The sequence below is a fragment of the Pinus tabuliformis genome, chromosome 3_2, assembly GCF_031772625.1.
Source record: "Pinus tabuliformis cultivar Carrire ecotype Pingquan chromosome 3_2, CPIR1, whole genome shotgun sequence".
In the NCBI taxonomy this organism is placed as follows: domain Eukaryota; kingdom Viridiplantae; phylum Streptophyta; class Pinopsida; order Pinales; family Pinaceae; genus Pinus; species Pinus tabuliformis.
The window spans coordinates 363,758,932-363,831,020 of record NC_142302.1 but is presented as its reverse complement, the minus strand read 5'-3'; the positions used below and the strand labels follow the sequence as shown (position 1 = coordinate 363,831,020).

The following is a 72,089-nucleotide window of genomic DNA, read 5'->3' as shown; positions in this document are numbered from 1 at the left end:
TATCACAAGGAATTATGGGATTCCAAGTTTATTTCGTATTTTTACAGAATTTGTCATGGAAGCCATTTGCTTAAATGACCAACTCTTGGAGCAGCAAGAAACATTATGCCAAAGAATATTGCAATGGAGCTCCTATTGCAAGATAAGCGATAAAATCACTAATCAAGTCGTGGACTTGCGACATGATTATGATTTAATTGACAAAAGAAATTCTGAGTATTTGGTTTGGCAGGAATCAGAAGAAGGAAAAAAGTCAGGCGCACCCACAATCAATGAAGCCCACAAAGAAATGCTCTTTAATAAGTGGGATGCATAGATCAAGAAAGAAGAACAAGAAGCATAACAAGTAGCCACAGCGGCAAACAATGTTATCGACTGTGTCAATGAAAACTTACACAAGGAAAATCTCATATCAGAGACCACTCCGAGATTTGTACCAAATGCACAACATCTATAGACAAGCTGGAGACAAAAGGTTGAAGAAAGAGCAGAGTCCATCAAGAGGTTAACCAAGTTGAATTCAGATTCTTACTAGTAGTACTTGGTTAAACCACATAGTCGATGCATGACTCTCAAATGCCTCACTAACTCTGCCGAGAAGATAGAGCTAGGACTTGCCGATTCTATTTTCGCAGGGCAACTAAAGTCGGAGGTTGGCCAACCAACTCTCCTCAAGCCGATGTTGAATGCTTGCGACCATAGAGAACAGATACATAGATAGTTAATTTCCAGATTCAGTTTTAGTTTTAGTTTTAGTTTAATTTTGATTTATTTTTGCCTTAGATGGGGACGGTTATTTAAACCTCCTCCTATATTTTTGTAATAAACTATTTTTAGATTTAGCTAGTGGTATTTCAACCCTTCTCATGCATTTAGAGAAGGGTCCTGGAATTTGCCAAAAAATTTCCCTCAAAACATGCACTTCTACACCCTCCAAGGAGGTTTTGATGAATGAATGGAACAATATTTATTGATATCTGTGTTTAATATTTGCTACTAAAATTGTACTTTTTTACTCTTAGTAGATGTTGAATTAAGAGGAGATAAATCATTATTGCTGAAGCTCATGAGTAGAACTTGTTATCAATGGTACTTTTATCTCTTAATGATTTTTTATTATGTATTAAGGTGATATTTATGTTCAGTTATTTATATGTGAATTCCTGAATGTTTGAGTTATCATTTGGCACTTCTGTACGGTGATGGCTATTCTATTTATGCTTAATATATGAGTAACTTATTATGTGATATGTTTTTCACAATTGTTTCGGCTAAATTTTTATACGAAACGGTTTATCCTTATTGAATTCTTTTCTCATAGTGATTGAATGATATTTATTAACGATTATTGTTAGAAATTATTTTAGATCACATAACTGAAAGATTAAATCCTAGGTTAGTTTTAGAATTAGATATTTCTATTCATTAGAATACAATTGCATGTTTTTAAATTAGATTTAGAATAAAATCACTTTACTTAGAAATTATTAGAAAGGAAATATCAATTCTCAACACACACATACACAAATTGGGAAACTGGTCCCATTATCCCCAGTCGGACCCACCATCCCAAACGAAAAAAGAGCTTCTTTCAAGGTCCAGACTGGGTGGGTATCCCCCTTGTTATAGACCCGATTTTTGGGGTCTCAACATATTTGGTGCTAGAAGGAGGGCCCGAACTGTGAATGGCATGTAAATCTAAATCTAAATACCATTCTGAAAGTAAATCTCCCTCAACATCTCCCCCAACATCTCCATCGCATTTAGAATCTTTGAATCTTGAGAGAGAAGTCGATAAAACAACAACCACTGCCACAAACCCAAACATTTTAGAGAAATCTACTATTGAACCTCCTAAAGTTGAATCTTTGATCCATAAACTTCAGCAATTTTCTATATCGCCCCAAAAATCTGAAAAATCTCAAGGTAGTGTGACTTCGCAATATAACCCTTCTCATCCTCTTACCAGATTGCAGAGTGAAAAGTTTGGTATCAAACCAATTGAATTACCTCTACCTAAAATGAAAAGAGCAATGAAATCACCTAAAGGGTCTGATAATGAGACTCTTTCATCATCATCATCCATCTCAACCTCTCCACCGCAAAGTCAAACATCCACCCCTCCACTTCAAATTATTGTCCACCAGACCACTGCAACTTCAACATCTGCTTCTCAATCATTTAGAACTATAATATCTTCATCTTCCCAATCGCAAGGAACATCTTCTGTGCTTTCCTCTATTGGTAGTTCAATGATGTCCCAAACCCCATGGAATAACCCAGGGGTAGTCTTAATGCCTGCGCCCTTGAGTCAATTACCGGCCCATCCTGAAAAATGGTTGCCTATGTTTAATCCTGAGGCAAGCATTCTAGCAGAAGAACACACAAACAACTTTTGTTATCTATAAATCTCAATGGAGTTACTAATGAAGACGCTGTTGTCTGGCTCTTTCCTTACACTTTGCAAGGAGTAGCTGGATCATGGTATTTTTCATTACCATCTGGATCTATCACTAGTCAGGATATTTTCCAAGAGAAATTCTTGACTAACTTCGGTGATGACAGGTCTACTACGACAGTGATCAATGACCTATCTAATCTTAGGGCTGAATCAAGGGAACCTATCAAATATTTTAACTCAGGTTTCAATAAACTTTTGAATAAAATTCCTACTGCTTCAAAGCCTAGCAAATAAGTCCGAAGTGAATGGTACATATTGGATCTACCATCAAACATTGCAATCTTCGTTGATAGGGCTAACAAAACAACTTTAGCTGAAAATATGAAGGAAGCAATAGCGGTAGAGAAACATATCATAGCATTAGAAAATAAAAATGTTGTTGTCAAATGAAAATCTAAGAAGGTCACTTTTAAAGAAGATCCCAAGAAAAAACAATTAGAAGACCCATTTGATTTGGAAGGATTGCAGAAAGTTTTGAAAACCCTGTCTAACGAAATGGTTGATATTAAGAAACAAGTAGCAGAGACTTCTTCCAAAAAGCCTTACAGGCCTTATAGGAAAAATCCTTCAACTAATTCTAAGCCTCCCAATGCTATTACAAATGCAGAATCAGAAGAAGAAGAAGAGGAAGTTTCTAACTAGGAGCCTACTAATGAAGAAGAAGTTGTAGAAGTACAGGGAATGTGGGATTTCATCCTCCCAGATGAAGAGGATCAAGAGGCATCACCAGTTAGTACCGGAAGTAGAAATCAACTCAATCCTCCACAACCTACTCCTAAACCGAAGAGCGCAAGCTCAATGGCTGAAGATAAAGTTGCAGGTAAGAAAACGTCATCGAAAGCAACTCAAACAAGCCCAGTCCAATCCGATTCACTCACTCCATCTAAAACATTGATTGTTTCTGATGAGATGGAGTATAATATCATAGAATACATGAAGAAGACGAGGGCTAACATTACTTTTTATGAATTGAGCAAATTAAAATATCAACAAAAGCTACTTTTGAAAGAGTTACACACAATAACTATTCCACCTCTGCCTGCCACTTTAATCTCTCAAGCTTCTCATGAAATGGGAAGACCTCCAACTAATGTGACTAATAAATTTGATTCAGACAATATCGCTTTAATTGGAGGAAGGTCAAGATCACATAACCCCCATTTTTTCTTACTTATGAACTTTTCAACAAAAACTTGCATAATTGTTTAGTGGATTCAGGAGCTTCATCTAATATCTTACATAAATCAATATGTGCAAAGTTGAACGTTCAACCTCAAAAATCTATAGTACACATAGTTCAGCTAGATCGGTCACAAGTTGAAGTGATCGGTGAACTAAATCAGGTTACCATAAGGTTGTCATCTAATCCAAAGGTATGTCAAGTTATTGATATTTTAGTTGCAGACATTCTAGAATTCTATGGCTTAATTCTTAGTAGAGATTGGTCTCAAAAGCTTCATGGATACTTTGCAACCGATTGGTCGCATACGTGGCTCCCTTACAATGGTAAACCGAATTAGATAAAGGTTGAGTGAGAAAGGCATCAAAAATACATAGTAATAGAATTGGAAGGAGAAAATGAACCTGTAGCAAACAGCAACAATATAATTGGAAACTATTCTATTGACTCTTTCTTAGGAAAATTTAATGCTCATACTTCGCCTTACTTAGAACATTTTGTTTTGTCTCAAGTAGAAAAATTTTCTCAAACAGATAGTTCTAAATGTGTTAATTTTATAGATAGTCCTATAAATAAATCTTTATTTTGGAAGTTAATTTTTGATGGTTCTAAGTCTAATGATGGAGCAGGAGCAGGATGCATATTAGTTAGTCCAGAGGGAAACAAAACTATGCTAACTTGTAGACTCGAGTTCGATTGCACCAATAATACTGCAGAATACGAGGCTTTAGTCCAAGGATTATACAAGGCAATCAGATTAGATATCAAGTATCTACAAGTCTTCAGAGATTCTGAAATTGTTATTAGACAGGTACGAAATACTATACATTGTCTATCAGGTCATTTGAAACATTATCAATCTTTAGTGCAAGATTTGACTGAACATTTTATAGCATTCAATATTTCATCAATTCTCAAACTCCAAAATGCTAGTGCTGACCTCTTGGCAAACTTAGCTCCCAATATCATTACCTCAGAAGACTATAGCCCAGACAGATTCTCAATCAAATTGATCTTCAGACCCTCGATTCCTGATAATATTACCAATTAGAGAATTTTCAACGATGATCACGATATTGTAAGCTTCCTCACATCAAAGGGATCTTACACTAATCATATAATTAATGAGGACCAACATGACAAACAGTTGCAACAAGATAGCACTAATAATGTTATGCCAAAATCAGTAGTCAAGTTGGAAGACCTATATGATTTGAAAGACCAATTCAAAAGATCTACCAATTCAAAACTTCAAAGTTCAACTCTGAACTATGAATTAGTAAATCTAGGAACTGATACCAAGCCATAGAATATCAATCTAGGTCTTGGCCTAGCCCCTGAGGAAAGATTAGCGTATGTTCATCTCTTGAAACAGTACAAAAGTGTCTTTGCCTGGAACTACGATGACCTTAAGACTTATGACACATCCATCATTCAACATACTATCCCAATGATAAATGATGAAAAACCTGTCCAGCAAAAGTTGAGAAAGATCCATCCTAATTTCGAAAGCCAGATTAAGTCTGAGCTCAATAAATTATTAAAAGCCAAAATCATTTTTCCTGTTCGACATTCTAGATGGGTTTCCAACTTGGTTCCCATCAGAAATAAAAACGGACACATTAGAATTTGCATTGAATTTCGAAACCCTAACAAAGCTTGCCAAAAGGATAATTTTCCCCTACCTCCTATGGAGCAAATATTGCAAGCAGTTGCAGGATTAGAATTAATGTCCTTTTTGGATGGTTTGTCCGGCTACAACCAAGTTTTGGTCCATCTTGACGATCAATTAAAGACCACGTTCAGAACCAAATGGGGTACTTATGCATATCAAAAGATGCCTTTTGGTCTGATCAACACTAGCACCACATTTCAAAGGGCCAAGGACATGGCATTTAAGGGATTAGTAAACAAATCAGTAGTAATCTACTTGGATGATATAACTGTATATTCTAAAAAATGTGGTAATCATCTTAGAGACTTAAAGTAGATCTTCCAACGTTGCCAAAGATATGGGATTTCACATAATCCAAAAAAGTCCTTTTTTGCATTAAGTTAAGGAAAACTTCTTGGATTTATGGTGTCAAAATCTGGAATCCATATTGATCCCGATAGAATCAAGGAGATTTTCGAAATACCCTTGCCTCACAACAAGAAATCCATGCAATCCTTCCTTGGCTAGATTAATTTTGTTAAGAGATTTGTTCCAGACTTCTTAAGGATCATATCTCCCTTACAAGCAATGATTAAAAAGAATTCAATCTCCAAATGGGGCCAAGAAGAATATGAAGCATTCAATCTGATTAAACAAGTGATTGTAAACACCCCATCCTTAGCAACTCCAAATTTCTCCGATCCTTTCATTCTGTATACATTTTCCTCTGATAGATCATATGTTGTGATACTCACTCAAGAAAATCAAGATAAGGCAGAAGCCCCAATTGCCTTTTTCAGTTCAAATCTAGTGACACACTTTAAACATAAAGAATAAGAGGTCTCATCATGAGCTGACTTATCATGATCATAGATATTATAGCTTGCTGAATTTGCCAAAACTGCATACCACAACAAGGCAATGACTCAAGATTGTTGCAATCAAAAGACAAGGGGTCTCATCACGAGCCAGCTTGTTCAGCAAAGTTATAAATCAAGTGAGTGGCACTATCATAATTTGGCTACCAAACCAAGGCATTGTTCTTTAAGAATTAAAAGAAAATAAAAGAAATAAGTGTGGATATGGATTTCTCTTTGAAAATCGTATATTTCTCCAACTAGGATATAGGATCATTGTTGGGTAACAGGTAACCCTATCGAGGCTATAATTCCTGCTTGCAGCAGAGGCTCTACCTGTGACAAATGAGCATATTCAAAACTGATTTACAAAGAAGACTTTGTTTTTATCTTTACAAACCAACTAATGACTGATGTAACTACAATGACTAGCTCTAGGAAGTAAATAATCAAAGTTAACATAGAAGAAACAAACTATCATTAACAACTGAAAGCATGGTGTACTTTATCTTTCTATAGTAAAGTTTGATTTTCCATAAAACCCTTCTGTTTTGGAAGTTTAGAAAATTCAAAAGAAAATCAGAGATAACTGGTTTTTCCAAGTGAATCGCCATTTGTTGTGGCCAGTAACAACCCCCCTTCTTATTTAGTTTTATTACTAATACTAAATAAGTGGGGACCCTTTATCAAAAATTTAAAAAATAAATTAGCATTTGTATTCCCTTTTTGAATAAATCTTACTATCATAAACTTAGGAAAATATCCGCAAAATCCAAAAGAACTTAAGTTTTATGATAAGTTCGAACAAAACCGTTCTCTCAATAATAAAGCATCGCATTGCAAAAAGGTAATGGATAACATCATATAAACAAACTCCTAAGATTGTGAAATCGCGATGCGAGATCGCACACTGAAGAAACTCATCACATCGCAGTTTTCATACACCTCAAGTATCACTTAAGGTGAAATACCTCAAGCCGCTGATATGTAATGATGCATCTCGCAAATCGCATTTCGCAGAAACATATGGTAATAGATGATTGTCAAATGAAATGGATTAGCGATATTGCGATCTACGATATTGTGAAGGAAATCGCAAAATCGCTTTATCGCAGATCTATAGGGCTCATTGTTCAAAAAAGATTTTCCATAATCCGATGCCAAGTTATGCGCATTTATGTTAATTTAATGAGTTAGTTGATGATCATTAATGAAATATGGTTTGGATCTGATCGAAATGTCATTTCACATAGGGTGATATATTTTATATGATTTCGACATTTAAAGCTTTCCCGTCACCTTATTTCTTATCATTACTCTTTCCTTATTTGTAAATTGCAGGAGTGGAAAGTAGAAAGGTATACATAGCAGTGTTCAGAATATTATGGGAAAGAAGGGAAAAGCTCTGAGTTCTGAAGACAAAGAAATGATGCCCTTATACACAGACACCACCTGTAACAAAGACACCGACGTTACTACTTGGGAAGGCATGTACGGTCTACTCGAGGAAGAAAATCCCAGAGTAATGAAGGTTACAACAACTTCAGACTCACGCGGGTCGTCTAAGGTGTCAATTACAGAACTAGCATGTTCATTCTTGCACCGGATAGGGGCGAGACCCAAGATTCTTCCATATACAGACACGGTAAAATGGGTGTTGGATAGTGCTAATATAACAGACAAATAGTTTAAGACTCAGAGATAAGGACTCATTGGGTTGTTCACTACACAAGATTTAAGGACCATGTATCATCTACCAGAGCCATAGGTAACTTACAACAAACACTTCATGGAGAAGTTTGCTAAAGAAAACAAAGATTTGGCAGAATGCACCAAGGACTAGTCAAGAAGGGACAAACCACTAAAAAAGGATAAACATGGTATGTACAGTACTGGTTCTCTCTCTTCCCCATATTTCTTTGCTGCTGCTATGCTCTGTAGACTTTTTGGGAAGCCTGACATCAACAAGTTTTCATCTGAATGGCTACCCTTAGTAGATGCCACCACTAATGCTACTATTGTGGATTGGGCTAAACTATTTTCTGATAATTTAGCCACAGCTATTTTGTACTATCGGTCCAAAAGAACTACTAATCAAAGGATTTATCCTCCTTTCTATTTAGCTGCAAAGCTGCTTATGTTATGGATGCAATCTGTTATGTTTTCAAGTTTTCATTAATGGGTTGGAAATGGACTACTCAGGATCCCTTGCCCATTCATGTTTATTAGAAGGAATTATGGGATTCCAAGTTTATTCTGTATTTTTACAGAATTTGTCATGAAAGCCATTTCCTTAAATGACCAACTCTTGCAGCAATAAGAAACATTATGCCAAAGAATATTGCAATGGAGATCCTATTGCGAGATAAGAAATAAATTACCAATCAAGTCGTGGACTTGCGGCATGATTACAATTTAATTGATAAAAGAATTTCTGACTATTTGGTTTGGTAGGAATCAGAAGAAGGGAAAAAGGCGGGTGCACCCACAATCAATGAAGCCCACAAAGAAATGCTCTCTAATAAGTGGGATGCACAGATCAGGAAAGCAGAACAAGCATCAGAAGAAGCAGCCACAGCGGTAAACAATATTATCGACTGTGTCAATGAAAACTTACACAGGGAAAATCTCATATCGGAGACCACTCCGGGATTTCTACCAAATGCACAGCATCTACAAATAAGCTGGAGACAAAAGGCTGAAGAAAGAGCAGAGTCCATCAAGAGGTTAACCAAGTTGAATTGTGATTGTTACTGGCAGTGCTTGATTAAACCACATAGTCAATGCATGACTCTCAAATGCCTCACTAACTCTACCAAGAAGATAGTGCCAGCACCTGCTGATTCTGTTTTCATAGGGAAACTAAAGTCGGAGGTCGGCCAACCAACTCTCCTCAATCCAATGTTGAATGATTGCAACCACAAAGAACAGATACATAGATAGTTAATTGCCAGATTCAGTTTTAGTTTTAGTTTAAGTTTAATTTTGATTTATTTTTTCCTTAGATGAGGACGGTCATTTAAACCTCCTCCTATATTTTTGTAATAAACTATTTTTAGATTTAGCTAGTAGTATTTCAACCCTTCTCATGCATTTAGAGAAGGGTCCTGGAATTTTTCAAAAACTTTCGCTCAGAACATGCACTTCTACATCCTCCGAGGAGGTTTTGATGAATGAATGGAACAAGATTTATTGATATTTGTGTTTAATATCTACTACTGAAATTGCACTTTTGTACTCTTAGTAGATATTGAATTAAGAGGAGATAAATCATCATTGCTGAATCTCATGAGTAGAACTTGTTATCAATGGTACTTTTATCTCTTAATGATTTCTACTTATGTGTTATGGTGATATTTATGTTTAGTTATTTATATGTGAATGCCTGAATGTTTGAGTTATCATTTGGCACTTTTGTACGGTGATGGATATTCTATTTATGCTTAATATATGAGTAACTTATTATGCGATATGTTTTTCACAATTGTTTCGGCTAACTTTTTATATGAAATGGTTTATCCTTATTAAATTTTTTTCTCATAGTGATTGAATGATCTTTATTACCAATTGCTGTTAGAAATTATTTTAGATCACATGACTAGAATATTAAATCCCGGGTTAGTTTTAGAATTATATATTTCTATTCATTAAAATACAATTGCATGTTGTTAAATTAGATTTAGAATAAAAGCATTTTACTTAGAAATTATTAGAAAGGAAATATCAATTCTCAACACACACATACACAAATTGGGAAACTGGTCCCATTATCCCCAGTCATACCCACAATCCCAAACAAAAAAGGAGTTGCTTTCAAGGTCTGGACCGAGTGGGTATCCCCCTTGTTGTAGACCCGATTTTCGGGGCTTCAACAGATTCCAATATGATTTTTCCTTAATCTTCAAGTTTTGAAAATATTGTTTGAACTGGGATATTGTCACCTATAACCTTCTGTACGCATGAAACATGGAGAGCTAGGGGCACTCGGGAAGATGCAGGAAGCTACAATACATATGCCATAGCACCAATGTTTTGCAACACCTTGTAAGGACCATAGTACTTTGGTGATAATTTATTATCATTCTTAGCTTGCTTAATGGAAATTTGTTTGTATGTTTGTAGCCATATAAATACCCAGTCACCTACATCAAAACTTGTTTCACTACGATGTTGATCTACCTGTTTTTTCATTCTATTATGTGCCAAAGTGAGGTTATCCTTTAAGAGTTGGAGAAATCGTTGTTGTTGAGGGTCTACCTTAACACCTTCATGAGATACAATATGACCCAAATATTCCACCTCTTATACTCCAAAGAAACATTTGGAGGTTTTTGCATATAATTGTTTCTCCTCCAATAGTCTCAGCACTCTATCAACATGCTGAACATGATCCTTCTAAGACTTACTGTAGATTAGTATATCATCAAAAAATACTAACACAAATTTTCTAAGGAGGGGTTTGAAAATGGAATTCATCAAACCTTGAAATGTAGAAAGTGCATTGGTAAGGCCAAAAGGCATGACCAAAAATTCATAATGACCCTCATGAGTTCTAAATGTTGTTTTTAGAATGTCTTAAGTCTCCATTCAAATTTGATGGTATCCTGCATGAAGGTACAACTTGCTGAAGTAAATTTCTCCATGCAATTCATCCAATAATTCATCAATGAGAGGAATGTGAAATTTATCTTTAATAGTGAGCTTGTTAAGCTCCCTATAATCTAGACATGTGCGCCATGATCCATCCTTCTTGTACACCAATACTACTGGAGCAAAGAAAGAACTTTGACTAGGTTTAATTATACCAGCCTCTAGCATTTCTACAACCATGCATTAAATTTCACTCTTTTGTGCATAGGGATATCTGTAAAGCATGATGTTTGGAGGAACACTTCCTGGAATCAAATAAATAACATGATCATGATAATGAATAGGTGAGAGGCCTTTGGGAGTCTCAAATACCTTGGAATGATTGTCCAAGACTTTTTGGAGATCTGGAGAAATAGATGGCTTCTACGTGTAAACCTCTATTGAACATAATTGTTCAATTACATCACATTTCTCCTTTTCTAGAATCTTTGTCATGTTGTTAGATCTTATTATCTTTACCAATTTCCCTGCGATACCCCTTAATTCAACTTCCTTTTATTTTGAAAACAATTCATGAAAAGTTCTTGAAAATTAAAAGTTATCGTACCCAAATATTGTAGCCATTGGACTCCTAGTACAACATCAACACCACCCATTGGAATAGAAAGCATTGGAATATTCAACACGTATTCTCCCATGGATAGCTTGATATTATGGCACTTTCCAGGGAAATTTATGGTTCTTCCATTTGCAACCATCACTTGACACTTTGGTGCTGGATATAAGAGGCAATTCAATTCCTTCACTATCTTACAATGAATAAAATTATGGGTATTGCCTGAATCAATGAACATTATTACATTTTTCTTCTTGATATGTCCTTCTATCTTGCTAGTTTTCCGAGTGGTTATTCTGGCCAATGCATTACAAGATATGGTCGGATTCATTTCTTCTTTCTCTAGGCTTTGTTCATGGTTTGTATCCTCTTCCTCTGATGTTTCTTGTTTATTTTCTTCTTCCTCTTCACAATCTATGTAAAATAATTTCTTCTTAGCACACTTATGACCTTTAGTGTATTTTCTATCACAACTATAACAAAGCCCTTCTGCTCTTTTTTCATCCAACTGTTTTGGTGTCAACCTAGTAGGTTGTGGAAGGCTAGGGGAAACAACACTTCCATATTTATAGTTGTGATTGGTATGCTTCCTTGTTTCCATAATTTTGCTTTCAATTTTTCTTGCCAACCTGAATGCCTTTCCTAATGAATCAAGTTCCCAAATGTGAACCTCATGTTGGATGTTATCATTTAATGTCCCTATGAACACATCAATCCTATGCTCCTCTGTAATATATTTTACCCTTATATTCAATTTTTGGAAGTCCTCAATGTACTCCACCATTGAACCTTTTTGTTTGAGATTTATCAATTGGCTAAAAAAAGTGTTGCTTTTCATATCCTCAGTATGTTCTATCATTTCTTCCCTAAAAATTTCCCAAGTGACAATTTTTTTACGAGAGCGAAGCCATCAATACCATACAAACTGATTAGGTTCCAAATATAAAGTTGCAATGCATACCTTTTGTGTGTTTTGCACATTATGGAGATCAAAATATCGCTCCATATATAGTATCCATGTTATGGGATCCTTTCCATCAAACTTCCTCATATAGATATTTGGAACATGATGGGTCTTTATTCCAATGTTAGACTCTATGAAATCATGATTAAAATTTCTTTTGTCCTCATCAGGAGTTTTCTCTACTACCTTTTTGCCATTAGGAAGCCTTTTTTGTAGAAACTTTGTCAAAACTTCCTTCAAACCTTCCACGTCTTTCTTCAAATATTCAATGTTTTCATTCTTTGAATCATGATTAACATTTCTTTTGTTCTCATTATGTGTTTCCTCTACTACCTTTTCGTCATTAGGAAGCCTTTCTTGTAGTAACTTTGTCAAACCTTCCTTCCAACATTCCATGTCTTTCTTTCAATCCCCAATGTTGTCTTTCATACCATCCATCTTATATTCCATGTCTTTCTTTCAATCCCCAATATTGTCTTTCATACCATCCATCTTAGCTTCTATTACTTTTTGTGAGAGTGAAATTTGTTGCACTTCATCTCATAATTTTGATATATCATGTTGCATTTCTTCCTCTTCTTCATGAGTCATGCTAGTGATTTCAGGTTTCTTACTAGGTGTTTCCATTTTATTTCTTCGAGCAATCAATTAATGATAATTATGCTTCACTATGCCCTTTGATTTCCTTCAAACTAAATTTTCAAACCAAACTTATGCAAAGTTTAAAAAAACACTACACACCTTTTTTCACTTTGTAGGAGCTCGATATTGAATCTGATGTATCTCTGAAATTTCAGATCTTCAAGACCTAAAATTTTGAACTGTGGTAGTCCTCTGAGTACTCTTTCCAATGCCACTAGTTGAATCAAAATTCGATTATCCAAGGAAGCATTATGTCCAATCTCCCAAGATAACCTGATTATACACTTTTTCAGTAGAGCAACTTGTAGGACGTGCCAAGTCTCAATACTTCAACCTTCAGACCTGAAAATAATTCACATGAAACTAAATTCCATCCTCCTTATGTAACTTCTTAAGAAATTTCAATCTGATACTCCGAGAGAAAGTTATGATGATTTTCCCAAGGTCACCTGTTTGGGATGTAATTCACGATCCTACACAAACCCTAACTTCCTTGGATCATATCTCGGAAAATATAGCGAGACAAGATCTACAATTCATACCCGAGATTCATCAAGATTTCTGCTCAAACAGCTTTTAAATTCAGAGTCTAAAGCTTGACAGAAAAATAAATATAGCGCAAATTCGATGATGACATGTTTGTGATGGAATTCTCAAGCTTGCAAACACCCTAACTTCCTCAGATCATATCTCCGAAAATATACCAAGACCAGATCTGAAATTGGGACCTAAGGTTAAGAACTATGTCGACTCAAATGGGTTTTTCTTTTAGCATCTGAAACTTTGTAGAGAAAAATTTATAGTGAAAATGTTACGATGACCTGGTTTGTTGTAGCGAAACCCTAGAATCCAAATCTTTGATATCAAATGTTATGAAACCAACTCACAAAAATATAGAAAAGATAGATCAACGACTTCAAAGTCAACCTCTTTGAGGGGTAAACCTCCTTTACATTAGACAAGTGAACAATTCTTGGATGATAGAAATGACAATACCTCATTCTATATATAGGATTCTAAGTGGTCCCAGCATAATCAGAGCCTACATAACAATAATATTGTAGGGGCACAACAATAAAAATAGTGGGCTTCTATGGGGCACAATAATAATAACATGGGGACTACATGGGCACAACAATACAATAAGGGGGTTGCACTAATAAAAATAAGGGTCTACACTAGTAGTATAGGGACCTAACATCTTGGTTAGTGTAGTTGGCTAGAGGTACTAAGAAAAGAGTTCATCATTGGGTAAGAGCTTGTGAATTTGAGTTGAATGGTATGTCTACATCAACGCATATAAATGTGCTTCCATTGGGATCATGCAATATATTTTTGGGTATGGATTCATTGTATCTTCATGGGACTAAGGTGGATTGTTATGAAAAGGAAATTGGGTGCTTGGATTGCAATGGAGAACAAATAATCTTGCAGGCTAAGAAGAAGGCAACGTTAGTTAGAACGGTTACTACTATGCAAGAAAAGTGTAGTCATAGGAAAGATTTATTAGTATCTGTAGTTCATATTTCCAGTGATAAAGGTAAGGATGTCGAGGATGTTAATGTCTTGAAGAGGCATTCAATTTTACAACACTATCAGGATGTGTTCCCAGCAGAGATTTCAGAGTTTCCACCTCACAGGTAAGTGGAATTTTCTATTGAGTTGGTACCGAGATAGCACCTACACAGAGGCATCGTAGATGATGAGCACTCCGGAATCGGTGGAACTAAAGTTGCAATTGAAGGAAATGCCTTAGAAGGGATACATTAGGCCAGTGTGTCACCTTAGGGTGCACCAATATTGTTTGTGAAGAAAAAGGATGGTACTTTCAGGTTATGCATTCATACAGGTAGTTGAACAAGGTGATGATTAAGAACTTGTGTCTATTTCTTAGGATTAATTATTGGTTTGACCAATTGAAGGGAGAAGTAATTTTCTTGAAGATTGATTTAATATTAGGATATCATTAGGTTTGCATCAAAGAAGAGGACATCTACAAGACTAATTTCTAGACCAGGTATGGGCATTATGAGAATTTTATGGTTCCTTTTGGTCTAATGAATGGTCCAGCTACTTTCATGTGTTTTATAAATAGTGTGTTGCATCCTTATCTACAGAAGTTTGTGATTGTATTCATTAATGATATATTTATATATTCTAAGAATGGGGAAGAGCATGAATAACATTTGGAAGTGGTGTTAAAAATATTGATAAAGCATCATTTGTATGCCAAGATTAGTAAATGCAGTTTCTCTCAGAAAAAGGTTCATTATTTGGGGCATGTGGTCTCCAAATAAGGCATAGTAGTGGATCCAAGAAAGATAAGAGCTACCATGGAATGGGTAGCTCTTAGGAATGTTGATGAGGTCATATCATTCATGGGTTAGTAGGTTACTACATACCATTCATCAATAAGTTCTCGCAAATTTCCTATCCTATTACATCATTGCGGAGGGAAGGAAATAAATTTCAATGGATAGAGGAATGTGCAACAAGTTTTGAGTAGTTGAAGCAGTTGTTTACAAATGCTCGAGTTATAAAGATTGCAAATATAGAAAAAAGATTTTTTGGTATGTACAAACACTTACGAGAGAGGACTTGGTGGGGTTCTGATGTAGGAAGGAGAGGTAGTGTGTTATGAATCAAGGAAACTAAACAAGAATGATAAAAATTATGTGACGCATGATCTTTAGTTGGCATCAATCATTCATGCATTGAAGATGTTGAGATGTTATCTTCTTGGTAGGAGGTTTGTATTGATTGGTGATCACAATGGAAAAGGATCCTTGTTTGACCAACCAAATCTAAATGCCAGGCAAGTTAGATGTTTGGCTATGATTAGTGAGTTTGATTTCGAGATCAATTACATCAAAGGGTAAAGAGAATAAGGTTTCTGATGCTCTTAGTAGAAGAGTATAGGTAAATCACATAACATCTATGAGTTCATATGGGATAGATTTACATGATCAGATATTGCAGGAAGGATAGCAGGATGACAAGTACCATTAGCTTAAGCACATGTTACAGCAATAGGGTGCAGGTGAATAGGATGTGGATTATAATCTCATGGCAAATGGTTTGGCCATATTTAAGGATGATATCTATGTGCCCGAGAACAATGAACTCAAGAATCTTATCTTGAGGGACGTTTATGCTATGTTGTATTCAAGTCACCTAGGATATCAAATGATATTAACAGTGGTTAGGAAGTTCTACCATGGCCAAACTTGAAGAAAAACGTGGCATAGTTTGTGGCGAGATGTTTGGACTGTCAACAGGTAAAATCATAGTGTAAGCATCAAGGTGGGTTATTGCATTCTAATTCAAGAGAGGAAATTGGAGGATATCTCCATGGACTTCATTACAAGTTTGCTGAGGAAATCTAGACAACATGATTCTATTATGGTGGTGGTTGAAATTTTTACCAAGGTAGCACACTTCATTCCAGTAAATTCTACGAATTCAACTAGTGAGGTAGCACAAGTCTTCATCGAAGATCTAGTGAGGTTTCATGATGTTCCAAAGAATATTGTGTCAGATAGAGATTCCAAGTTCACTTCTAGGTTTTGGAAAGAGTTATTTGCAGGTTTTGATATATATTTGGCCTTCAGTACAACTTATCATCTGCAAACAGATGGAGAAATAGAGAGGGTTAACAAAATTTTGGAGGATATGCTAAGGACATATATTATGCACCCGTAGAGGAGGTGGGAGGAGTATCTTCCATTAGTGGAGTTGGCTTACAACAATGAGTATCATAAGTCACTGAGGATGAGTCTATTTGAAGCATTTTATGGGAGGATTTGTAATACTCCCATCAGTTGGAGTGATCCAGTGAACTGGCTATTGATTGGACTAGACATGTTGACATAGATGGAACAATAAATGTAGGTTATCAAGAAGAATTTAAAGGTACAACATGATAGGTAGAAGAGTCATGTAGATCAACACAAGTTGTTTAAGGAGTTTCTAGTTGGGGAACATGTGTACTTGCACATCAATACCAAGAAGACCTCATTAAGGATTGGATCATGTACCAAGTTAGCACCTCAGTATTATGGGTCTTTCAAGATTATTGAGAGGGTTGGACCTGTAGTCTACTTCCTTTTACTACCTGAGATAGTGAAATTCCATGATGTTTTCCATGTTTCATTTCTTTAGAATTATGTGAAAGATGTTGGTCATGTGATTGACCAGCTTGTAATGCAGGTGGAGACAAAAGGAGAATTCCAGCTGGAACCTCAGTTCATTTTGTAGCAAAATATGCTCATGCTTTGGAATTGAGCAATTGTGTACTTTAAAGTGAAGTGGAAGAACTTTGGGCTCGATGAAGCTACATGGGAGATTGTTGATCAGATGTGAGATATGTATCCTTCTCTATTCGCTAGTTGAGCGGATGTATTTTGGTATATTTTTTGATGTTATGTTTTAGTTATGTCTATATAGCATATGTATGATGTAAATACCACATCAAGTTATGATATAAAGCTCCAATAAGCGGTATGTTGTTCATGATAAGTTGGTTATGTATTCTGTAGTATGATATGATGTAAATGCTGCATCGAGCTGTGTTGTAAACATTGATGTGTAGCATGTGTTTTGATGGTTTATAGGTGTCATTGAACTCCAAGGTTAGTGTTCCACCAAGAGGGAGGGTTATGTAATACCCCTGGTTAAAAATCCATGTAATAAACTTAATGAAGGGAAAACAAGACCAAGGTCACGGGGACATGTTTTCCAAGCTGAATGTTGGGAAGAAACATAGTTATGGGGATCACTGGTGATTAATTTATGGTTATGGAAATTGGCAAAAGCATTGACAAAGCCAAAGAGGCATTAATTGACATTTTTTTATGAAAATAATGGAAAATGGGAGAAAAGGAAGGCAAAAGGTCACAAAATTGCATGTGAGGAAAAATGAAGGAAAATGAAGAAAATAGAGGCCTCAATGATAAAAAGGTTTATGAGAATCAGTTCACAAATTTTATCAACACAACCTTTTGTCAATTTTAGCTTGGATATCCCTTCTATTCTATCTCTCACACTCTTGCACACTCAGAGTTTCTTGGAGAATTATTGCATACTTTGGATTTAGAGAAATAAGGAAAAGGAAAAGTAGGAAAGAACAAGGTGACAATGGTATTAGAAGCTACATTGGGATTGCTTTGTAGGTATCGAGTTGCATGTATGATTTCCTTTCTAGTTTTGTTATGCATGGTATATGCATGTGGTTATTTTCTTTATGATCTATCATTGGCATGGAGGATTATCTGGATTGACAGTGATTTTTCCTAGCATTCCCATTTCCTAGATAGCCATGGTGTTGTGGGTTTGCCACTTGATTGTTTTGACTGGTTCTCATGTTCCTTATGGTTGTGGGTTGAGTTACTAGTTCTTGGATCCTTGGTTCGACAAATTCTCTTGAAGCCCTAGAACAACAAGGTTGAGTTACTAATCCTAGAAGCTTTGGTTGGACAAACACTCTAAAGCCCTTGATGGGTTGAGCTACAAATCATGGACCCTTGGCTGGAAAAATGCTCTGGAGCCCTACAGAAATTGTGGGTTCAGTTACTAGTTCCAGAGCTAGGTTGGAACAAACTCTCTTAAGTCATAGACAACTTGGGTAGAGACTGATCTAGTGATGTTTAGTGATGTTTGACCATGAGGTGGAACCTTTGATTTGGTTTTTCTTGGTTTACTCCATGAGATCCCACATTATACTTGAAATATGGTGCAGAGGTGATTGGCTAAAAGAGAGATTTGGTTCAACCTAATCTATCGTCGGGTGGTACATGGAAGTCCCTAATGTTATCAGTAAAAAATAATCACCTAGCCATTTCCAACTAGGTGGATCAAAATACACCATGTAGATTTAATTTTACCATAGTAAAATCCCTTTCACTGTGGAAAATAATTTAGTAAACCACTTTTATTAAATTGTTTTCTGATTAAAATCAAAAAATCCCATGAGAATAATTAGATAAATCATTAGTTATTTAATTTTCTCTAGGAATGATTATTAAATCACTATTTAATAATTATTCCTTGTCACATTTGACCAAATCCCTTAGGAATATTTAAATAAATCACTATTTATTTAAATTTTCTTGTTTCTGTTATTAGAATAATTATTAAATCACTATTTAATAATTATTTTGATTTCACACCTTTCTTATTTCACGCAAAATAATTAATAAATCATTTTATTTGTTAACCATTTCTAAATAAAGGTATTTAACCATTTTAAATACATTTTCCCTCTCCAATAAATATAACAAATTATTCTAAGTAGTTAAATCTAAATTTGGTTAATAATATTTTATTATTCTCCATTTCTGAGATTAACTCCATACTTTTCTATAAAAAGAAGGGTTTTTTATTCATTTTTCACCATGATAATAATCATCATCAACATTATCGTCATTTTTCTTGAGCTCCCATTTTGAGTTCTCCACTTTTGTTTGGGTTTTTCACATATTGAGAGAGAGAATCAGTTTCTGAAGCATCAAGGATATCAAAGGACCCATCCCATGGAGGGGGACTTATAGATCAATCTGTAGATCTCCTTCACCAGGTGTTATTAATAAAAGATTTATTCATTTAAAATAGTCTTTCCAGTTGGGTTATTATACTGGACACTTTATATTGTTGCTTTCTATTTTCGATTGTATCTTCTTTTATTGCAGGTTTTCTATTTATGTTACAAATCTAAGATGACAACAACCATCAACCTTTTGTTAGGGTGACTTGTCACCTAGTGACTTAAGTGAAGTATTTTTGGTACACCTTCTAAGGATTTTCACACTAACACCTGACTTGGTTAGATTTCACCTATATTAATAAGAGTTATTTTTCCTCTTGTATTTCATGAGTATTTATACTTTTTATTATGTGGCTTTGACGGTTTTTTTGTTGTTGTTATTATTATAGTAATATGTTGGTTATAAGCATGGTTTCATGACAGATTCTAGTTATGTCTCTTATTATGTTATGATTGGTAAATGACGGGTTATTGAATCCATGACCTAATAGATATTATTGCAACTATTATGAAAGGGAATTAAACTTTCTTGATCATTTTCAAATAAGTTTTTACATTATTAGCTTTTTCCTTGTGTCATTCATTATTCTATTAATTTCTATCAAGTTTTTGGCAGAGGTATGGATACAATCCTTGATAAAGTGGCTTAGATTTGGGCACCAAATGCACAAAAATGGGAAATCTAGACTGCAGTCAGTAGGAAATCGGGTTATCCATGTGACTGGAGGGTCGCAATCATTGTCTTTACTTTTTAAGGAGGCGACTCAGAGTCCATATCACTAAAAAATCAAGTTAGCTAACGGTTGGGCACCTGGAGTGGTTTTTTGGCTCTTGTGGCTCTTGTAGCTCCCAAGGAAGTTTAGTTAGGTTTAATCTTGTCAACTCTATTTACTTAATGTGATCTGTGAGGTCATTTTATATCATATTATATCATCCCCTTATGTTTACCCTAGCAGGCTGGTGAAACTGGGTAGATATGGTAGGGGTGGCTACAATAAAGGCTTCTTTAGATATTTTGTAGAAAAATTTGGCCAGTGGAGGGACATAAAATACTCTTAGTAGAGTGTTCAAAATTTGTCACCAATATTAAAATGGTGTTTTATTCAAAAAGTACAACCAATAGATGTTTCTAGAGTAATCAAGTTTCTAATAAATAATTGTCAGAGTCAAAACACTAAATGTCAAGCTATATTTCCTCCTGATATTATCACTAGTATAAAATGGCTAATTAGTTACTAAAAAAATGACTAAAATTTGCATATAAATGACCATTTTTCAGTTGGTGACCAATAGTGGCTAATTTACAGTATCTTATATCGCAAATTTTTTTTTATCGTATTTAGTTTAATCATTAATTAGTTGTCTCAATTTTATTGTCTAGTAGTATATCTAGTCATAAATTTGTTCATTAATTGTCACAATTAATAACCAAATACATAATAAAATATACTACTACATCAGCACCTAAGAAAACCAATTAATGACCAAAGAAATATGATCAAAATGTTTGTCACATTAGAAGATACTGTAAATTAGCTACTAATAGTCATAGATATGCAAATTTTAGTCATCATTTGAAACCAATTAATGACCAAAGAAATATGACTAAATTTTGGTATGTTATAAGATACTGTAAATTAGCTACCAATAGTCGTATATATGCAGAATTTAGTCGTTATTTGTAATCACAAATTTATCATTTATAGTATTCATTAATATGTTTTTTAGTAGTTTCATATTCATTATATAATCGGCTAATTTAATAGTTTATATTAGTTTCATTTACTTTCATTAATAATCATTATAAACGACCAATGTAGTCATTGTATATTCATTTTATTTGTGTTGATTATTAATCAACATAAATTAATTAGTATGATTTTGCAGCTAAACTAAAAAAATGTCATACAATGTGCATGCTCATCTGATATGAAAATCAAAATTTACATATGTTAATTACAATACTAAATAATATCAAATAAAACTATCGATAATTTCAACCACATAAATTATATTGTATGAAATGCCAAGTATTACAATATGAGTTTACAACTTAATATTGGTTGGACTACAATATCCAAATGAAATACTTGACCATCAATCTGTATGTGTGTGTCTCATGTGGGATATTGGATTTGAGGGTATCACTAGAACTATTCTCTACTCTCTCTCTCTTTTTTCATTTTTCACTCCAGTGTTATTGTTCTCCTCTTTCTTAAATTCATGATTCTTACCATCAATACTAAGTTTCTCTTCTGAAAATGAAAGAAGATAAAATGCAGAGTATAAAACATGAAAGACGATGAACACTGAAATATAAAAAAAAGTAGACTTTAAAGAATTTATGTGATATATACTTCAACATCAACAATGTCAATGCCATTTTTCCCTAGAAAAACAAGAAACTCAAATAATTTTACTTCAGTTGGGTGAAATTTTGTTCTAATTGTTTTCTTTATGGCATTCCAGAAGCCAAACAACTACCACTTTAGTACTTTGCATTGCTGCCACTATTGGGATTACTTGTGGATCCAATGCATCGATGTTTTTCCCAGTGGGAAGCACCTTGGGATTTCTGATTGATCACCTTTAGGTCTAGGTAATACATAACAACCCTCTAAAGCTTGCTTCAATCCCCTAAGTTCATTATCAGCCACAACTAGCTTCAAACAATCATAAATAAATCCAAGGAGAGTGTGGAACTTCTCTTAATCAGCTGAGCGAAACCTCGTATTTTCTAGATACTCAATCCAAGACTCCTTTCTTCCAAATCCAAGAAATAAACCAATTGTCTCTGCAACATTGACCACTTTACCTTTCTTCTTTCGGTTCCTATCAAAAAATGTAGAGATGGCCCCCAGGGTGCTTCTGTTATCTCTAACAACTCAAAATAGTTTAGTATTCCACTGCAATTATTTTTGTAAATGTATGTTATATTTTGGTAGACTGCTTCTGCAAAAATCTATGGAAAAGAATAGATTTCATCCTCATGTTTTTCTAGGATAGCTATGTTAACTAGGGCAGTTGTAACTTCCATTACATAAGATGGGCTTCAAATAACATGTAGGTCATAGGGTAACAATGGAGGTTCTATATCCATGATCTTAATATATACTCTACCTACTACAAAATCCCTCTCTTTAGCTAAAAATTCTCTACCTTCATCGTGTAGGGCAACATCTTTGTTAAGGATCCACTATTTAGCAGTACTAATGATATTGTTGACTATCTGTGTGCCTCTTCCACTATCCTTCAGTGGCTAGTATGAAACTATGACTTCACCTAGCTATTAACCTAGATAGTAGTATATGTTGGGGATATTTCCTATCAAACTCTCTAGGTAATACACATCAATCATCCTCACTTTCTTGTGAGACATAAAATCTAGGGATCCATCAGTTTCAAAATGCAATACAACATCGACCTTAAATATTTTATCCAAAAATGAGTAATAAGTAGAAAATCCAAGGTCTGCACTTGTTGATTTTTTCAAAAGGAAGCCTCATTGAATCGCCTTCATATCTAAAAGTTATTTTCACTCCAATGAAAGCATTGCCAAACTGTTTTCCATATACAAGTAGGTTCTTTGCATCAAAATAATGTTCCTTGGAGGCTTGCCCCAATTTTCTTTCAAAACATTAGCATAAGGTGTGAGTTGTTGGTACTCTTTTACATTCATTTTGTAAGCAACATTAATATTTGGGTTGTTGAAATTAGCTTCTTTCTCATGAATTATGTCTTCACTCGAGGCTTTGGAACTATCTGGTAAACCTTCGACATTATAGCCATCTTTATTTAGTTCCTGTAATACACTGAAATTTTGAAGAGAATACATTGAGGTAAGCTACAATGCCAACCATTCCTTTGTCAGGTGGGAAGCTAAATAAAATTATAGTTATTTACTTGTCCTCCTGCAAAAAGTAATAATATATTACATCAGTAAAGACTATTGTTATAACTAACTTCAATTATCTCAATTAGGTTGTAAGAAAAACAAATTGAAATGGCATTTTGACATGATCACCTTTTCTATTTACTTTAGCTAATCCCACTTGATAGCCCTTGTACAGATTTGTTCAACATGGTAATGAACTACATGGGACTTTCCTATATATCAATATAAAGAAGCTAGAAACAAATTTTTACAGCCACTTGAAAGGAGCCCTACAATGGCTCGAGAGAAACTTTGATCCTACATAATTGTATGGTACCATGGCCCAATTTTGCTATTCTGACATCAATTTAATCATAATAAGAGTTTTAGAACAAGGTTAAAAATTTTAGAAAAGAAAGAAAAGAAAGAAACTCGATTAAGTTTTATTCAGTTGGGCAATAAATTTCTCTACTTATTTACTTTATGGGGTTCTAGAAGCCGTACAACTACCACTTCCATACTCTACATTGTTACCACTCTTGGGATAACTTGTGGATCTAGTGCATAGATGTTTTTCCCAGTGGGAAGCACCTTTGAATTTATGATTGGATCACCTCTAGGTCTAGGTAATATATAATGGCCCTCTAAAGCTTGCTTCAATCCCCTAAGTTCATTATCAGCCACAACTAGCTTCAAACACTCATAAAAAAAATCCAGAGAGAGTGTGGAGCTCCTCTTGATCAACTTAGTGAAACCTTGGATTTTCTAGATACTCAATCCAAGGATAATTTGTTCCAAATCTAAGAAAGGAACCAATTGTCTCTACAACATTGACAACTTTACCTCTCTTCTTTGGGTTCCTGTCAACAAATGTAGAGATGGCCACCGAGGATGCTTATGTTATCTGCTTTAACAACTCAACATGTTTTAGGACTCCACTGTAATTATTTTGTAAATATCTTCTCTATGTTGCTTAGGCAAGGGAACATCTTTGTTAAGGTTGCATTGTTTAGCAGTACTAATGATATTGCTAACTATCTGTATGCCTCTTCCACTGTCCTTTAGTGACTGGTATGAAGCTATGAGTTCATTTAGATGTTCGCTTAGCTAGTAGTATATGTTGGGTATATTTCCTATCAAGTTGTTTGGATAACGCACATCACTCATCTCCACTCCCTTTCTAGCCATAAACTTGAGGGATCCATGAATTCCACAATGAAATACACCATCAACCTTAAATATTTTATCCAAAAATGAGTAATAAGTAGCAAATCCATGGTGTGGACTTGTTGATTTTGTGAAAAGAAACTTCATTGGATTACCTTCATATTTGAAAGTTTGTTGCACTCCAATGAAAAAATTTCCAAACTGTTTTCCATATATAAGAAATTTCTCTACATCAGAATAAGGTTCCTTGGAGGCTTGCCCCATTTTTCTTCCAAAGCCTTAGCATAAGGTGTGAGTTGTTGGTACTAGCTCACATTCATTTTGTAACAAACATTAAGACTTGGGTTGTTTAACTTAGCTTCTTTGTCATGAATTATGTCTTATATCAGTGCTTTAGAACTATCTGGTAAACATTCTACATTATATCCATCTTTCTTTAGTTCTTGTAATACACTAAAAAATTGCAGAGAATAAATTGAGGTAAGTTGCAGTACCAACATTGTCTTTGTCAAGTGGGAAGCTAAATACAATTATGGCTATTTACTTGTCCTCATACAGAAAGTAATAATATATTCCATCAGTGAAGATTGTCCTTATAACTAACTTCAATTATCTCAGTTAGGTTGAAAATGCAAAACAAATCAAAATGGCATTTTGACATGATCAACTTTTCTATTCACTTTAGCTGATCTCACTTGATAGCCCTTGTACAAAATTGTTCAACATGCTAATGAAGTGCATGGGACTTTCCTACACGTCAATATAAAGAAGTTAGAAATAAATTCTTACAGCTAGTTCAAAAGAACCCTACAATGGCTCAAGATAAACTTTTATCCTACATATTTGTATGGTACCATGGCCCTGTTTTGGTATTCTGACATGAATGTAACGATAATAAGAGTTTCGGAACAAGGTTAACAATTTTAGAAAAGAAAGAAATGCAAACACATTTTCTTCATCTAGGCGATAGTTTGCTCTAATTGTTTACTTTATGGCATTCTAGAAGTCGTACAGCTACCACTTGGCACTCTGCATAGTTGCCATTATTGGGTTTACTTGTGGATCCAATGCATGGATGTTTTTCCTAGTGGGAAGCACATTGTGATTCTTGATTGGATCACCTCTAGGTCTAGGTAATATACAAGAGCCCTCTAAAGCTTTCTTAAATCCACCAAGTTCATTATGATCCACAACTAGATTCAAACACTCATAAAAAAAATCGAAAGAGAGTGTGGAGCTTCTCTTCATCAGCTGAGTGAAAGCTTGTCTTTTCTAGGTACTCAATCCAAGGCTTATTTCTTCCAAATCCAAGAAATTAACTAATTGTCTCTGCAACATTGACCACTTTACCTCTCTTCTTTGGGTTCCTATCAAAAAATGTAGAGATGAACCCCCAGGATGCTTCTGTTATATGATTTAACAACTTGACATCTTTTAGGATTCCACTGTAATTATTTCTGTAAATATCTTCTATATTTTGGTATACTTCTTCTTCAAGAATCCCTAGAAAAGAATAGATTTCATCCTCAAGTCTATCTAGGATATCTATGTTAACTAGAGAAGCAACAACTTCCATTGTAGAAGGTGGTTGGGCAATAACATGCAGGACATAGGGGAACAATCAATATTCTATCTCCATGATCTTACTATATACGATACCTACTATAGAATCCCTCTCTTCAGCTAAAACTTGTCTACCTTCCTCAAGTAGGGTACCATCTTTCTCAAGGTTATATTTTTTAGTAGTACTAATGATATTTTTGACTATCTATTTGCCTCTTCCACTGTGCTTTCATTGGGATGGGGTCCCTTGGGTAAATTTTTGTCAAATAAGTCAATTTCTGTAATATTTTTGTTAAAGAATGTAAAGTCTCTGAGAAATGTGGAAGTGAAGTGCGAAACTAAGTAAGATTCAAAGGCGCATAATTCCCTCGTATGGGTAGGTGATAGGATGTTTTTGGGACCTGCCCATGGTCCACAGACCACCATATTGTAATGAAAAGGCTATATATAGTTGATTCATAGCAATTCTAAGAGAACAAATTTTGGAAAGGAACCATTGCAAGGGCAAGGTGCTAAGGCAGGAAAGGTCTATTTCCTATACTTAGGAAAAAGGGGAAGGCTCTTACAGCTAAGTACACGGAGACTTTGGTATGTCCACAAGCTAAGTACATGGGTCCCTGCAGCTGAGTGTGCAGGGAGGAGAAGTCTGTAACTGAACGCTTATTCATAATAAATATTGTTTTTAGCTAAATCTATGCATATGTACCTTGTTTATTTTTTCAGTTAAGTTTGTATTCCTCCGTGATCTATTATGACTTATGTGAATTAATGCTTGTTTATTACACAAAAATAGCGAATTTGTATCTATTATGCATGTTAATAACGATTTAAGACCTTCGCGAAGAGTTGGAAATTGTTAGATAGATTTGTTGTAGTTATCTATTTAGAAAGGGTAGATCTGCACGATGGTGGATCTAGGCCAAAATGGATTCTGAATACACATTTACTACATGGAACTGCTAGATATGTAGTCTTTCCGCATAATAAGTATCATTAAGTACCTTTGCGAGGACCTGAAGATCATTTTAATAGAGTTGCAGTAGTGGACAGCCAGAAGGAATAAATATCCACAAAGGTAGATCTAAACCCTGAGAACCCTAGGAAATCATCACATAGGACTCTGGATGTAGAAACCTCATTCTAGCATCCCCCAATACTGCATTGGGTGAGATTGCAGCTTGCATTATGCAGGTTGTTGCCGAAAGGCCAACAATTAGGGTTTTGGTATTTTTTTTTAATAACTTTGAACCTGGGTGAGGCCCCCTTAAGCCAACAAATCGTTCCATTGTCAGGACCGAGATCAATATGAGGAATGTGTGATGTCGAATAAGTGGTTTCCTACCAAGAAAGAAATTTAGAAGCGGCTTGATTGGAAGGAACACTTGTTCGCAGCTCAGGAGAATGGAAACCCATGGTTGTCCACGGAACTACGGTTAAGTAGATACCTATACTCAGATGAAACCAAGAGCTTTTTCTATTTCTTCCCTTTGCGAACTGCACAAGTGGTTATCTAGATTAGCAGATAGTCAGGTTACGTGGAGACTTGACAGCCCTATTGTATCGACTCTAGAGCTGGTGAGGTGTGTGGAAGCTTTAGAAAACAACATCACGTAGACCGTTGATCATTAAATTGATCGTATACTCGAGGATTTTTTACTGAGCTCATGATTGATATGAGTATCAGTTATAGTGAAGCAGAGCACAAGGTTTTCAAGGGACCATGAGGTAAGTACTTAAAATATCTAAAAACTTTGATTAAGATGCTATTGTGTGAAAAAAGGGTTATTCCATTACCTTGATGTTTGGGACTATGCGAAGAGAAAATCCCTTCAGAAGGAATGGAGAATCAGGCTCTGAATATAGTCCACTATTGGGATCCTCGTCAAGCGACGATGAAGGAACTATTATGAATACACCATGAAGTGCGTTGCAGTTGGTAAGTCAAGGTATCCCATGGTTACCTCATCCATCCACTCCACCTCCACCTCCACCTCCACCACATACACCTACACCTTCACCTCCACCTCCACCACATACACCTACACCTTCACCTCCACCTCCACCTCCAGCACATACACCTATGCCTTCACCTCCAACTCCACCATTAAACATGGAAAACGCAATGACGAAGTTGATATTCAAAGGGATAGGAAGAGAAGACCTCGAACAGTTTTGGTTCATTGCAGATGTTGTGCTAACAACACAGTAGATCACTAATGATAGTATAAAGAAAGCATAGCTAGTCACAGCACATAAGGATAGGTCACTGACTTGGTATATCGACTATTGTCAAGACAAACCTGGCGTGATGTTGGTAGAAACTCAGCAAGCATTGAACAATGAGTTTAAGAAGCCTAAATCTCAAGTGCAGACTATTATATATTTTAAGGAGATAAAGCAAGTGGTGAATGAATCCTCATGCGATTTCGATCAGAGGCTAAAATGCGTGATCTAGCAGGCTAACATGAACATCATAGGTGAACAACACAAATAGTGGTACATTGCTTCATTGTTTCCCACCTAAGATTACCGTTATTGCAGTAGAAGATAGCAACGCAAGAAGAATCCATGGAGATCGTGATGAGATTGGAAGCCTTACCAATACAAGATACAAACATTGGAGTACAATATATTCACTCGCAGCTGGAAAGTCTGCACCTAGAGGCTTCAGAGCCTAAATAAGGGGAAGGAATCCCAGCCTGAAGTTCATGTAGAAGTTTGGTGCTGAAATGCAAGGGCCATGGTCATGATAAGGAGCATTGTCCAATTTATCAAAATTATCTTATTGGGGGTGGCTGCCCCCTAAGGCCAGAAAATACCGATGGGCTGAGCATAGGAGGAGCACCATGATGCACTATTTTTTAGGCCACAAGACATCATGTGACATAAAATTGTCACCTATTACAGAAGTTTGTACAAACCCCCCAAAAGCTATTTTGAAATTTCTGCAAATATGTAGGTCATGATGAGCGCCACTGTCGAAGTTGTGAACTAATGATGGATTGGACCCCTACCTACCAAACACAAGAAGAAAGTCAGCCTCATTGTTAGGGTGTGAGTGCAGTACATGAAGGATTCCAAGGTCGTGCAAGAGGAAGAGGAGGGGCTCGCAGAGGCCACAGACAAGTTATTTGTTATAATTGTGGTGAAGTTGGACATTTTGAGTGCAAATTTTAGAACCCAATGCATCCGTCTTGTCAATATTGTAGACAGTTCAACCATGTGATAGAATATTTCTTGATCCTTATAGCAAATATGCAAGAAAAGAAGATGCAGACCCAATAGCCTACGCAGAATATCCAAATGATGAGGGCAGAGCCTCATGAATAAGATCATAGCATCAATATCGTAACCCACAGTGGTGTGGCCATAGGTGAAGATAAGGGAAAGCAGCTAGAGACCGCAGGATGGGTGTGAAAGGCCGCTAAAAAGGAAATCAGGTTTGACCTCAACCGGGCTAAAGAAACTTTTATAGAGGCTAAAAGGAATTCCATTGAAGCTTCTACGTCGGAAGTCAAGAGAAATCAGCTAGGAACAGTGAAGTGTAAGATGTGGATCCTTCACTGTTAGCTACTTTTGTGAAGACCTGTATGAAGTTTTTGCGCGATAAGAAGGTAGTAGATGAGATGAAGGAATTGATAGACAATTGTATAGGTAAGATTAAGATTCCTTCAGAACAGCATGTTGTGAGGAAACTAGGTAAGAATAAGAAGCAGACAGGGCGTGAGATGAGGCTAACCGCACAGATAGGAGAGTATGAAATGGACCAAGTAATATTGGATATGGGATCTGATGCAAATGTACTACCTAAACAGACCTTGAAATGATGGGGAGACATGTGCTACAATTGTCTCCTATACAACTATGCATGGCTCATCAAAAGATTATTCTGATGGGGTGGCTGTATGGCCTAACGATGGACATTGAAGGAGTGAGTGCGTTCACTGACTTTGAGGTAATTGAAATAGTTGATCACAACAATATTTACCCTCCACTACTAGGAAGTTATTGGGCCTTCGACATGGATGTGGTGATTAATCTGAAGAAGTGTAAGATGACATTTTAGAGGAAGGTGCTCAGGGTTATTTTGCCACTAGACCCTACTGAAGTAGCGTGCTATACTAAACATGTTCATGACTCTGTGGAGGATGATGATGATCTAGACTAGATATACAAGATAACGGTGTGAAACGAAGATTGGATCAACCCCATTGTAGATGAATGGATCGCATGGGATAGAGACAACTCGTGTACCTCAGATTCAAATGAATAGCTTAAACACTAGAAGAATATGTTGTATGAGGTCTCTATGCTACGTTTCAATATGATGACAAAATCATTGCGATGCATATCCATGGAGGTAAGAAATCTCCCACATTATGATGACTTAAATGATGTTAATCTATTTTTGGATGAGTTTGAAAGGGAGGTGCCTGAGGAACATCGATTCTAGGCACTTGAATTGGCACTGCGTGCTACATATTCTAGATGGTAGGGTACACATAAGGAAAGCTTCACTAATTGGAAGGAATACAAGCGAATGATGAAGCTTAGGTTTGGGTATGCTAATACCCAGATGACTGAGAAATATAGCGGAAAGGATGACTCACCTGAGAATTTCGCACAATGGATGAAAGCTTAGGGAGAAGAGTCACAGCTAGAGTGGGTGCATATCTTCTGTCACACCTTAGATGCTATTCCCATGAATTAGTACTTGGAAACAGAGCTACGCCACGAGACAGATGAATGGTATATTTTGAGGGAAATCTTCTTATTAACTTTTAGTTGAGGATTGATTTGAATGCATTGATGAAGCACTAGAAGAAATTAAGGTTGCTATTCTTAGAACGCCTAAAGAGCCAGGGAATGGGTACAACCAGACTAGAGTACACAGTTGCACCACGTGTTGGAATGCTACAGTGTGATTGTTGAAGAAGAAGATGATGATCTAGAACATTTGTTGCATGCACATTCCAAAATCTACTTAGGTCACTCCGCTCTCAAGTACCTTGTCAACAAGCCTGTGTCGGGGGTGGGAATCTGTAGGTGGTTGTTTCTATTCTAAGAGTATGACTTTGAAGTAATAGTGAAGCCTGGATGGTCGAACACAGGACCAGATCACCTAGGCCGAATTGAGACAGGTGAAGAACCAACCAATTTGGAAGAAGGATTGCCAGATATGCAGCTATTTACTGTGCGCATTACAGATGCCCACTTTGTTGATATCACTCTGTTTTTTACCATGGCTATAGCCTCGGAAGGATATGCTACTCAACAAGAAAAAAAAAAAAAAAAAAATTGTGGTTCGTGCAGCTAACTTTTTTGTTATAGCGGGACATTTGTATAAGATGAGAACAGATGAAATATTGTGTCAATATGTTCCGAAGTTTGAGCGCGCTAGTATCCTCACTGAGGCACATGAAGGAGTGGCAGGAGGACACTATGCAGGTAGACCGAAAAAGTAGAATATTTTACGTGCGGGGTTACGATGGCGGAGAGTGCATAAAGATTCAAAGGCATTTTGTAAAGGACAAGATTCTTGAGAATGCATTCAGTAACATTCAATACGATTCTAGAGAATGCATTGACAAAGGTTTGTAATGGAAAGAGAAACAATTAGGATGTATGCATCCCGATGGTCTTATGGGCATATAAGACGACATGCAATCCCGTAGGAGGAGTAGGTAGGAGAAATTTATGGAGAAAAGCTTTGGAGATTTGCTGCCAAAGATGCATTTATGATCATAAAATGGAGGGAACAGTGGGATTTGAATTCGAAATCACCTATAAATATGGCATGTTGGTATATTGTAGAACACTTTACTTTCTTAAAATCGCATATGAGCCCTCTTGTGTTCACTCTATGAATCGGAAGACTTGGGAGGATTTGCTTTCAATCCTGGCATTTGCGAGACTGCCTAAGTGGAACCAGAAATTTATCCTTGAATAGATGTTCACCGAACCTGCAAGTTCTGAAGCTGCTCTCTCTCAAGCAGAAGCCCTTGAAGTCATGTCAATGGAAGCTATGCCATCTGTGCCTATGGCGCCGAGGTGGCCTAGGCATAAAATCCTATTTGTAAGGAGAAGTAGAAGAAACCACACGCTATACCGGTGAGGCAGTCACCGAGGAAGAACCCTACAGAGGTTCGACAGAAAGGGAAGATGGATAAGGAAAAATAAACATATGAAGCCTTAGATTTGGATGAAGAAGAACTCCATGATGGAGTTGAATAACTGGATGTTGAGGAGGGTGAGCCTATCACTAGGCTCCTAGCATATATCCCTCCGTGAAAAGGGAAAGCAAAGGTACCCAAGGACCCGGATTCGGGCAAGTTCACAATCTCTATGTTGCTATTACCGGAAGAAGTGGTATTTGAAGGTGCTCTCTTAGCGCGTATCCCTATGTTAAAACTAGAAGATTGGGATCTAGCCGATCATGAGAAATTTCCACATTTGGCCACCAATAAGTACATGACCAAGATTTACTATGAAGAGACTGGGGTCACAAAGTTGGAACCAATGAAATGGGTAAAAGGGGTTGAGAAAGACGAATTGCTACATATGTTGTGTGTGACACACTTTCATAGGTCAATTATCAATACTTTCTGTTTGTGCCAATTTCTCACGCTGGAACACGATAGGTGTTTCTAGTTAGGAGAACCCATCCCCATAACCGACATGATAATCCACAAAATTAGGACATTGCCCTATAAAGGGGTGGATCCAGCTAAGGAGTTTGGAGGAAAAAGTAAGGAGAAGGAACTTGCAGATATAATGAAAACTGAGTTTGGACTGGTCAAGAAGTCGCACAGATAATCTATTCGTTCTATTACAGACCAAGCAATGCAGTTTTCTGCTCAAATTTTGGTCGAGAAGGTCATGCGCCAGTAATTTAATTGGTTGCACAGTGCGCAAAGCGGGTGCAATACAACTGGGTGAAGTATAACTGGGAGCAGTACCTCTGCAAGGAATTCTTAGTAAATTGTCGCGAAGCATAGGATGAAAATACAACATTTCACTATGCCTCACTCCTATTTTTTATTGTACTCATTGCATGGTGACTTTCAGAGGATAGTCAGTTCCCTCCTCAGGATGAGGATTTACTAGAGGTAGCGAAGTTCTCTTCGATGTGGGCAACGAAGGACCCAGAGAGGATCATTAATTCAAAAGTGTTTTGGTTACTAGTCGACATGGACCTCCACATGGTGATTAGCGAGAGGCCAAGTTTGTCTCCAACCTTGTTTTAGCAGCTGCGGTCCTACGCAGAATTTAAGGTCGATTTTCATAATGTATCCATCGACACGAGGCAATATCCTAAGAAGACATGGCACAAGTTACCATACCTAGTTATGGAATCCGATGTACAGGAGTTTGTGGGGACATGGCCAGCGGAGTGGCGACAACCCACAAATCTTGGCGCAGGTACTAGAAAATCCGAATACAACTCCTCCGTGTAGACGAAAGCTGTACAAAAATGGAAAGAAGCAGCCCAAGTAGTAGCATGGGCATTGGATGATCAGAATAAGAAATAAACTGCTACTAAAGTAGTTGTTGCTAACACAGTTGTCGAAAAGAAGTGTGTAGAAAAGGAGGCCATAGTGAAAGTAGAGGTGTCTACTTCTCAGCAAACTGCAGACAAGGAATGGTTGAATAAGTATAGCATACTGCAGTACAGAGCACAACGGGCCTTGAAGTATTGAAGCTAGTGTTCATTTACCTCTGCAATAAAGTGGAGAAGTCAACTGAGTGACTCGAGGGTGAGTCACCATCTTTGTGTTGGGGGCATGTTGGGATGGGGTGGTCAATTTTTGTCATTTAAGTCAATTTATGTAATATTTTTGTTAAAGAATGTAAAGTCTCTGTGAAATGTGGAAGCTGAGTGTGAATCTAAGTAATAGTCAAAGGGGCATTAGTCCCTTGTATGGGTAGGTGATGGGATCATTTTGAGACCCGCCCATGGTCTGCGGACCATGGTATTGTAATGAAAAGGGAATATATAGTTGAGTCATAGCGAGTCTAAGGGAACAAATTTTGGAAAGGAATCATTGTAATAGCAAGGTGCTAAGGTAGGAAAGGTTTATTCCCTATAATTAAGCGAAAGGGGAAGGCTCCTGCAGCTGAGTGTGCAGAGACCTTGGTAAGTCTGCAAGCTGAGCGCACAGACCCCTACAGCTGAGTGCGCAGGGAGGAGAAGTCTATAATTGAACTCTTATTCATAATAAAGAGGATTTTGAGCCGAATCTGTGCATTTGTACCTTGTTTGTTGTTTCAATTAAATTTGTATTCCTCCATGATATGTTATGACTTATGTGAATTAATGTTTGTTTATTACGCAAAATTATTGAATCTGTATCTATTATGCATGTCAATAATGATTTAAGACCTTCGTGAAGAGTTGGAAACTGTTAGATAGATCTATTGTAGTTAGTTGTTCATAAAGGGTAGATCTACGTGACGACAGATCTAGGCCAGAAGGGCTTCCGAATACACATTTACTGAATGGCACTGCTAGATTTGTAATCTTTCTGCATAATAAGTATCATTAAGTACCCTCGCGAGGACCTGAGGATTATTTTAATAGAGCTGTAGTGGCATACAATTGGAAGGAATAGATCTATGAGAAGGTATATCTAAACCCTAAGAACCCTAGGAAACCTTCACACAGGCCTTTGGATGTAGAAACCTAGTTCTAGCATCCCCCAATACTGCTTCGGGTGAGACTGCAGCCTGCACTACGCAGGTTGTGGTCGAAAGGGACATCAGTTAGGCCTTTTTTGGTTGGTGCGCATAACTATGAACCTGCATCAGGCCCCCTTAAGCTAATAGCTTTAATGACTGGTATGAATTTGTGAGTTCACTTAGCTATTCACTTAGCTAGTAGTAAATGTTAGTGATATTTCCTATCAAACAGTTTGGGTAACACACATCACTCATCCCCACTTGCTTGACAGGCATCAACTCCAGGGATCCATGAATTACAAAACGCAATATAACATTGACCTTAAATATTTTATCCGAAAATGAGTAATAAGAAACAAATCCATGGTGTGGACTTGATGATTTTGAAAAAACAAGCCTCATTGGATCACCTTGATATCTAAAAGTTGGTTGCACTCCAATGAAAACATTGTGAAATAGTTTTCTATATACAAGCAGGTTCTCTATATCATAATAAGGTTCCTTGGAGGCTTTTCCTAGTTTTCTTCCAAAGCCTTAGCATAAGGTGTGAGTTTTTGGTACTCTCTCACATTCATTTTGTAACCAACATTAAGATTTGAGATGTTGAACTTAGCTTCTTTTTCATGAATTATGTCTTCAATTAGTGCTTCAGAACTATCTCGTAAACCTTCTACATTATATCCATCTTTCTTTAGTTCCTATAATACACTTTAAAAGTGAAAATAATACATTAAGGTAAGTTGCAATACCAACATTTCCTTTTTCAGGTGGGAAGCTAAATAGAATTATGGTTATTTAATTGTACTCCTATAGAAAGTAATAACATATTCCATCACTGCATACTGTCGTTATAACTAACTTCAATTATCTCAATTAGTTTGTAACATGCAAAACAAATTAAAATGGAATTTTGACATGATCACCTTTGATATTCAATTTAGGTGAGCCCACTTGATAGACCTTTTAAAAATTTGTTCAACACATTAATGAAGTGCATTAGACTTTCCTTTACATCAATATAAAGAATATAGAAACAATTTTTTACAGCCACTTCAAAAGAACCCTATAATGGCTCAAGAGAAACTTTGATCCTATGTATTTTTATGGTATCGTGGCCTTGTTTTGATACTCTTACATCGATGTAATGATAATAGGATTTTGAGACAAATTTAACAATTTTAGAGAGATTATATTGTTAACATATTATCTAATTGATGAACTTGCTAAAACATTGTTTAGAAAAACAATGAAACCTACCCATTCTTACATCATGGCCCGAGAAAACAGTCAGCTGTAAACCACCATCAAGCTCAAGAAGAGAAACCTGCAATGAAAATTGAATTGGATGCAATCCCAAGGAGCTCATAAGCCATTCCTCTATAGTTTGGAACACTGGTGGCAAGGCCATATTGTATCAAACATCAAGCTTGGACAAAGCTTGTATAGCACACGGATGATCATGTCTAGCAGGTCCACCCACAAGTGCAAACCCAAGAAAGGAAACCACAACATCTACAAGAGATTTATTTTTTATTGGATGATGCAATAAATGCTCCATAGGGGTGGAAAAATCAAATCCACCTGAAAATATTGGAACAACCTTTGCAACTCTAGCTTCCAATTCCATCACAATGGCCGCATAATGACCATCATCACCAGTAATAATGTGGCATATTTCCAAGGAAATACTAAGGACTGGTACATTTGTGTTTTTGAGTTTCTCACTTACATTTGTCTAGTGTCATACCAATTCAAATACTCTTTAACATCATCATACGTGTAAGGAGGTAGAGGGTTCCATATTCCTGTGTCAAAATACATGATTGGATCAGTAAAATCCAATTTTGTTTTATTGAGAGTAGACACATACAACCCAACAATCATCTTAAATAAGTTTTCAAGATTCTCTGGGGATCCACCCAACCAAAAGTACAAACTCATTATATAGGCTCTAGCATCCTGAACCTCGTCGCTTGGAGAATAATTGAGGACTTTAGTTAGGGTCCTAATAAGCTTAAGCATGCTTTCCTCAAAGCCCGTTGTCTTCTTATTTCTTTTAAACATTTGAATGAAATGGATTTTGGATTGACCCAACTGAGACATACTAAAAGAACAGAGTTTATTTAGTCTCATTACCTTTAGCATGGAAAGGAAAACCAAGACAACATCTAGTCTTTCTCTTTCAATATCCATTGTAGCCTTTACCTTTAGTTATGTATGCCCTTTACATCAGTAGAACTAGAATTTGAAACAATTAAATTGCCAATATAATCTCTTGTATTGTTAGAACTTGTGTTACTGCATTTTGACTCAACTAGTGACGATTTCTCACCTTCATTTATGCCACAAGCATACCCATCATTTAGATCATGGTCATGATCCTTTTCTATGGTCCCTTTATATTTATCTGTAGCCAAACTACCATCAATTAGGCTTAGAGATTTATTGTCCACATTCCTAGTTCTGATTGTTGCTTCTAAAATCCTTGGAGTCACAATAAGGTCCTCTGCATAACATTATTTTTTTTTTGTTTGCTCATATTTTACGTCATCCTTGATGAAAGAGAAGCTTCCTTCATCATTGGTATTCCGTAAATCTTCAAATCCAACATGTCTGTGCAACTCAACAGAATCATATTCCAAATGTTATTTGCATGAAGATGCTTTTGGCATTCTAGTTCTATAAATGGATATGGCTTTGCAATGGTTATCAATGAAATTTTGTAATTCATATCAGCAAGAGTAACTCACTATGCCTCGTTAACATCTATTAGCCCCCTCATCGCTATAGAAATAATTGAAGATCCATCCACAATTCCAAATTTATATGTCTCTCTTAAATTTGTTTGTGCATTGTTATGTGCTGATCTCGACCTATTTCTTCTCGCATAAGCTTGATTTTTCATTCCTGCATGAAAAACATTGGAATCCTCTGATATTCCATGAGGGACAACCTAATTTCCATCCACTAGTGGTGCCTATGCCATTTGACTAAATTCACTCCCCAAAGTTCCAATATCCCCTACCACAAGTATCAGACTACCTCTTTTGTTTGATCGCCTGCTCAAAAAAGACCCACCCCTTCCACAATCATCTCCATATTTTGCATTTGGCAAGGAAGTTGTACCAATCCTTCCCTTAGCTTCACTATCAAGGCATCATTAAACAAACTATCAACCTTTTGGATCATTAACACATGTTTGGAATGTTGGAGAGAGATATCTCCTATAATAACTAGTAAAGAGCATTCAAATAACTATACAAAACAATAACACATGAAAAATTTTGAAAATTAAAAAAATATGGTTGTAATCATGGATTTAAACCTTGTAAAAATATACTTAGCCAATGCATATATTGGTGAGATGAAGTTAATACCAATAGAATAAGTTCCACTAAGTGTAAAATCTAACGGATTTCCACCCTACATGTGTAGGTAAAAAGAATCCATTGTAGTATCAATAAATGCCATAATTATTGAAATTATTATGGTATCTGTGGATGCATTGTATAGGAAACACTATTAAATACTTCTCTTTATTGCCTTCTCCAAAAATTCTAGCTCCCTTCTCCGATCTTCACACATAACAACTTCCTGCCTGAGTTAATAACTCCCCCAGATTAGAAACAATATCAGCAAATTCTTACCAAAATGTTCTTAGTTCTAAGAATAGTGCAAGAATCAAATTATTGCTACTTGAGCTCAACATGGGCTTTTCAATGGTTTCATGGTGTGGATAAGGTTCCTTGTCAATAACCACTCTAGCATTCACACCTCTACCCATGGAACCTTTCTTTGCATGATTAACTGAGAAATTAAACCTTGGGTCAAGTCCAGGGCGTTTCCTTTCTAGTACACTTTATATTCTTGTTACTTTGGAAGACATAATTGTATCGGTAAACTAGACCAACATTCTGAGACCATAATAACCATCAAATAAGTACAACTAAATTTCATCACCTTACTAAATGGTCGAATATATGGAATATTTCTTCCCTTGCATCCCACCAGTCAACCATATTGTTGACATTTTAGTAAATGGAGAACTATAGAAACTTTTCATATTCAAAGAAAGGTCTATACTTTGCTAGCCCAATACAATATCTAGAGCTGTGGTAACTTTCTAATCCATGCACTATTTAATTTCCTAACTCTATAACCTGTGAAAATACAGAAAACAATCACCTTAAAGTCCTGAAATGTAAATATATTTACATACGAAAATCAGAAAGAGAAATGAGTGTTATAGACCAATCAATCATGAAAAATAAGGAAATACCTTTTCCTGAATGCAACAACATAATATTCAAAACAGAGTAAAATTACCAAGCCAGAATTAGGGCACTATTTTGGAGAAGTTTTCTCTGAATGGCAGGTTTATTGTCACCTAATTTCATGTTAAGTTTAACTAGCAGGAGAAAGCACTTATGTGAGAGCTATTTCAATGAGTATCTTTTGCTATTCTTCACTAATAAAGGGAAACTCATGCGACAACTATTTTCATGTGCATCTTTTGCTATTCTTAGCTAAGGAGGGAACACCAATATGAAAGCTTTTTAATGTTTATTGTGTGCTATTTTTCACTAGAATGGTGCTACACATGGACGGATCTATATTTAAAAATTCATGCTTCTAATTTTGGAGAGGGAGTTTTTTCTCTTTTTCTAAAAAAGGCTTCCTATTTCAGAAAATCATTTTGTATATTTTCAAGAAAAAATATTGCTGCTATTATTGAATGAAGATTTATATGGTTAAAAAAGAAAATCACTAATTTTTTTAGACGCTGATATTTTGGAAAAAGAAAGTCATCTATTCTTTTAAAAAGAGTATCATATTTGAAGCAAAACAAACATTGGATAGATAAAAGAGCAAGGAAGCAATTCAATCTATTAGTTCCCAATGTCTACATCTTCCTCAAGCTTTCTCTTATCTTCTTTTTGCATTGAAATTTTAAGCCTAAGGCCAATTTTAAGAATCCTCATAGGTCAAAAATTCCTTGAGTAGATAAGATAATATAATTTTATTAATATCCAACAAATGACCACAATAAGACTGAATAATACAACTAGTAAGAGCACAATGTGGGAGAGAAAGTGCATCTCATTGAAAATGTTGAAAATAATAAGAAACCTCTATTGATGCAGCCTCAGAACACATGTATAAAACCATGACATGGTTACAGTGATAGAAAATACTAAGTGAATTTGTTTAAGAATGGAAAAGGGGACAACTCAAGATCTAGTCTAGATAGTGAGAGTGACAGAGAGAAATATAACGACAAAGCCAATGGCATCAAGGTCATGTAAGTTTGATGGCCGAGGGAAAGCATAATCATCTAGGAACTGGATTCCTTTCAGAGTACCCAAGAACAATCAAGGGGTTTGGTTGTACAATTAGTGAGATTAGATTTTGAATTTCCTTTTGGCCCTTTGGGTATTCAATTTTCTCCATCCCCCACGTTTTCTTTGCACATGTCACTCACACATGATTGATAAATTGTTTTGACGGTTTTCAAGAGTTGATTTGATATATTTTTTTGCAGATTTGAAGAATTTGGCTAGAGATGCCTCGCTAGGATTAGCATGCACCATCTTTATTGGCATTATGATACATGTGTTGTCCTTGATGGAAACTCACCTATAACATAATTCACATGTTAGTTCAGAAGTGACATAATGAATGACATAATGCATGACAATTTAGAGGAATCGGTTCAGAAGAAAGATAAATTTGGAATTTCAAGAACTATATGCAGGTTCTATTAAGCCAAGTCATGTATGAAAGCGCGTTTAGTGAAGAAAAGTAGCGTATAGTTTTTGTACCATGGTATTCTAAATACCAAGGGTCCTTACCATGGTATTAGCCGATAGTAACGAGTGCGACAACGAATATTCATCATGTCAAAGATTACCACCGGTACTAATGTTGTTTTGACCTGTGGTATTGGATGAAGGCTAAACTATATAAAGAAGTGAAGATCGAATGGCTAAGTGTGAAAGAGAAAGAGTTTCTGATGAATACTTCAATCTGAAGTATATTTGCATAATATGGGCCATAATTATCACGTTGATCTGAAATAATTATGCAACGATGGATCAAGATCATGAGACCTGAAACGACTGTTCATTGTATAATTTGTTCGAGGATTGACTCGATCTAAGTACTAATGCATGTTTTTATCTTTTATTATTATGATTTGGGTCTTTCTGAAGTTTTGAAGAGTACAGAATTTTACGTCAAAATTTGCAGACATATACACGGGTTGGTTTCGAGAAAAGCATGTATACGCGCGGTTTCACTTCTGCAAAGTCACATATATAAAGTAAGGATTTTTATGTTCATAAATGACTGATCAACCTCATCAGTGTTGTTGTTTCTTTGTTGTCTGTCAATGATGTCCTCATGTTTTATCTAGGTTAAATGATAATGTCTGAAGTAGATCTGATAGAATGATGAAGTTGAATGTGGTTATGAATAGTGTCATGATTACTTGTTGATTATGATTAAAGACCAACTTCACTTCTGTGATTGGTTCAGAGTGTTACAATAGATATTGAGTCAGACTAGGTTCACTTCTGTGATAGGTTTAGAGTGTTGCAGTAGATCTAAGCACGACTCATTATTCCTTTCAGAATTTTAGTAGTCAATTTTTTAGTTTTCAGTATCTTAAGATTTGTACGTGGGTTTCTCTACTAAAAAGTGTGTATGCAAGCAGGTTTCCTTAAGCGAAGTAGCGTATACATTTTTGAAATTGAATGATCTGGGTTGCAGTTGATCCTGTGTGTTTATGCAACATTATGAGTTATGTTCTGTGCATTGGTTACAGTGATATGTCTGTTTTAGTTGATTGGTTAAGTTTTTATTATGTTGTTTGGGTTTTAGTGATTGGTTGTGTCACATATTGATGATTGTTTTACATTGGTGATTGAGCATAAGTGTTGATATTGGATCCAGTCTGAAAATTTGATGGAACGTGGTCCATGGATGTTGCTGAGGGTTGGAGCCTTCAGTGAGGATGTCGAAGCTTCCTACCAGTAGTAGTTAGTGATCAAATCAGGGGGTTGGAGCTCCCTTCCAGTAGGAGCTGGAAAACGAGTGAAGGTTGTAGCCTTCGACAGGTGGGTGCCTGCGTACTAGTAGTGTCTGCACTATTACAAGAATGTAAGTTGTTTTTTATATTAATAAATTTTAAAGACTAAGATGAAAGCAGCGGTGGTTTGCTCCAACATTGGGTTTACACCTTAAATCCTTGTGTTCATGTGTGTTTTAAGTGTGATACTTTATTTTCTTCTTAATGCACCTATTCACTACTCATCAAATGCCTAATTAGTCTCTTATATTCTAGTTCAAAGTTTAACAGATAAAGAATTAGTTGTTTTACAAAGTTTACTTGGCATATGATAGTTTCTGTTACAACAATCGCATATATATGCTAGTTGGGTTCAGTAAAGTCGCATATAATTTTTAGAAAAGAAAAATTAGTATTATTTTTTAAAATATTGATTCACCCCCCTCTAAGTATTTTTCCCAACAATTGGTATCAGAGAAGGTCCTTCAAAAGAAGCATGAGCACTTGAAGGAAGATCCTACAAGATGAAAAATCAAGAAGGATCGACATCTCTCAAACCACCACCTTTCAACGAAAATAACCCTTATATATTGGAAAAAAAGAACTAGAGCCTATCTTGAGTCTCTTGGAGCATATGTTTGGGAAATTGTGGACGGAGGTTACCAATATCTAGCAGTAGTTCCCATAGATACAACATAAAGAAGACGTATGAAACCAATGCCAAAGTCATCAATACTCTATTGGGAAGTCTGACAAAATCAAAAATTTTCAAAGTTATACAGCTAAAAACAACACAATAGATATGGGACAGAATCATTCAAAGCTATGAAGGTGATACCAACGTAAAAAGTGCTAAACTCCAAACTCTCAGAATTAAATATGATACTCTCAGAATGCATAATGGTGGAAGTATTTCCAGTTTATTTCTTTGTATAGATGAGATTCCAAATTGTATGAAACATCTGGGTGAAGAAATAAAGGACACTACTTTAGTAGAGAAAATATTAAGATATCTAACTCCTAAATTTGATTCAAAAGTGTTTTCCATTGAAGACAAGCAGGATCTGTAGACTCTTATTGTTGTTCAACTTCATGGGATCCTGACTGCTTTTGAAATGAGGAAATGAGGTCCCTCAGAAGTCATACAAGTTGCATTTAAATCATCTGGAAAGGGAAAATAAAAGGAGGAACGCAAGGAATCGAGATACATATCAGAAGAAGATAAGGTGAACTTTGTAAAGAAACCTCAATTAGGTACCAGAAGGTTGATATTTAAGCTTCTCTTCAAATGTTTTTCTTGTGGTAGAGTTGGTCATTATGCTGCTAAATGTCTTCATAAAGACAATTGTGAAAAAGGGAAGGATTCTACAAAAATAAATAGGAAACGGTTTGACAATAAAAAAAGTTATTATACTCATGAAGATAGTGATGGCTTGTCAAATAGTGAAGAAGGTGAATCTGATCAAGATATTAATTTACTCATGGCTTTTGAGTCTAATGATAAATTTGTGGATGCATTAGAAGAAAAGGATTTCTTTGAAGAAGTTACTCAACTCAAAATTTGCTTGGAAGAAAACAAATTAGTCATAGATACTTTGAAGCATCAACTCATAGAAAAGGAAAAGCATAATGAGAAGTTGGAAAGTGAAGTAGTAAGTCTAATAAAGGAACTTGAGAAAATAAAAACCTTGAATCTTATATTTTCTAAATTATTTGAAACCTTAGAGGAAATTATCAAGGTACAATGTTCTCCTCTTATGAAGACAGGTCTTGGATACACTAGAGAAACATCTCAACCAGAAAAGTCTTCAGCTACCATTGAATGCTATCTAAATGCATCAAAACCAGTCAGCAAAGCTTTGGTAATACAACAAAAATTAGTCAGCAAAGCTTCACTAATGTAGCAAAACCCAACCATCAAAACTACAGTCCTTAGCAGTAGGATAAAATCATTCCACAGGTAAATCATGTTGACTCCAATCTAAGGATGAACAACAACAAAAGCTCTAGTCAAAGGTAAACAACACCAAAAGATTCTATGGTCACATAAATTTCTTCATTAATGGACAATGTTTCTCATGTCATAATATTGGTCATAAGGCTGCTCAATGTGTTGCATAAAAAACTATCATGACTAGAGGCGCAATAAAACAAAGGAATGAGAGAGGAGTTAAAAAGAACTCCTATAATATCTTCTCACATCTTATAGATGAAATCGAATGCTCAGTTTGAAATAAATTTGGTCATTAACAATTTGAAAGTAGGAGCAAGTTACAACCAACATCTTAAAAGGAGCAACTATCAACAAATTCCAAGGTATGGAAAAGGAAGGAGGTACAGTCTGAAAGTTGTGGCATAGAATTGTTTGTAGAAGGACAAGAAAATCAATGGTACATTGGCAGCGAATGCTCAAAACACATGATAGGTGATAAATATAAAATTATTTCACACAATGCTTTAGAGAAAGAAAAGAATGTCACTTTTGGAAATGACTCACTTGCTTTCATTAAGGGTACATGTTTTGTTTTTCTAAATAAAAGGTTAAAGTTGGTAATGTTATGTATGTTGATGGATTATAGCATAACTTGTAGAGTGTTAGCCAAACGTGTGATCAAGTAAATGAGGTGGTATTCCGATCACAAGAATGTGTGTTTCGTGAACTTGATAAGGAAATACCATAATAAAAGGAAGAAGAACCCCGAGCAGTCTATATATATTGAAAGGTGGCTAAGAACAATGTTACCTAGGCAAGACAGAAGAAAACTGGTTATGGCATAGATGGTTGGGACATCTAATATTTTCTCAAGTAAGAAAATCAATTAGACTCAAAATTGTTCATGATCTACCCTACATCACCATACCAGAATGTACCATATGAAAATCATGCCAATTCAGTAAGCAAACTAGAGTTCAATTCAATGCCCAAGAAGGATCAGCAAGTAAGCCTCTTGAACTTATACATACTGATTTGTGTGGACCAATAAAGAAAAATTCACCTCGTTGAGAACAATACTATATATTATTCATTGATGACTTTTCTAGAATGTGTTGGATCAGTATTTTGAAACACAAAGATGAGGCATTTGATAAATTTAAAGTCTTCAAGGCATTAGTTGAAAATGAAGTGGATCTAAAAATCGAATGTCTAAGATATGATCGAGGAGGAGAGTACATATCAGATGAATTCTTTGACTTTTATATACAACACGACATAAAAAGACAATTTTTTGTAGCTAAAACTCCTCAACAAAATGTTGTGGTAGAAAGAATGAATAGAAATGTTCAACAAATGGCTTGTGCTATGCTTGATGATTCTATAACTCCTAAAACCTTCTGGGATGACGCTACACATATTGCAGTAAATATTCTCAACAAGGTTCATGTTCGTGTGAATAGTGATAAAACTCCATATGAACTTTGGTATGGTAAGCCACCCACTGTAAAACCTTTTAGAGTATTTGGAAGCAAATGCTTCATCAAAAATAATGATTAAAAACTTGGTAAGTTTGAAGCTCGAGCAGATGAAGGAATAATTCTTGGTTACTCATCTAGAAGTAAAGGATACAAATGTAATAAGAGACTTCGGAAAATTGTTGAATGCATTGATGTTGTGATTGATGAAACACGCACAGGGCCCAAATAGGTAACATCAACAAAAGAGGATGATGATGATGAATGGTTTCCCACATCAAGTCGCAATGATATAGAAGAAGAAACTGATGAAGAAACATAAGAAGATACATCAGACAAAGAAAAGGATCCATCCAGGTATGTTCAAAAGAATCATCTAGAAACTCAAATCCTATGAGAAAAGGAATATGGGGTACAAACAAGAAGGAATCTTGTAGGATCTTCTAGTTATCTAGCTTTATTATCCACCATTGAACGACAAAATGTGAATCAAGCTAGTAAATATGAATGTTGGGTGAAGTCCAGGAATGAAGAACTTGATCAAATTGAAAGGAATGATACTTGGGAATTGGTTCCAAGGCCTCATGATAAAAAATTTATAGGGACAAAATGGATATTAAAAAATAAGTTGAATGAAAATGGAGAAGTCATTAGGAACAAAGTTAGACTTGTTTGTAAAGTTTATGCTGAACAAGAAGGTATAGACGTTCAATAAACATTTGCACCAGTAGCCAGATTTGAAGCCATAAGAATTTTTCTTGCATTTTCAAGTTTTCGTAATTTCAAAGTTTATCAAATGGATGTAAAGCCTACCTTCCTTAATGGAGATCTAGAAGAAGAAGTATATGTTGAACAACCAGAAGGATTCATTTTGGGGAATGATGAAAACCTTGTATGAAAACTCAAAAAGGATTTATATGGGCTAAAACAAGCTCCACAAGCATGGTATTATCGTCTTGAAAAATATATTCAACGACAAGGTTTCACAAAAGGATCCGTAGACAGTAACTTGTACATAAAAATTGAGGGAAATAAACTGCTAATTATTTTGGTTTATGTTGATGATATCATTTTTGGCAGTAATGAAGAATCTATGAGTCAAAAATTTTCTTCTGTTATGCAGCAATAATTTGAAATGTCTTTACTTGGGGAACTAACCTATTTTCTTGGTCTACAAGTACAACAAGCAAAATATGGCATCTTTCTCTCACAAACAAAATATCTCAAGGAAATTCTGAAGAAGTATGGGATGGAAGAATTCAAACCTGTATGTACTCCCATGATGACAGGATGTACCCTTAGTTCTAATGATGATTCTCTTGCAGTAAACCAACTAGAGTACATATCTATGATTGGAATTCTACTTTATCTAACAGGTACCAGACTAGATATCATGCATGTAGTTCTGATTGTTGGACATTTCCAGGTCAATCCAAAGGAATCACATCTTCAGGAAGTAAAGAGAATATTCAAATATCTCCAAGGAACCCAATATTTTGGTATATGGTATCCTAACGATGTAGATCTTACAATTCATGCATACATAGATGCAGATTGGGCTAGAAATGTTGATGATCAGAAAAGAACTAGTGGAGGTTCATTTTACATGGGGCCCTGATTGGTATCTTAGTTTAGCAAGAAACAAAGTTCCATTGCCTTATCTGTAGCAAAAGCAAAATATGTAGTTGTTGCATCTTGTTGCACACAACTTCTCTAGATGATGCAAACATTACAGGATATACAAATCAAATGTTCTCCGCCCCATCTCCATCCTATGTTATAATACAAGTGTTGTCCATGATGTCAACTCACTTATAATAGAATTCACATGTCAGTTCAAAATTGACAGAATGCATGACAATTCAGAGCAATCAGTTCAAAAGAATGATAAATTTGTATGTTCAAGAACTATACGCGTGTTCTGTTAAGCCAAGTCGCATGTGCACACAAGTTCAGTCAAGAAAAATAGTGTATGGTTCTTGTACCATGGTATTCTAAATAACAGGGCTCCTTATCGTGGTATTGGCCCATAGTAACGAGCGTGAAAAAGAATATTGATCATGTCAAAGATTACCACCGGCACTAATGTTGTTTTGACCCATGCTATTGGATGAAGGCTAACTATATAAAGAATTGAAGATCAAAGGGCTAAGTGTGCAAGAGAAAGAGTTTTCGATGAATACTTCAATCTAAAGTATATTTGCATTGTAAGGGCCATAATTATCACATTGATCTGAAATAATTATGTACCGATGGATACAATGATGGATCAGGATCATGAGACCATAAACATCTACCCATTGTATGATTTGTTCAAGGATTGAATGGATCTAAGTACGGACACATGTTTTTATCTTTGATTATTATCATCTGGGTCTTTCTGATCTTCTGAAGAGCTATGCAATTTTAGGTCAAAATTTCCAGATATATACGTGAGTTGGTTTTGGGAAAAGCATTTATACATGCGAGTTCACTTCTACAAAGTCACGTATATTATGTATGGAGTTTTTTTCATAAATGAATGATCAAATTTATTAGTTCTATTGTTTCTCTATTGTCTATCAATAATGTCCTCATGTTTGATCTAGGTTAAATGATAATGTCTGAATTAGATCTGAAAGAATGATGAAGTTGAATGTGGTTATGAATAGTGTCAAGATTACTTGTTGATCATGATTGAAGATTATGTTTAGTTTTGTGATTGTTTTAGAGTTTTGTAGTAGATCTAAGTATGACTCAGTATTCCTTTTAGAACCACAGTATTCAAGTTTTCAATTTTCATTATCTTAAGATCTGTATGCGTGTTTCTCTCTTGAAAAGCCATATACACGTGGGTTTCCTTAAGAAAAGTAGTGTATACATTTTGGCAAGTGAATGATCAGGGTTGCAATTGATCTTGTGTTATGAGGCAGCATTGTAAGTTTTGTTCTATGCACTAGTTACAATGATCTGATTGTTCCAGTTGATTGGTTAAGTTTTGATTATGTTGTTTGGCTTTTAGTGATTGGTTGCGTCAGAGATTAATGATTGGTGCCATTGTTGGAGAGTGAAGCCCTATTCCTCAAGTGCAATTCGCTCTCACTGCATGTGGTGTATGGAAAGATACATTATGAAAGAGAAGGCATATATATGGAGAAGATTCTAAGTCTCTTATTGTAACTACAATTTGAGGGATCTGATCACATGGACCAATTGAAAAATCAAATAGGTTGGTGGTGAGTTATTCTCCACTGAACTTCACTAGAATACCAAGGTTTCCTTGTTCACTCCATAGTGGAAACTGGTGGTGTGACTCCTATCCTAGGTTTCAAGGTTTGATCATCTTTTAGTTAAGAAACATCTTAGGGATTTTGACTGATTTGCTAATTGTTTTGATGTTGAACATGATGTATTGATGAGGCTTTTCATGATGTCCCTGTAGTGTGATTCCATGAAATGGCATGAGGATTATCCTCTAGTTAGTATTTTGTGTTTATGGAATCTCCCAGAAGAATTTTGAGACTGGGAAGATCCCAATGAGGATGATGATCTTTCCAATGATTGTTCCACATCTATAATATTTGCTGCTACTTCAAAAGATTCTTCATCAAATGAAGGTTCAGATAATGAGGATGTTTGTTGGTATGCTTGCTATAGGAAAGGTCATTCTTTCTTTCATGGGAGAGAAAGAATGAGGATTTGGAGAAGAAAAATTATTTTCCCCAGTGAACTTCCATGGATTCAATTGTAATTTACAATTATGGAGATAGTCTACATGCTAATATTGACTAGATAAGAGATAAAATCAAAATCATACCACTTGTCTCTTAGTAGTTGTATCTCTTGGTTTTTGGAATGCTTCAAATTCTACTTGAGCATTCAAAACCAAGTCCATGCCAACAAAAACTTTTATGAATAGGCTCTTTCCCTTATTTAAAAAAGTGAATCAATTGAAGATGTTTGGGATGGAGTTCATGAGGATTCAAAAATTTGTGAAGATATGTCTCTTTCCTTTGATTGCATGTATGATGAATAAAAATGTTTATGGCCTACAATACTCGCTTTCTGTAACCGATGTTCTAGATTTGAGTTTGAAACACTTATACCAAGTGAATAAGTGCCTTTGGTTTAGGATGAGCATGAATTTTTCAAAATGAGGAGGAGGTGATAACATTGGTTTACCTAGTTTCTCCAAATCGTTCTCCATTCCTTGAAGCATGTAGACCAATGATTTCTTAGCTTATTTTTTTTTTGGAGAGATGGTGCATTATTGTGAGTAGAGATTGTTTGGTTCAAGAAGAGGATGCACTTGGAGTGAGAGGGAGTCTCATGTATGGTGCAACATGATGAGTAAATTTTGTAGCTGCAGATTCAACAGTAGTAGACTTAGTGAAGCATACATGCATCAACAAAGTTAGAGGCTTTTCTAGATAGAGAAAAGTGAATGGATTAGGGAGAATTACCAGAATTATATAGGGTGTTGTTTCCAATGATAGAAGAATCATGTGCACATGCATTTACACTTATTCATTGGGCATGCTATTATAGAAAAGTTTCCCATGAAAGTTGGGTGCACTATCCTAGGTAGGGTTTGGGTTGATACAATCAAACTAGATGCTTTAATTGGGCAGTCTACATGCATTCCAAACCATATTCTATCTTATTCTATAAAGGAGAGACATGCGTAAATCATTGAGATATTTCTTAGACAAACCACCTTTACAAGAAAAGTTGGTAGTGCATTTAGTGTTATGCCACTATTTGATAATACAATTTTTGAGTGAGAAGATTGTATGTGATACCAAGCTATGTATTTTCTCTTTCCCATAGATAAAAGCTAGGAATCTGATAGTTGCTAGAGAGTTCTAGTATACTGTCTAAATTTCCATATTGTTATTTATGTAGATGTAACCTTTAGTTTTCCACCAGTTTGATCTAACCTTATTGTATGCAGTGTATAAACTCTGGATTTTTCATATAGTGATTTGGTTAAGCATATCTATTTGTTTTGATAGGTGTTTCCTATTCTTCAGTTGTTAGTTGTAGGAATTAATTTTTGAGTGCATATCTGATTATAATGAGTTGAAATATTCAACAAATAGTCGCTATTATTATTTCCAAATAGTGGAAGAAATATGTTGTCAGAATATTGTTTGTGATACCAAGTTGTGTAATTTCTCTTTCCCATAGATAAAAGCAAGGAATGTGAATGTTGCTACATATTTCTAGTTATTCTGTCATGAATTTCCATATTGTTGTTTATGTAGATCTAACCTTTAGTTTTCCACCAGTTTGATATAATCTTGTGATATGCAGTGTCTACACTCTAGAGATTTCATACAGTGTTTTCGTAGCACAGATCTGTTTGTTTTGATAGGTGTTTCCTAATCTTCAGTTGTTACTAGTTAGTTGTATGAATTAATTTTTGATTGCAGATCTGATTATCATGATTAGAAATATTCAACAAATAGTTGTTATTTTTATGTCCAGACAGTGGGAGAAATATGTTGATATGGTAATGGTTTCTCAATATGATTTTATTTTCAACACCTATTTTTTAGTCTAATCATTGCATGGATTGTGGGAGTTATCTTGACCTAGTAGAGGAACGGATGAAGGATGTACACCAGAGGTCAACAGAAAAAAAAATATTTGGATTTTCTACCATATTTACAATTATTGACCATTCCTTCTATGAGTTGTGCACTAGAATCCTTACCCTGTATGTTTTTTGAACACATGGATATATTTCATAGATTCAATTGACTACATGGCTAGTTAGTATGGGTATTAGATAATTATGAGTGGTTTCATAGGAATTAGAAAATTACATGGATGGTTATGCTGGCTTTTTTAGTATGTTCATAGTCATGAATCCTTTTTCTAGTGAGTTTTATTTTCATTAAGTTTGGTGTGTTACCTTTGAAATTGTAAGTAGGTTTAGATGGTTTAAGTTCAATTTTTAAGCCATCTTTCAAGTCTTGATTCAAGGATTTTTAGGGTGTTTCAAATTACAACAAGTATCATAGTGGAACAATCATCATAATTAGAGTTGTTGGGTAATGATAAGAGGAATCTTACTCTGATATATACATGTTTTACTCATAAATCAATCTGATTTCATGAATGAATTCACCATAAACATAAAAAATGTGCATCTCAGTTGGTCTTGAAGGAATCTTAGAGGGATATTTTTTTGGTCTTGTGTGGTTTCCTGCAGTTTTATGGCTTAAGGATGCCTCTGATGTCTATTGTTATAATCTGAAAATTGAATTGAATTTCATAGTCACATTCCAAGTTCATTCTTTGCAGGAACTTTATTTGCTACAGAATGTGGACATATGGTATTTTCAACATTACACAAGGGAACATTGCCTCCAAATCGAAGCCAACATTAGCAATCACACCTAGACCTCATATTAATATTGTGTGTTAACCCTCGTATCAAAGTTTCCAACATTCTAGAAGATTTTATCATCTTAGAGAAGGGTACTTTTCATGAGGGCATCATTGGAATCATGTAGAGGAACATCATTCCCTCTTGTTTTATGCCTTGCAGATATAAATTAGACTATTTCAGTGCCATTGTGAGACATATCAACTATGTTTCGAAATATATCAACATTCGAATTTATCTAGATGATGTTGCTTATTCTATAAGCTAAGTCTTGGATGTGTTCATATGATGGAGTTACCAATGGCCATGACTTGGTAGTTTCACTTCAAGAAAGGTCATATATGCCTTTATGATGGGGATCAACATGAACTATGGGATACCATGTGGAAAAATGTAGAACAATCAAGTCTGGTAGGTGATTTGGAAGTGGACTGGAATACTAAACATTGACAGTTAGTCAAGACCATGATTAGAATGAGGCATCAACAAGATTCCCTAGCTTGAACCCTAGACAAAACAGGAGGAAAGTCTCTTTGGGTTACAAAATATTTATCCAATTAGCATAAGGCAGAAATTTGGTCACTTGTGGGTAGTATTACATCATGTGGAAAACTCAAATTTGACCATATTTATTATGGGACATTTTTCTCATCAAACTCCATCACTAATGCATGGTGTATTCTTTCATATAGAGGGATATATCTCTCCCTTAGACACTTGTTCAATCCCCATAGAGGGTACCACTCTTCTCACATCACTTAGGTCAAACTTTGTTGATGCCTTCCCATGTTACAAAGCACCAAGTTGTCTTATTGATAAGTGTGAGAGGAGGTTGAATTAGGCATGTAATGACTGATTAACAATAGGAAAGAACTGGAGGGTGGAGGATGGTATATTAAAATAATAGGAGTTAGGGAATATTGAGAAAGTGATCAAGTGTACATGAAGTTTGAAGGTGGAGAAAAAGGTGTCTCTCATAGAATGTTTAACCTAAAAAGTAAATGAAAAAATCCCTCCATTTTATTCTTGTTATTTTCCCTTATCTTGGGTTGATATGAGAAATTCAAACAAAGAGTGACCCAAAAATATGAACCAAAAGGAATTTTTTTTACATAGGCACGTTACAAGGCATAAGAAATGAATGACGATGAAGTAGGAGAAACCATTGATCATGTTGTTGATTTTTTCTATTATAATCCTTGTGTTGAGAGTAAATTTTATTAACTTTTTCAACTGTGGTAACATTCCACCTTGGACAACTCAAATTACTGAGATAATTATTTCATTAGGTTCCTCTTTTCGCAAGGACCAAAATCAACCCAAAGATCACCTAATTTGGTTAAGAGGAAGTTAAGTTTTGAATTATTTTATTCATACATGTATTATGGAATGGGTCGGCCCTAACCACTTGGGTAACTACTTGACTCAATCTCAACCCCAAGTAAACCCTCAAGAAAGCCTAAAAAAGGAATCAACCTCAAGTTCATTTCAACATGCTTGATCAAGGCATGTTTCTATTCTTCTATTTTGTTTTTGCTCGCATAGGTTCGTTAGAAGGATTTCTCACAGGGTCCGAAATTACAGGCGAGAGGTTTTCTCTAGGTTAGGGTTTTATGGATCTTGGTTTCTAGCATAGAACAAAAGTTTTTCATCCCCGATCGTAGGCAGAGAGCAGGAAAGAGAGTGACTCAGGCTCCCTGGTCTCTAGGAGACAGTTCAGTGAAAGCCACTCTAGGATCAGAGGCAGATCAAAAGGTTCCAGTCCCCAGTTGCTCACATACGGTAGCCCTAGGAGAAACCCTACCATCTCATTCGCTCGCATATAATTAGTAATGGAGTGACCCTGCCATCTTAGTAGATCGCACAACAATAGTAAGGTAGTGACTTTTGTTTTTAGTTGTTCAGTTCCACAGTCGCTTGCATCAAGACCTCCTAAGAGTGACCTTGTAGTCACAATCTCTCACATATAGTGACATAGAAAGTGACCAAGGAGTTTCAATCAGACACAGTCAGTTGTGATGAGAGCGACCCAAGTTTAGATATAGGGTTTGACATCTTGACTTCAGTGGACTTCAATAATATGGTAGATATTTATTTCTCTCTACTATTATACAAATTTGTGGATTTTTAGATCTGATTTGTTAGTTTCCATTGCTAACTTATCTATTGGGCTCATTGACAGTAACAACAATACTCATCAGGGTTTAGCACAGTGACAGTAGTATACAGTAGTTGACATCAGTTTGTGATAGCACATTATATTCATTAGTATGAGGGTTATGATTCCTAGCATGATTAGATATGTTTCATAGATATCAATATTATTTTGCTACATATATAAAATTAAGGATAATTGTACTCCCTTTTGTTGCTTCATTTGATGATGATCTAAGAAGAAGAAGATTTGCAAGGGTTTTCCCCATAGTTAGTTTTTCCCTGGTCTCAGACCAATCCTAGTGTCTCTATGTGTGTGCATGCTTTCTTCTATTGTTCCTTTTATGTTCCACTAAATTGATGATGACGGTGATGTTGTTTCTTTCTATGCAATTGCATATGATGATGTATAATGGTGTAGATATGAATAATGTAATGATGATATGGGGTGAACTTAAACTATTAATGTTGAAATTAAATTATAAATGTAAGGAACAATGTCTCCCTAAGAAAATTAACATAGTATTAGAGTTGGGTTGAAGAAAAACCATGGAGATCACCCTGATAATGACACCTTTGATGGAAGCAAGAAGAGGATGGTGGAGACCTAAAAGAATTCTAGGGTTTGAGGACAACCTTAGGCATCTTGATGATTAGGGTTTAATGGATTCTATGAGGTTATTTTTGGAGAGAAAATCTGGTTTTATGGAAAAGACTTGATATTTTATGTATGAAACTCTAGCATGTTCCATGCTCAAGCACTTGATGAAGATTCAATCAAGCCCTAGATGGGATAATCCCTAGCAGATATGTTTGGATACTTGAAGATAACATCGGTATATGGACCATGGATATTGATGGCTCTTAAATATTGATTCAAGAGGGAGAATATCACCCCTCATTTAAGATAAGTATTTATTGACTTATGATGCATCTTACTTGTTAGACTTATGGATCTGATGATTATGTTTATTTCTTGTAGTTCCTAAATATGTATTTGAGTATATGGATGTTTCTAACCTCCTTACTGACGTGTGATGAGTAGATCCTTCTTGAGGATCATTTTGAGATGCAGATCTAGAAAGAGAAAAAGAGGTACTTGTTGAAAATATTACAAAGTGCTTCAAGCGGCCTATGTCTAACGAATATGTGCTCAGGTATTTGAATACCACAAGGTATGCATGGTATGTTTTGTTTCAGCTATTGGCTCGGTAAGCCCTAGGGTATGATGAGAATGCATTTTTCTTTTCTATGATGAAAGGATGCACTTATGTTGAACATTTTAACCTTCGTGAATTATATGAGGCTATCTAATGTTGATACATTAATACACTTGATGTTTGGCTAACATTTATGATCTATATGTTGGATATAATCTTGATCTGATAAATCATGCTAGCACCTTGGCTCTAGAAAATGATGCTCTTGATACTTGTCATGATGGATTTAATATAGAAGGATAGTTCATTGACCCCTATACATTATTCTGTTGGTAATATTTGTGATAGTCATGATGAAATCATATGGAAACAGTGATTGGCATTCTTATTGTTTTGATACAGCTTTATTGAATGACCTAATTTGATCTCATTGGTCATGAAGAGCATGATAAACTTGATGTGAGAGGTATAATTGTAAGACTAATATTCTAGACCTTTTACTGCTTATGGTCTTGTCTTGATGGCATATGGTTAAACTGGATGCACTAACTTGATGGAATGTCTTGATAGAAAATCCTATAAACACTTAGATATGATGTTGCATATATCTGCTACTTTGAGTCTAACCTTTGATGAAATATTGATGCCATGATTTTGATAGTCATATGTTTATGACCTAACCAATCTACTATTGCATGACTCTACTAGAGACAAGTTGCTTACATGAATGAAATGAATGATGCAAATCCCTATTTAGAGAGAGAATCTCTTCTCAAGATTCTTACCCTTAACACTATTTGTATTCTATGTTGCTGAAGTATGATTTATGTTTATTTGACAGTATTGATCTACAGTAGAGTCTTAGATCTGAAGCCCTTACAAAAATCAGGGTTTCTACTTTGGACGTAGTGACAGATCTAGGAGATTTCTTCCTTAGATGCACACATGCTGAGGCCTAGACATCGTCTAGGAAGCTAAAGTCACTCTCATGCTAACCTGAAGAGAGTGACCATAGGTTTGAATCTTGTTGACCATCATTTGAAAAATTATGAAGCTGTCTGAATTCTAAATCATGATGTCCCTGACATATTCTGCCATTGTTAGCTGATTTCTGAAGTTGTTAAGTTAAATTTTTATCATATAATGAAGTATTGTGGATGAAATCAAATGGTAACCTATACAATGTTAGTACCATATATGTATTGCAGCTAACAACAAGATATGCTAGTAGGAAAAGTTTGAATGTTTTCCATAACATGAACATGTAGACTGAAGTTGTGTTTGTAGGTGACTGGGACATACAAAAATATATGTCACTATGTTTCTGTTACAAGAGGTTGGCATGATTTGGCATTACTGGTGTTTTTTCATGATGCGTGACAATAACTTTGAATTGATGATTGAGATGTTATTTGACTATAGATCTCTCTATGATGGCAATTTGGACTTGACTTGATGTCTAGTGATTTGATTTGACAATTGTTGATTTGCCCTGACATTAATACTATGAGAGCATGATGACTTATGTGGGTATTTGGAGATTGGCCTCCTTATTCTTAGCACAATGGGTGAAATAATCATAGTTGTGATTTGGCATGAAAAATGGAACCTACATGAATCATCCTTGATGTATGCATTTGCACCTAGTGACAGGATGGATTGTATTATGATTATGAGAATGACTTAATCAAGTTTGGATTGATAATGCATGACTTTTTGGCATGATGAATTCATGATGTTATATGCCCTCCACCTGTTTCCTAGTTGAAAGCATTAATACTATGATAATGATGACTTTGATAATGGCCGTGATTTGGCTTATAAACTTTGATGAGTTGACCTTGTTCATTGATGGTACAAAATTGAGTTATGTAAGGATGATTATGTTGGCTTAGAAAGTCATTATGCTTAGAGCATTGCAATCCAGATATATCTAGATTTGACAGTTATCTGATGAAGTCAGGATGATGAGTTCCAAGGTATGGCTTTGATATTGACTATGTTTTTGGTTTTATATCCTGATGATCTACTTGTGATAGGTGATGAGCCTCTAATGATCTAAATCGGAGGGAGATGGATTATGAAGCCTAAAGGATGTATCATGGCATGATGAATTGTTGGCTTGATGGGGCCTGACCTAAGTTCAGAACTGTTTTAGCCAAAAAAATCCTGAAACTATCGTCCCTTCCAGCAACAGTCCATAGAGCACAGACTGATGGCTTGTAACAGCCCAAAATAAACATGTAATTAATTATATTAATCGAGTAATTTATAATCAACATGCAATTATCAACTAATTAACATTAAAGTTAAAAACTATGAGTAGAGACACTTACCTGTGATTTCAGTTGAAGTCTGCTAACTGCAACAAGATTTTGGGGACGACTCTCCACCAACCATAGGCTCAACTACGCAAAGTCTTGCTACAACTAGCCACCCCCGAGCCCTCAATCAACGTATTACTTCCAAGAAATCCTTTGTCTTAGAACACTATTCTCCCAAGAGAATGAATGATAGGATCTTGGAATGATGGAATGCCTCCCATCTTCCTGACCATCTAATAAATAGAGAAAACATTGGAAGGGGAACCACATGCACACACTCCATGTGTCTACATGCAACTTTATTGCTTTCTTGTTTTATTTCTTTTTGATAGCTTCACTGATTTTTTTTCACTTTTTTCTTGTTTTATTTCTATTTATATTTATTTAGAGCTTTAGTATGGTTATTTATTATTTTTTACTATTGCTATTTTTATTTTATTTTTATTTTTTTATTCATTGTTTATTATTTATTTTCTTGTATTTTTAATATTATTTATTATTCATTATTATTATTATTATTATTATTATTATTATTATTATTATTATTATTATTATTTATTATTAAGGGACATTACATGAAGTTAAGTTGAATTATTTAACATTTTATTTTGTTATTTATTATGTCATGTTGCTGACACCCTCTGTTGAACTAGTATAACCAGCAGGCATCGAAATTCCAAGGAATCTCTGTCCTTTTTCCCACTTTCGGAACCAATCATAAGCCTCTCCGCTCTGTATCCTAGTCCAATAGTGGCCCCAAGGCTCGCGCCTGACTCAGACCTCATCTACCCCAAGGCAGGCATCTGGTACGGTACTCAATGACTTTAGGCATCTCGCAAGGCTAGCCCACTCCCTCCACAACTACTAAGGTGCACAGCTCCAGGCATCGAATTCCTTACAACCCCACCAGACTTCGGCATCCCAATCCAATAACAGGCACCTTGCCTAGAACATCGGGCACTTGGCCTCCTCAAGATGGTCCCATAGCCCTTCAAGAGTTATCCATCAAGAACTATACAAGACAAAGGAACCACTAGCATATGTAGTGTTGATTGAGTTTGTCCCCAGCCCATATGGTGTTACTTATTCTCCCTCGTGCATATGGGCTCGCACGAGATCATCAAATAAACCAGCCCTCTCAGCCCATTTGTGGAGTCTTGTGAATCATCACACCTCAACATGCAACCAATGCATTAGCTATACCATCATAGTATCATAGAAAATAATCCACATGCCAAGTCTTGCATGTCATTATGAGAACATTCATCATTGTTAATCACAACATTATGAATAATAACAAACTACATGCTCATGCATGTCATAAACTTGTACGCAACTATCACATGCTTCACCTGATGAAATACCATCATAAGTTATAACATCAACATATTTGCATCAAATATATATCATGACTTCACATAATAAATGAACCACATGTCAATAAACCTCATATTATAGCATCATAATTCCCATGCCACGTTATGCATATCATATCCATCATGAGTATTCAACATTAAATACCTATCATCACATAGTAAATGAATATTTCAATATACCTTGACATAACATCATAATACCTATGCATATCATCATCATTACACGGATACATCATCACTATTGTAACAACTATATAAATATGAACCACATGTGCATGATCACCCGCATACCATCATATCATGAATCATCATCAACATGAGAAACATCTCAATACTCATCAAATATAGAATAATACTCTATAAGCATTCTTATCATGATTCATCAAAAAAATAAATTTCATTTACTTTACAAACATTCAATTATGAACTAAGATTATTCAACATCCATCTAGGATCTATGTTATCTCATCAGTGTTATTAGTGTTATGTTTTCATCAAGAAACCAATTACTTTTTCAATAATCATTTCCACTTCTTTCAACTAGGAAGTTGACCATTTACACCATAAGTATAATCATCTAAGTACATCGTTAAATTTCACATGAGCCTCATCATCTTGAGTCTTAATATCTCATCATATTTTCTTCCTTCCCCAAGGAAGTTCTGGTGAAATTCATTGTTAAGGTATTACTAGTCATACAATCATTATTTAAATCATCTATCTCAAAATTAAAATCCCTTGGTTTTACATCCATTTACCCTTTGGCTTACCGATTGCAATACCGCTATATGCAATTGCATATAAACACTAAGTCATCATGATTTAATTTTATATCATGCTTAATTTACTTGCATGAGGGTTTATTTATCCATGTTGACTTATACACACATCCCTTAACAATTATCATTTTCATCCACAAAAATATTTTCTTATCTCGTCAAGTTCCTATCTTAATACCACTTGATTGCTTTATCGTAAATTCACCCTTCTTCAAGTTGGAAAAGAGATTCTTGCTAATTAAATAGTATCTTTATTTTAGATTTTGAAACAGTTGGAAACACTACTACCATCATTGTCCATGAAAAATTTAAATGTGTGGTGTTCTAAGGAAACAACCTCTTTTAACGCTATGGGAACAAAACTTGATAAGTTTCTCTATGTGAAGTCCTACTCATGAAACAATGAGTGCAAATTAGTCAAGTACAACCTCTATTAATTGACTCTCACTTCTTTTGTCAATATGTACACACACACACACACACACACACATATATATATATATATATATATTTCATTTAAACCATTAAATATCTTCCTCCATTATCATCACTGGTCATTATGAAAATTCTCAACTTCATATCTTCACACTTTTAAACTATGTAAATCATCACTATGACCATTACCAATCATGTTTCTCGGTCCACTCATCAATATCCTTAAAAGAACTTCCTTCTTGATAGAACATCCTTTCATTTCCTCCTACCTGATATTCATAGATATATTTTTATTTTTCTCCTAGTCTTAATTTCCTAATATTCCATGTCTACTAGCTTCAAAAATGGAAACTTCTTCACTTCATTCTTATTTTATTAAATTGACTTTAATTTCTCACCTCAGGTCATTGTGGTTTCTTTTCCTTCTCTCTTAGAAGCATAGCATTGATACACTTCAGAAATGTTGTTACTATTCTCCAACTTGGGTAATACCCTATAAATAAATTCATTAAGATGGCTACCGAATGTACTCCGCTTATCATTAAGACATCAAAATAATAAAATTGCCTGATCATACATCTTGTTATCCCTAATTCATGCATACAATTAGTCACCTATGGAAAACTTTACAATGTGGCTCTCCCATTAGAGGGAAAAACTATTATAGATGTTGTCATGCACACAACTTATCTCCTCCAATTGATCAATTTTATTACAGATTTACTTCTTTAATCTATGCCATCATACCTTCCAGGTTCCTTCAAAATGACCTTCATTATTATCATGATTATTCAACTTCATTAGTTGATTGCCAATATTTTCTTCTTTATGTGCATCATCCTTAGATAGGCCTTATAGTGATACCTTTAGAGTACCTAGTTATGATTATACCAAACTCTTCCATTGTGTTCTAAAATAGGTTGCCTCTTCTTATTGATTTCTTACCCTTGTTGTGACACTTCCTCTCAACCACCTTAAGTATCTATCTAGCACCTTTTTTTTTGTTCATCTGATCCAAGTTGGCCATAATCACATGAGCTATCATTAGTTATCATCATTAGAAAATTTGCAAGTTTCTCCTTTCCATTTCTCCTTAGACAACTTTATCCAATATATGCAATTAACCTTGGATGTCAATCCTAAAACTTCCTTTTATTTCTTAAAAACCTTGTTGACATACTTATCTTTCCAACATCTCATTATTATAATAAGTTTATCCTTTAGGGCTAGTTTCCTACTATCTTCAAAGTTATTTGCATAACTTTTCATAATACCTCATTGATATTGGTAACTTTGTGAATGTCTTCTAAAGAGCAAATCCAAATTTTGATCCTTTTTTCTTTTTTTTTAATATTCCCATTTTCTTTCCTCAAAATACAATTTAAAACTCAATATTAAAAAATAAAAATAAAAAATAAAAAATAATCCTATAGAATTAACTATATAGAAACTAAAATCCTATTGTCTTTATATTTTTGCCAACCACTTAAATTATAGTTAAAATAATAATTTAAAACTAAATTAAAATTAAAACAAAATGAAAAAATCATAATAACTTTACTCATAAAACAATTTTAATGTGAAACTAATTTTAACTAATTATTATATTATTAATTATTTAAACTCAATTCACATTCACTATTATAAAACAATCCTAAATTTAACTTTTTATTTTTTAATTGTAAAGCAGGTTAATGATATAATTTTCTTCGCACTCCTCTTTATGTTTAACCAGGAAAATCGCAGGAAGTGTGCCCCTTAGTAATCCTTAAGTAATATAATAATTAACTAGTTGAAAGACTTATGCCTCCAAACTCACTATTCGGAGACAATAACAAAAATTTACGAAATAATATAAGCAAAGCAAATCGAGAGACATTTAGACCTTTCATCTTTGAAGGCGGTCTTGATAGATAGTTTGTTCACTTATTTATCTGAGATCCTTCTCCGGATCAGATTAAAGGATGAGAATGTAGATGTTCACAACCACTTATCGAATTTTACAAACTTTCACATCTACTAACTGTATCAACCGATGCACATTCGAATAAAATTTTTGTATTTATTTTTCTAAAAAAAAATTCAAAATTTTAAAAATAGGAAACTGATGTTTCTATTATTTTATGCTTAACAATATATATTCATAAATAGTATTTAAAAAAAAAAAAATTTAAAAAAAAAAAAATTCCTAATTTCTTTTAGAGCATGTACCAACTCTGGTGATGCTTTCCAACTTCTATCTTCATTCCATATTTGTAAAGTCTTGTCAGCTGTAAAAATTCACATAAATGCCCATTCATGAAAGGGAAATGGTATACAAAGCTAAGTGATTCCCAAATAAAGAGGCGAAAGCATGGGTAGGTAAAAAAAAAAGGTTTAAGATAATAGAGGTTGGTTGCATTAATGCTACTGCACCATAAATAGCGTGTAGGAATATTCTAAGCAATTTTTTTTTAACGGATCAATTGTAATTCGGTCGTATTATGTGAGAAATTATTGCTAACAAAAAAATGCATTTTAGTAGTTAATTATTGGGATAATCTATTCAGAAGGGGTTTGTTGAAAAGTTGGTAATATTTATTTTGAAGCTTCACATAAAAAGAGTCGAATACATCAAGCAGATGAAGATTTCTTCTTTGAAAACATGCCATCAAAATTTTCCATTTAAATTTCTATATTGAGAAAAATAAGATTTCCTTGATAGTTTGAATTTTATCTTTCAAATAACTAAAGACAATCCATAGTATATAGTATATAGAGTATATAAGAACATTTTTGAAAGATGCCAATGCATATATTTAATCTTTGAAATATTGGCCAACACAAAGTGTAAGAAGCTATGAGAAGGGTGTCCAAAGTTTATAAAACTTGACAAGTAGTACGGCGTTTTCTAGAAGGGAGTTCCTCCATATCCCTTTTGATCAGTGTTTTTTTTGCATGCAGGTTGTCTTATTTCAAAGATTTGAGAGTAAATATATTTTATACTTGTACCTAAAAACTCCACCGCATTTACAGAATCATACAATCAACCTGGATGATAAACCACTCTACTAGCAATAAAATATAACTCACTGTATATGTGATATATAATAAAATATAACTTACTGTATATGTGATATATAATTATTTATGGATTTACAAAGATACTATAATATTTTGAATATTCTTATTAAAAGAAAAGCATATATATCTTACATATAAGAGAAGAAAATTATGCCATTAGTTTTCCTTAATTTTACTAATAAATAGCACTTATGTTGTAATGTTTTAACTTTTAAATACCATCATATCTTATTTGAAAGGTATATATTTCTTTCTTTTTAACCAGGGAATGTTTTAAGGAGTGTCATGTATTCCCAGTTGGTGGGGTAATCTTTACCATATTAAAAAAAAATAGCTACTAAACGTGAAAACCTGTTTCCAAGATTTCCACCTTTTAAGATTTGCATGTGGCGCGGCAGAATACGAAAATCTTGATCGATCGGGAAAATATAATTTACAAACTCTGTTCATTGCTCACCCTCACTTTCAGGAAAATGTTTCTAACATATGAACAACCAAGCACACACAGGAAGAATACTAGCAAAGGTGACCTAGCTAGGTCTCACATCTGATTGTCTTAACTCCCTATAAGTCCCTGGATCAAATCCAATCTTTTAACGGGTTGAGATTGAGTTAGATTGGCTTTTAGCTATATATATATATATATATTTTAAAACCTTGAAATAAAAGAAATTACGTGTACAACGAGGTTTGTAGACCAAAAAAGGACATGCGACCTCCCTGATCCTGTTACTTTCAAAACAAGTCAAGTTAAAAAATCCCAGCAAAAACAATTTTTTTTTTTAAGATGCCCATAGGCCCTAAGGGTTGAGCCTAGCTCTGATACCATATGTAACAGCCCAAAATAAACATGTAATTAATTAGATTAATCAAGTAATTTATAATCAACATGCAATTATCAACTAATTAACATCAAAGTTCAAAATTATGAGTAGAAACACTTACCTGTGATTCTAGTTGAAGTCTTCTAACTACAACAAGGTTTTGGGGATGACTCTCCACCAAACCGTAGGCTCAATTGCGCAAAGTCTTGCTACAACTGGCCACCCCCGAGCCCTCAATCAACGTACTACTGCCAGGAAATCCTTTGTCTTAGAACACTATTCTCCCAAGAGAATGAATGATAGGATCTTGGAATGATGGAATGCCTCCCATCTTCCTCACCATTTAATAAATAAAGCAAACATTGGAAGGGGAACCACATGCACACACTCCATGTGTCTACATGCAACTTTATTGTTTTCTTGGAAGGTGAACCAATCCTGCGCACTTGTGCTGCTCCGCACAACTGTTTTTTCTTTGCGTAGCTCTGTATAGAACGCAAAGAGGCGCTGCCTAGATCCTTTACCCTTACAGTGTTATTACTATAGATCTGACTTAACTTTATGGGCCCTGTATTCTTATTTACTCATTTAAAATTAATAACCAGTGCGCGCAATCATAAACTGTAAAGAGATGCAAGGATATAACCGAAACATAAACACACAGATCAGATGCACAATATTCCAAAATCAACTTATCTTTTATGAACCTTTTATTCTAGTACAATCCAATTCCACCCTACGCACTCCACTGCAGGGGTTCGCACACACTGCTGTGGACTCTACCGGACCTCTGTGCACATAGCTGCAGAGCCTCTTCCTACTCCTACAATCCAAGACTCAGACTTGCAAACTCAGAGCGAATATTGCATTCAAAAACCCATATCACTTAAGATCAAGATTCAACAAAAGTTGCCTTCTACACTTAGAGCCTCACTCTATTTATACATTCCCATGGTTCGCAGACTATGGGTAGGCTGCCACATTCTATATTAAATTACAATATTTTGGGCCAGACAACCATAGACTCTCGCACTTTGCGCCCGCATTTTACGGGTTCTTACATTACTTTTGACCAAAATTCGGGCTACAAGCCCCAAAAATCCGCTATGGGGGGGGATCCGCTGCCCAACAGGCCCCCAACACAATCATCATGACTCATCCCAAGTCACTCGAATGGTGCAGTGATCTTTGCGTGAAATTCATCTAGCAACCTCTACGCTTTGCTTACGTCTACAACACATTCTTCCATTATCCACTGTATCAATTGTTTGCAACTCTCTAATGCATCATTGTCAGTGGCACCCTCTTGGCTTTATGCATATGTATCCTGCATCTGGGCTAGCTTCCCCTCAATCGTGGCAGTGACTGTGAATGCTTCCTCGAGCCAAGGATGGATGCGTGCTTTAAGCCTTGCTTCTTTCTAGCGTGCGGCGTCCACCTATTCTTTCAGAGCCTAGGCCTCCCTAATCTTGGCCAACCGCTGAGTAAGGGTGACTGTCTATGCAGTCCCCCAGACATTTTCATAGGTCTGCTATAACTCCTATGCTTCCTTCTCTAACTATTGTAGCATTGGGTCCTCCTGCAGTGAAGTTACGGTGAAGAGGGACTCGTCCAACAATCCCATGCAGTCATGTACAGTGCGCTCTATTACTTCTAACCCCAATTGAATGGTGTGGTGGCACTGCTCTCTAACTTTCGGGGGTGTAGAGGGCTGCGACTTCAGTCACAGCTCTGCAATCTGCAAGTTCAGCTCCAATTGAACCTTCGCAGCCTCCTCCTGGGTCTTGTGGACTCCAACTGCCAAGTGGTGAATATTTTCCACGTTGGGGAGTGCCACTGGCACGACCAACTAGGGAATGCTGCTATAGGCCTCCTCCTCTGCTTGTTCTAATCCCTGGACCAGGTTGTCATGCTGCACGCTGAGCTATTCTAAATTTACCTTCTGCTCACTCAAGACATGGAGAGTGCGGCCCTCCCTGGTGCAAAGAACAACAGTTATCCTATCCTGCAGCTGGTATATGGTTTCTCTTGGAAGGGCAGCCAAATTCAATCCCCAGCCCCTCAGGTCACCTTCAGCTTCTACGAAGATGGCACCTTTTGGTAACACCAAAGTGTTCATTGTGCGGCCCCGGAACATCTGCTCAGCTTCCGATGCACCTTCCACAAGGCGTGGTGTCACCACTCCTGGGGTCGCACTTGTAATGCCTACAGCTACAACTGAGCGCCCCCAACACAATTTTTTACTCCGTCATTAACTCCTCCAGAGCATCCTTAGTGGCATCGTGAACTGATTTGCTACTGTCAAGAAGGTCTCCCTCAGGGGTCTTCGTTGTCTTTATCTTCTTTTGTGCGGTTGGCTTCTCCTGGATGCACAAACTCTTGAGATGGGATGATTTTGATGTGTGTTCCTCTGTCTCAGCCTCCTCCTATATGTCCTAATCCATGGACATTTCCTGACCTTCCTTGGTCTCTTCAGTGGTGGTGGTTGTGGTTGCTTCCATCTACATTGTCGCTGCTACCTCAGCCGCCTTCCTGTTCCTGTTGCTTTTGCTCCACTAGCTTTGCGATGCGCAGCTTGGTTTCCTTCTTTCACTATTTTTCTATGATCTTTTCCAGCTCTACCAAGTCTGGAGCATGCCACTCCAGAGACCATGTTGCCATTACCTCGAAGATTGCATCGTCTATTGCAATGAACGAAAGAGTTACCCACATTCGGGCTAGATCCTTTCGCACTTGGATATACAGATTACGCATATCCGCCTTGAACTTTGTCGTGCTTTGCAAAATATTGTACACTGTCGGGGACAAGCACGGCCCGCAGTTGATCCAAGTTTGGATGCTCACCTCCATGAACACCCAAAACACCTTGATCTCGTGAACCCTCGTCGCGTCTTTCATTGCCTAGAGCAAGGTGTACCTCACAGCTTCAGGTAGGTTCCTCTCAATGGTGGGAAATCGGTTGTCCTCCAGCAGCTCCCCTGCAACCAACAAGATGGATAAGAGTAACCACGCATAGTGGAAGGTCTTACCTACTTGAACTGGACCCCCTCTGTGCACTGCTCTGCCAATGCAATTACAGATGCTGGCCCCTCGTCTGCGCGGCATTTCCTCATAAGCCTACCATCCAGTCACTGAGTGGCTATGCGCACCCCTTTATCCTTGATGCCCGCTATGACATACCCTCGCTTCCTCTTCTCTAGCTTATATTTGGCCTTCATAGCTTCTGCGACGGCCAAGTCACTGCTCTTCCCTGCTATGGCTGCGGGATTGTTTCCGTTGATGGGAAGCCCCAAAATCCGATGAATTAAATCGGTTGTGATGGGAATCGGCTCCTCTAGCCAGAGATACCCATCATGTACTAGACACAGTAGCTACCAAATGATAAAAATTTGGGAACCTCTGCTGCAACTGCTACCTCTCCAGGCTCCTCCTGGGTTACAAGGGGTTCTGGTCTTACTTTTGCGAATCACACTCTGGTCCTCGCAGCCGAAATTGTTTCTACATTGGACTCGTTCGGTTGCGTACTCACAGGTGGAAAGGTAGCTTGGTTCTCAATGCTTTCTATGGGCTCAAATCTCAAATAATCAAGTGTTGCCTCGAGGCTACCCCAAGGGATTTTATAGTAACATTTGAATTTTAATTCACCCATTCCCTCCGCTTCTGAGTCATTAATACCTTCTTGGCGGAAAAACATCCCGAATCTAGCTCTTAATTCCTGTCTTAATGGCCCACCGCCCGCTCCCTTCTACCTTAAATCAGACCTCTTGTCATGAACAGTGACATCAACGGTCACCTCCCCACCTACCCACATAGCAGCGCAGCCCTTTGCGTGCGACCGCAACCCCTGTGACGTACTGGTCCTGCACAGAACCTCCTCTCCACGTAGCTCTCCTGCAGACTCGTTTATAGTCCCGCACCTTCTTTCAACTGCTTGAAGTGCTGAAACTATGCTTCCTATAGATAGTCAAGTGGTCACACCCCCGGTGTGAGGCTTCAATTTTCCTGCTAGCCCAGGCTACAGGCACCCTTCAAATACCCTTGTGTCTGGTAGCGCGTCACATTTTTCTTTGTATGGTATGCTCCCCTGTTTAGTAAGGTGCGGTTGCAGCCATGATAGAAAGGTCACAACTCTTCCTAATGCAGTAGTAGGGCCAGCTAGGCTTGGTCCCATCATGCTTAGTTTCTCATGGCCCGCTTGTGTGACTATGGTTTATAGTTTGCTGATTTCTTCATCCAATGGCACACTTTTCTTCCTTCGACATGCCAACTCTTCATCGAGTTTGCGAAGTTTCAAGCCCCCTTGTCGAATGGCATCCTGTAACTGCCTAATTCCTTTACCTAGGTCCTCACGCCCCATCCCAACTGCGGGAGCTATGGTCAAGGGATTCTTCTCTGTCCTCCCGGTTTTGCCTCGTCTTGTCAGTGTTGGGGTCATTTGCGCACTCCGGTTTTTGCTTATGGTCCTATAGGCCCATCAAACCATTGTTACATGTAGGTCCCAGTGGGTTCAGCTCACCTGGTGAACTCTGTTCATGACTCCGCATAAATTTTTGAGTGCTCCGTCGCGAACTATATGTGGAGTGTGTCGCCTTCCCTATTGCCGTGTCGGGTTTCAACTTTCGATCCTTAGTCTAGGAGGTGCTTGCATAGCACACACCTACACTCATCGACATAGGTGGGTGCATAGCCTATTCCATTCTGGATGCCTGGCTCAAATTTGATGTTGGGGACTTCCAAACCATAAGCACATCCATCTTCTGCATTTGCGCTAGTTCCCCATAGTCTTCTGATGTGTACCCCACCATCATGCGAGTGTCGCACGCAACACCCATTCCAACGCATCATACCGCTGCTATTTCGGTACTGCACTTTTGTCCAAGAACTCATCCACTCCTATTACCCCATCATAGGTTGGCAGTTCCCTTGCCTCAGTCATCACGTGTTGCAGTGATTTGATCATCATGTTGCAATTCAAAGTTGTTACCTCATGCAACCAGTTCTGCCAATGTTCTATTTCCTCATCTAAATCTGAAGTACAAGAACTGTCGCACTCCCATGAGATTCTCCCATCTGTGGTCAAGTTCACCCAATCCTGGTCTTGCGCCATTATCTGGTAAATACAATCCAGCTCATCTTCATTGTCATCATTGTGCACAGGTTCGGTGTAGCGCGCTCCTTCGGCTAGATCTAGCGAAACTACTATGCGTAGAGACTTGTTCTTGAATATCATCTTCCACTTCTTTAGGTTGATGACTCCATTCATATTAGTGGCCCAGTCTGTTCCTAGCAACACAGGGTAGGGGTTGCTGTCATCCACAATCTCTATTACTTCAAAGTCCGTCTACGTGCTCGCGCCTTCGATATCCACTGTTACCCCTTGCAACCTCCCCATGGGCAAGATCTTTTGTTGGTTCGCCATCTGTAACTGAATAGGGGACCACTGTAATGCGGGTAGTTCGCTGCTATGGGCCTAACACAAGTTTGGAAGAGTTATTTAGCCAAACAAATCCCACAACTACCGGCCCTTTCGGCAACAGCCCACGGAGCGCAGACTGAGGTCTCACCCAAGGTAGTAGGGGAGGGTGCTGGAACTAGGTTTCTGCACCCTAGGGATGTCTTGGTGTGGTCTGCGAGGTTCACGCACTAGTTTACAGCTCCGCGTTGTTCAAATCGATCCAAAGTGATTATATTTTTCTTATTACTACGTTGTTCTATTTTTATGATTCAGAGCTATTCAACAAGGTATTTAAGCAAACATTTAACCAACATAATCGATTCGCACACAAAAATGAACCCAGATTTGCATACCCTTATCACATTTACATTAACCAGATATAGAAAGATAAACCATAAAGACAGATGAGCGATAACATAGAATTTACAGAAGCAAACTTATCTTTATTATTATTCTCCACCAATACATCTAGATCTACCCTGCGCACTCAGCTGCAGGGGTCCACCCACACAGCTGCAGACTTTTCAAGCCTCTACACAGACAACTGCGGAGCCTCTACCTACTGCCCACCCCTCTACTCGGACTTACAAACACTTTCACACTATTTTCTTCAAGAACCCATTACATTTCATCCCTCAAAAGAACTGCCTTTCCCTCATAGAGTCGCGCTCTATTTATACCCTTCCCTGGCCCGCGATCCTTGGGCCGGGCGACTCTATTTACATTACTTTTTATTATTTTCAGGCAGGCTACCATTTGACTCAATCTATTACGCTTCACACTCCGCATACTTCAGAGTTTTTACAATATTTTAATCCTACTTCTTGGGCTTTTTGCCCCAAAACCGTTATGCGAGACCTCTGCTACCCAACAGTCCCCTAACACAACCATCGTGACTCGTCTTGAGTCACTCATTGGCACGGTTAGACACTCTGCCTTGGCCTCATGGTTTGCCTCCCTCTAAGGGGTGCTCATCGTCTTACTGCTCCTTCCTTGTCTTCTGCAATGCTTCAACTGTATTCTGCTTCAGTGTTTCTACCACATCCCGCAACTGATAATGCTCATTCTGCTCTACTTGGTTAACACAGAACACCCCCTCCAAGGATTCTATCTTGAGAAGGGGAGCTGCCTCCTAGTACCACCGCAGCTTCTTCTGACCTTCGTACCTGCCCTTCGCACTATCCGTTGTAGCTTGTGTTGCAATTTTTCAACACCCTGACTGCTGTCCACAAGATCCCAATCCTCGAGGGGCATCAGAGACGACTTATTAACTGCATATCTACCCATAGTCTCCATCTGTTCATCCTTTCATTGTTCTGTTGTAGTGCACTGACCTACCCCTGGGCGAGGCAATAGCCTCCGAACCAATTCTGCTTCATGTTCCCTCTTTGCCGGTACATATCCTACTGGTGATGCTGCAGCCTACGTGATACCCGCAGTTGTCACCCGCATACTCCTTAGAGAGTCCTGTCTCTCTATCGGCCAGATTACTAACTTCGGGCACATACCTTGTGCATAGATAATGAATAGCTCCATCTGTGCTTCCAAAACGTAGGCCACCCAGTGGACTCCCCTCAGTACTTTATAAGTCGTGGGAAATTCAAATTCAGTGATTGTCACTCGTTCCCATTCATGTAACCTTCCCGTGTGGGATCTGGAGCCATTCATTCCATATCTGACTCATACTATTTCTCTTAATTGCCCGCCGCCTACTCCCTTTTGCCGTGATGCAGCCATCTTGTCATATCTAATGGTCATCATTCCTTTTATCAACGCGTCCATGTGAACCTTCTCGTGCGACCGCGATCCTTGTGTATGGTCAAACGTACGCATATTGTAGTACTCGCGCATCCGTCTCCTAGGCTGCTATATTGTCCCCCACTCTCTTGCAACTAGGTGGAGTGGTGAGACTATCTTCTGAATAGTTAGTTAGGCAGTGGGCCCACCCGTGTCATCTTGTCATGCATTACAGACCTTTGTCAGCATAGTCTCTAGAATTTTGTTGAATGCCTCAACGGTCCCATTCATTTGTGGATGGTAGGGTGTGCTCTGTTGGTGATAGATCTGGAATTCCTTAGTGAGTGCGCTGATCGTTTCATTCAAAAAATGTGTTCCCCTATCATTCATGAGAATTTTGGGGCATCTGAACTTGGTTAGTACGTTTTCGAACAAGAATTTTGCTACTGTCGCAGCCGTACAATCTTTAACCGGCTGTGCCTCGGCCCATCGAGTGAAATATTCCGTCGCAGTGATGATATAGAATGCACCTATCTTTCCTCATGGTTCGATAGGCCCGACGAAGTTGATCGCCCATTTCTCAAATGGTTGTAGTGTTATCTATGGCTGAAGTGGCATTTCATCCCTTCACAATGGTTTTCCCATCCATTGACATGCATTGCAGGCCGGACAATATGGTTTCGAATCTCGATGTAGAGTAGGCCACCATAATCCAGCACGGAGAATCTTCTGGGCGGTAGCTTAGCCCACATAATGTCCACCAGCAACCCCTCCATGTGCTTCGGCTAGGATTTGTTCACGCTCTAATTCCGGTACATATCGACACAATATTTTGTCATTGCCCATCTTGTAAAGGTGACCTGCAATTATGGTAAAATCTGTTGTGCGTATTACTAATTCCTTCTTTTTCTAGACAGAATACCCTTGCAGTGTAGTGCCTATAGTTAAAAAGGTGGATAATATCTTCAAAGTGGCCATCTGCAACATGCACGACATATAACTGGGCATTCAAGAGTCCCTCTTCTAGATTTGTTGGTTCTTCATTGGTCTCAATTTGGGACAGATGATCCGGACCTGCATTAAGGCATCCCGGCTTTACAGCAACCTCAAAATCATATTCTTGAAATAACAACAACCA

The 72,089-nt window shown here is 36.4% G+C and overlaps 3 pseudogenes; all 3 read right to left on the bottom strand.

The window, feature by feature from the left end:
* Positions 1 to 21,947: 21,947 nt before the first annotated feature.
* Positions 21,948 to 23,898, bottom strand: LOC149180954 (magnesium-chelatase subunit ChlH, chloroplastic-like; annotated as a pseudogene).
* Positions 23,899 to 24,306: 408 nt separating this feature from the next.
* On the bottom strand, positions 24,307 to 27,522 carry LOC149180953 (uncharacterized; annotated as a pseudogene).
* A 7,461-nt stretch (positions 27,523 to 34,983) lies between these two features.
* Positions 34,984 to 70,510, bottom strand: LOC149180952 (magnesium-chelatase subunit ChlH, chloroplastic-like; annotated as a pseudogene).
* Positions 70,511 to 72,089: the final 1,579 nt, after the last annotated feature.